At 42.8% G+C, this 72,089-nt stretch overlaps 2 protein-coding genes across 4 annotated transcripts in view; both read right to left on the bottom strand.

Moving 5' to 3' along the window:
* MKI67 (marker of proliferation Ki-67) overlaps positions 1-821 on the bottom strand; it is a 22,921-nt gene extending 22,100 nt beyond the window's left edge. For 2 of the 3 annotated variants that reach the window (XM_035547629.2, XM_035547626.2), the window contains exon 1: positions 735-821. The gene's annotated coding sequence lies outside the window, so the exon portion shown is untranslated. Of the gene's footprint in view, positions 1-441; positions 565-734 lie in introns of those variants that run through there. The other variant, XM_035547627.1, reaches the window with a different exon arrangement.
* A 10,841-nt stretch (positions 822-11,662) lies between these two features.
* On the bottom strand, positions 11,663-48,067 carry PTPRE (protein tyrosine phosphatase receptor type E). Its single transcript, XM_050712019.1, has 19 exons — positions 47,965-48,067; positions 39,558-39,660; positions 39,206-39,279; positions 37,622-37,758; positions 33,187-33,277; positions 32,348-32,424; positions 32,185-32,221; positions 31,606-31,703; positions 29,950-30,069; positions 28,585-28,745; positions 25,957-26,092; positions 25,398-25,547; positions 23,001-23,094; positions 22,087-22,163; positions 20,826-20,960; positions 19,883-20,008; positions 18,305-18,465; positions 13,752-13,887; positions 11,663-11,904 (listed from the first exon to the last, which is right to left on the bottom strand). The coding sequence occupies exons 1-19, from the start codon at positions 48,065-48,067 to the stop codon at positions 11,830-11,832; spliced, it is 2,091 nt and encodes a 696-aa protein (XP_050567976.1). The 3' UTR covers positions 11,663-11,829.
* Positions 48,068-72,089: the final 24,022 nt, after the last annotated feature.

Below are 72,089 nucleotides of genomic sequence, written 5' to 3' on the forward strand. Positions count from 1 at the left end.
AAAAGGATCAGGGTCCCAAGCATTGTGTTAAATCTAAATCTGACCGCACCATAACGTTTCTCGCCCCATGACCCATCAGCGAATAAAGGAGCAAATGGGTAGCGCCTGGAAGGAGCCCTGCAGGAGGGCAGCTGGGGGAGCGCTGGGTGAGACGTCAGGAGAGGTGCCGGGGTACCTGCCAGGCTCACACAGCCACAGACACAACGCGGGCAGCCGGCACGGGGCTTGCACAGCGAGCTGTGCGTGTGACAGCTGAGCCAGCGCTCCTCCGCTGAGCAAAACCTTGTGCGTGCCATGAAGCGGGACCGATCCTCGAAACAGCCTATGCATGGTGCGGTACCAAACGTTATTATTTTGGAAGTAGCTCCTACGAAAACGCTTATGTCTGCGTACAGGATTAAAGCCCAGCATCTCTGCACCGCAAGCAGCGTGCCCACGCACCGTAAGGACAGCACCAAGGAGCGCTTCTGGCTTGCTTTCAGCATTCTTCCCGGCACTCCGCTTCCCCATCGCCAAGCAGTAACCGCGTGCATTTTCAAAGTTTATTTACAACCCAAAACGCGGCTTCGCCACCCGACTCCGAGCCAGCGGCGGTGCTCTAACCGGCCTCACGCCGCTACCCCCGGCGGCACGGCGCTGCTTCCACCGCTGCCGCAGCCCGGTTCCTCTCCGGACAACCCCCTAGGGATGCAGCCGGAAGCCCCCCGTCCCCCCGACTCCCTCCCGGCGCTCACCCGCGGCGCGGTGCCGGCTCCCGCCGGCTCCCTCCTGCTCCCGGTGCCGCTCCCGGTGCCGCTCCCCGCCGGCCCCGCGGCGCCCCCCTCCCGCCCTTCCCGCGCGCGCCAGCACCGCCGCCCGCTCGTATCCCTGCGCCGAGCCGCTGCAGGCACCAGAAGCACCAGAGGCACCGGGCGGTCCCGGCGCTGCCCGGAGCCGCCCCGGCGGGACGCGCCCACGCACACCCAGCCCCTGTCGGGCAGCCCCGAGCCCCCCCCGGCCCTGACCGGCGCCGCTCGGCGGCCGGACTCTTTTAGCCGTAACGGCCGGCGCTGCGGCGGAAGGAGACCAAACGGAGCGCAAGGGCCTTTCGAAAAGGCGCGCGGAGAGCCGCGGTTGGCCCAAGGGGAGCGGCGTGTGGCGCGGGGCAGCCAATGGGGGCTGCGGAGGGCGTTTGATTTCAAATGGCCGCCGCAGGGCTGCCCCTGTCCCGCCCCGCCCCGCCCCGCCCCGCCCTGCCTGCACCGGGCGGGAGGCAGCGAGCGGGCCCCGTCGTCACTGAGGGGCTCCGGGAGCCAGAACCAGCTCGGGAGGCCCAGCTTGGGCAGCTGCTCGCTAAACTAACGCTAAACTAACTCAAACAGCCGTGTCTGGCTTGCGTACCGCTCCTCCCCTAATTCAAACTGTCTTCATCATAAAAACAGGGCGCTTTGAAGGGGTAACAGTAGAGGGAGCACGGAAGGAAGCAGCAATAACAGTGTAAAAATTAAATCAGCATTTTAAGTCTGTTGTCGTCACCTGTCATTACCTTCCGTTATGTACAAAAACTTATTCCCTGACAGGAATTGAGTACTAAGGCCTAAATTTGAGACTGAACTCAAGACAAACCCCATGCTGCTCTGTATGTGAAGACAAAAAAAAAACAACACCTGGTGAGGAGCCAGGATGAGTCCCACCAGAAGGCCTTGCACTGCATAAAAGTAGAAAGCTGATATGAGAGAAAATCGTCATCCCCACATCCAACATCATGGCCATCCCCATCCTTGGCCAACTCTACGTTTGATACCTCTATCATTTGAGCAAACATTAACTTCCAATCAATGAGATAATATGGTATGAAAAATGACAAGAAACGCTGATTTGAAAATAGCCAAGCAGAAGAAGATACCTTTGAGCCCTTTAAATGTAGACTCAAGTCAGAAACATTTTTCGGACAGGAAGGACTCAACCTCAGCCCTTTCTGACATAGAGAAGATATTTTTAAAATACTCTTTAAAATATTTATGCACAGATGAAAATTAGCTACATTAAGACATGTAACTTCCATCAGTATGCTCATTTCTTTCTTCATTTTGAACATTTTTACCAGTGGCCTGGAGTTACAAAGCGCAGGCCCCAGCCACCTCACGTTTCATTCTCCAGTCTCCTCCATGCGGTACATAAAGCCAAGTTTAAAAGCAAGCTACGTATTTGCTCTCTGCTGATTCTCTCTGAGGCCTAAGGGAGTCACAAAAGGTTTGGGACTTCTATAAAAGGGATTGGAGGGTACGGCTGTCTTCCCCTCCATGAAACAGAATAGGAAAGTACTTAAAAATGAGGGAGTAGAGATAGGCCAGGCAGCAGATGGAGATGCAGGTGACCTAACGCTCCTCCTGCTCTTTGGGCATCGGCTAGCCTGGCTGCTCGAAACCTCATTTTCAGGCTGTGGTTTCACAACAATGAAAGCCAAACTGACCTTTACCTACTGCCAGAGTTAAACAAAAGTTGAATATTTAATATAAGCATGAAAGAAGCAAAGTATTCCTATAAGTTCTGAATAATTTGACAAAGAGGGAGAAAAATTTACTCTTACGGATTAAATTTAAAATAAACTTCGGCATTGCTAGTAAGTCAAGGGAAGTGATTGTCCCGCTCTGCTCTGCGCTGGTGCAGCCTCACCTCAAGCACTGTGTGCGCTTCTGGGCACCACAGTGCAGAAGGACATGAAACTGTTGGAGAGTGTCCAGAGAAGGGCTACAAAGACGGTGAAGGGCCTAGAGGGGAAGACGTATGAGGAGCGGCTGAGGTCACTGGGCCTGTTCAGCCTGGAGAAGAGGAGGCTGAGGGGGGACCTCATCACGGCCTACAGCTTCCTCACGAGGGGGAGTGGAGGGGCAGGCGCCAATCTATTCTCCTTAATCACCAGTGACAGGACCCACAGGAATGGTGTCAAGCTGAGGCAGGGGAGGTTCAGGCTGGACATCAGGAAGAGGTTCTTCACTGAGAGGGTGGTCGCCCACTGGAACAGGCTCCCCAGGGACGTAGTCACGGCACTAAGCCTGTCGGAGTTTAAGAAGCATTTGGACTGCGCTCTTAGTCATATGGTCTAAATTTTTGGGTAGACCTGTGTGGAGCCAGGAGTTGGACTCAATGATCCTTGTGGGTCCCTTCCAACTTGGGATATTCTATGATTATGTGTATTATGCAGGGTATTCATTTCTGGTATGTCTCCCACAACTTCCTAGCACCAAACACAAACTGGTAACTTGCACTAAAACCTGGCTGCAGTCTTGTAGGATGACCACAGGATAAACAGGCTAAACGAGCACTGTGGGCTTCAACTTGCACGGTATTTTTGATACTTACCATCATACCAACCACACAGAAGCTAAAACATTGCAGTTACTGGGCTCCTTCAAAAGGCAAACCCTATTTTTTACCATAACTAATTTACAGCAAAGACAGCCTCCTCCCTCAATTCATGCTGTCTACCAACATCATGCTTGTATGGTTCCCCCTCAAGATGGAAAAAAAAATCCAAGGGAAATTAGACAAGTTGAGTGATGCCTGTTTTTTTTTTTTTTTTTAATAATAAATGTGTGTGGGTGGGGTATAGATTCTGGTGACCTTAACTGCAAGTTAACAAAGTTCTACGTGTGTGTGTGTGTGTGTGTGTGTCTGTGTGTGTGTATGAGTGGGTGGGTGGGGTGGGGGGGGAATACAAAGGGAGAAAGGCCTTTTACAAGGTCATCCAGTCTTTTGTGCTTCAGGGGATAAATATCCTAATATTCAGATCTTTCACAAAGCAGAACTCCTTTTGATGTTATTACTTTTATAATAAATTATCTAGTTTGCCTCAAATACTATTTTTATGTGGTATAATGACTTTAGGGGACTTTAGATATGATAAAGTTAGATGTAAGCAACTTAGTAATTTTTTTTTTCTTTTGAATTAAATTACTCTGAAGTCTATTTCATAAGTTTCGGTAGGGGGGTTAATTTAGTTTAACATATTAACACAAATTTATCATCTCACCTTCAGCTTGTCATGATAGCTTTATGCTACTGGATAATCTTGTACCTAGGTGTAAAACATAAAACATTCAAGCAAAATCAGAATTCTAACATGGGGTATCATTGCTAATAAATAGATCTCAAAGTCAGATCCTTTTGGGGGTCTTTACAAGCGCGGTCGTGACTGAAGTTACCAAAACAAAAGGATTATGCTATCAAAACTCTTCAAAAGCCTAATTCATTACAGTGTCCGTTAGCCTGCATTGAATTGAGCCAGACAGCAAAATAGCAATTTTTCCGCTATCACTGTATGGGCATTTTTATGATGACAAGGGCTCTGGTGTTTTTACAGAAAAAAAAAAAAAAAAAAAAAGGTAGTGTTCTGCTATATACCAATAATTGTATATTCTGGTATGATCATACAGTGGTTTATTAGTGCACTTACCACACAGTATCTTATCACAACCTTTGTGATAAACGTCTCTGCAACAGAACAATACCTACAAGAAAACATAAATTATAAAAAAAAAGATTTCGAGAGTGCCTTGCCTCAAATCTGTCTTCAAGAGCAGCAGTGGTCTCTTAAATAATGGATACACAGATATTTGCAACAGTATATCTACAGGAGGGAAAAAATGACATTTACTTCAAATTTTCTGTTAGGGTAATATTTGGCTGTCAACATTTAATTTACTAGGATTACAAGCCACCACATACAAGTTGAAGTAAGACAATTGACTCTCAAAATGTGTTGAAAAGTACTTTTATATAGTAGTTTATATCAGTCCTTGAATGTCCTTGCCAGCTTAGACATTTTTTAACTTAACTTGACCAATCAAAAGGTAATTAGGAAAAAGCTACTTCACAGAGATCCACCAGTCCGGCCCTGTGAGTCTTTTCAGGACTTAGTGATTAGGCTTATCAGTGGAGGACTGTGACCCAATAATACAAAAAGGCCCCTAATCGCTAAAACATACTGGGGCTGAAGGCTGGAGCCAGGAGCACAATGACAAAAAAAAAAAAAAAAAAAAAAAAAAATTAGCATCTTAATTCCTCACATGAAGGTCCTCATACAAGACCATTTGTTCTAGATTCTGAACAGGTGGTCTGGAAACACTGCAATGAATGAAGCTTATTTCTCACAGATTTGTGCTATTGCTGTTAATCGGCTGAAAGTCTAAGAAAGCACAAGTTCCAGTTAAAGCTTTTACTGGATTAGGGCTTTTATGATGTATATAGGTTTTAAGGTGAATAAGGCAATAAACTCAGGCAGCAACTTTAATATTAATGAAAGGCCATCACCACTAATCAGCCCCCAGTTCTAGAAAACTGAATTACCTTTGAATATGCTAGTATTCTCTCAGTGTACATGTAATTTGGCGTGTGTGTCCAGAGTATAGAGTATGGAAATGAACAGAGAAACAAAACAATCATGATAAGCCTCGCTTCTAGAGTTGCCAAAGTTAAAAAAGTTCAGACAGATTTATGCCTGGTAAGCGATGATTAAAACTGCTAACTTCTAACAAAAGTGTTGATGTAGATGTGATCAGTGTAAATTCAGTTGCAGCTGTCATCGTGGATCACTTCTCAATTTGATTTAATTAATGAATTTTTCTTGGGCATTCTGAGGAATATATACTTCAGGCTATTGATGCTGTGTAAAGCAAAGCCCAGTGATTAAGTAAGTTATTTTATGATGAATCTCTGAAAAAGTATCTATTTTGCAATAGGCTTCCTCTCTTAAAATGGTTTATTGCACTGACATTATCACACCTAAGATTTTTGGATGCACGTATTCATACAGAGAACCAAATTTTGACAACTTATTCTCATGTGAGAGGAATCTGCCTAAGTTTATGAACAAATAGAATAGGTTTTCCAAAATGGTTCCTATCAAACACGTCTGCTGTTTGTGTATGACTCAGTGATCTGTACGCTCGTTTATTGAGAACAGGGCAGGACTCCACTGAGCTTAAATGACTTAAAAGCAAAATACGTATCTACTTCATAGGGCCTGGGGCAGTTGTGGTGTTTCCAAGAAGCCAGGAGCAGAGACCACGAGCAGGACAGACACGGCCTACAGCTTGCTCACTGCCCGAAACGAAGGCACGGCCCGCAGCCTGTTCTGCTGGTATCAGATCACTGCCAGCGAGTGCACAAATTGAGCTTCATAATCTGATACCACTGCCAATGTGCTAATTGATTCCTGCTCGAGCTCCTTGAAAGCGGTACAGTTTTGCTCTCCTTGGTGCCCACCCAACTGGCATTCAGTAACAATTTAGATCTGCTGTTCAAGGGTTATAAATGGGTTGAGCGCCGTTCATGAAAACACAGGAACAATGGGAACAGGTGAAGAAAGGATTGTTTGTGCAAAGAACTTCCAGGACAAAGTCTCAACCTGATTAATAATTTGGTAATTCTCACATTGTGAGAAGTAGCGTAGAAAACGTATAAAAATCATTTGAAGAAAGCTCTTATTAAAATATCGAAATTACAAAATAGTCCTAACACATAAAATGAAGAACATTCGCAGTAAAGTCCAATTGCTGGAAAAATTCTCAGAGGCACCGAACAATTTCTGTATGAAGGAAATCTTAGCTTTGACTTGACATTTATGCCCTATACAGAACAAATATGGCTTTGTTCTCGGTTAGTCTATATTGCTTAAATAGCCTATAGAAATAAATGCATTGCGTGAGTAGTTTAAAATGGAAGTTTGTTATTTCTAAAGGCTGGTTTCTATAAACAGAACTATCTCCAGCATCACAAGTTGTAAAATGCAAAATCTCCAGAAACACAAGTTCAAGGACGAAAAAAAAAGTGCAGATTCTCATCTGATGAGTCAAAAAATTAATTGCTGGAGAAATGCAATGACAAAAGTAGGTGTTCCATATAATCTGTATATATAAACCGATTGCAAAAGTTACAGGCTTCATACTTTGTGTAGTTGCATTATTTCTTTTGCTACTAAAATGGGACATAGTAGAGAATAAGAGGGTATCTGTTGTAAGAAAAACATTTCCACTAGTTGGATTGTAATTACACCGTCACCCTGTCACTGAAATCTCTTTTTACTGGATGTTAGAGGCAAATCTGAGCACTTTATTATCAGTACAGTATCTGAACAGCAGTGTGTTAGCAGCTTTAAGGAATGGAGGATCAAGTTATCCCAAGTCCTTTCTGCAATTTTACGTTTGTTAGGAAAGGTGCCTTTTATCGTTGATCTTAAATACAGAAAGAGACCAACAGGAGCACACTACGATGACACAGGAGAAAAGTCATTCTTTGTGTCTCATAGCACGTAACCCCTACTATTCTAGTATGATACTAAGCATATCATACTAGAAATTGTGCAGATAAGTAATAATTTTGATAATAGTTATTTAAAATAAGCAGTAAATAGTCAATAATTACTGATTAATAATTGAGATTCTTTTTTTTTCTGAAAGCAAAGGTATCAGTCTGTTCCCACACAGCTGACTTCCAGTGGCCTTACAGGCTGTGTATCTTGATACATGCTAAAACTATGATCCAATCGCACAAAATATTTTGTCAGTTCATCTGGAATTAAAAAAAAAAAAAAAAAAAAAAAACCTTTGACGTGTAACAAATCATAGAATCACAGAAAATACAGTTACTCCTGTAAGTGTAGTGCTGAAAGCAGCAAGACTACCATGTGCGAATACTAAATGTTGGAGCAGGGCGTTTGACAAACATCAGAAAACAAAGAAAGAGTTCTGTAATAGGTTAGCATACAGTGCACAAGGAGGGCACGCAAACTAAAAGTTCTTCCAAACAAGCACGGAAAAAATAATTGAAAAATAATCTACACTGTCAAAACCCTTACAGAATTGTAAAGGTTGGAAAAGCCCTCCAAGATCACCTGCTCCAACCACCCCCCTACCACCACTATCACTGGACCATGTCCCCAGGCACCACGTCCAACCTCTCCTTGAACACCCCCAGGGACGGTGACGCCACCACCTCCCTGGGCAACCCGTCCCAACGCCTGACTGCTCTTTCTGAGGAGAAATGTCTCCTCGTTTCCAACCTGAACCTCCCCTAGCGCAACCTGAGGCCTTTCCCTCTTGTCCTATCCTACTCTTGATTGATGACAGGCAACAACTGAAAGCTAGGCCACCACATTTATCTTGGTGCGATACCACAGTGTACCACAGCACTCTCAAACCTGAGGTACAGCAGAAGGGAGCGGTGGTGCGTGTGCCATGAGCGAGGCCTCCCCTCACGCCCCTGCCCGGCCAGGAGTTGCGGCCTGGTGCAGGCCCCGTGGTGCCGCCGGCCCCCACTGCTCCCCAACGCCCCCTGGGCAGCACAGCCCTGCTCTGACGGGAAGAATGAACAGAGGGACATGGCTTTGAGCTGTCTGGGAGCTGCACGAGTGTACCGGGGGTTATCCTTGTCAACATACTGCAGGGCCAGGCTTCAAATCATTGAACTGATACTTAAGGGAAGGCTGCACGGGGCCTAGTCATGTCGGAGCTCGGTGCTGCACGGGGCCTAGTCATTTCAGAGCTCTCTATCGATCACCAAGTCTTACTTATTCATACTCCTTGAGAAGACTTGGCCTGCTAATTGCTACCCTGAATTTATCCGCGTTTTATACGCACAATGCTTCAGTTACGACGCAAATCAGCATTACTTCCAAATAACTACAGCTGATAAGCACCGAAGAATTATCTACCTAGGTAATGGCTTTTCAATCCTTCGGAATGGTTAACTTAAATGAGCATGCAGGACGGGAATGAAATTAAAAGATTTAAAGAAAGTAATACGGTTTAAGAATAAAAACAGAGCTTTGTTCTTGCATCAGAATGTATTAGATCTTGCAATTTGCATATACAAATAATTCAGCAACATTCACTGGCATTAAAAACACAGCAAGATCAAATTATAAATGTAATAAAAGAAAATAATAGTAGCTGAAACTGTATAATACATACATATATTATAAAGATTTGACAAATTAAATACAATTTGGTCATACAGAAAAGTTTCAATAACTTTACATTAAAAATGGTACTAGGGAAATGAAAACATTTCAAAATATTGAACACAGGCGGTCAGGCTCATTTTAAAAGTTTAAAAAACTGATACGTAAAAATACCCTAAAAAACACTGGTAATTACAGTATGCATTCTTCATTAAGGCCCAATTCAGCAAAGCACTTAAGGGATTGCTTCAGGAACAAAGAACCTATGGTGCTGTATGTTTTGTGGAGTAAAGATGTCGTAAAGCAAATGCTTAAATGCTTCGGTGAACTGGAACCCATCTTAACACGTGAAAACAGTCAAGTCACATAGTGACCAAAACCACATACCGATCAGAATGTACAACTTTCTAATCAACTATTTGGCATTTTAAAGTAATTTCATGCAATGTAGGAAAATTTTTAAAGAAAAATCAGGTATATCTATGTCAAGATACAGCTCCCCAGTTACGAGGCTGCTGCAATAAGCAGCTTATTCACTAAACACAACTGGAAAGCAAGCTTCTCAGATTATTAAAAGAAAAAAAAAAGGTCATTATGTTTGTGACTTCTGAAATGCGTTACATTTTTTTCTGTTCCCTAATTGATAAAATAGGTAGCAACTAAAATCGGAGTACCCACTTAACATTTGATGTTTCAGCTTAACTCCAGCCTCCTCTTAGCTGCTGCCCATCGGGTCCCCGTAACATCACGCTGCGTTGCCATCCAGCTGAGGAGGTTTGCTTCACGAGGCAACTCTCAGTGTAGGCTTTTATGTGAGACCCCTAGGAGATGGGCTGTCTGATAGACAAATTATTTTTCTATTGTAAAGTAAATGTTTGGAAAGATCCTAGGATCTAATGGGACCATAAAATAAGCTTCTTTGGAAAATGGTGAAAATTTCTTTGCATTCTTTTCTATCATCATTTAACCTCTCTGATTCTGTCTGTGCTGTAAATGATCATACTGAAAACCTCGCTGCATTGGTTTTCATACTGAATTTATTTGATGCCTTTTTTAAATTTGATAGAATTTTAGCATGCAGTAGTAATGTAAACTTTGCGTTCTTTTACTCCTCAACACTTTCTGTGTTTTGAGAGTATCTTCTAATGACAAGTCACAAAGAATGTTTAGTCTTTAAACGAACTTTTTTAAGTGCATAATTTACTGTACAAATAAATACAGAAGTGCATCAATGGGAAGACAAGCAGCAGTAAATGGCAGTGTTCAGAACAGTGTGCTTAGAAATGTCTAAACTGCACCTTTTCCATCCACTATGAAATGAAAAGAGAGGGATGAACGCCTCCCTTGTTCCTTGCGTTGTACGACTGATTCTATTTGTTACCAGATACGAAAAATGGTCATGGGGCAAAATAGTGCAAGAACAGTGACATGATCAGTTTAAGTTGTTTAATTTTAAATAAGGCTTTTATGTTTGCATTGAAAAAACCTAAGCAACTGGACAAGACAGGACTATTGCATATTAGTTAAGGAACTGAAGTACAGACTTTGTGCTCATTAAGTCATATATGTATGCATTTTAAAGAGTGGAAAAGATATACTTTTGAATTATTCAACATTCAGATGCCCTGTGATTTTTTTGGATTTTCTAACCCCCAAGCACATTCTGTTCTGGGCTATAATAAAAGACTTTTAAAATTTATTTCACCAATTATATTATCGGTAGTACTTTCATTAAAAATATATCTATATACACAATCATATAACCCTTTTAGATAAAGGAAGCGTTTCTTTTTTTGATAACATACATGGGAAAGTAAGAACATAAAGGAGCTTTCTGCTACAGTGCTCAACGTTGCTAGTGCTAAAAATTTACTGTATTTTTTTTCAAAATTTTAGCAAATACTATTAATTATTTTGTTGACTGTAATCAAAGAATGAGAGTTTTTCTTCATCAAATCCTCTTTTGCCTTTTCTCAAAAAGGTGAGAAAATATGCACGTGTACATACAGAAGCTTTATATTGATTTTCAACAACGGCTGTAGAGCCTCTTGAAGTAGACAAGTTCAGGAGCTGCAAAATAGACTCTTCTGATATGCAAAATATTCTCAAATAGTGGGAAACTCGCATTACTGTATTTCTAGATTGATTTAAGCTGGTGTAATATTTAGGAAAGAACAAAATAAATGGACTTTTAAAGTTATATTAAATCAAAAATTTAAATCTGTATTTATAATGATTATATCTTATTAAGACTCAAAATAGAACTGCCATCCACTGGGAGGTTCTTAAAAACAGACTTTAAAAGCAATTATATTTTTCAGCTATACTGTACATTATTACACAAAAAGGGCCATATTCTGATACCTCGAAGTCTCTTTGCCCTTCAGTGAGACCATGAAATAAATTAAACGTAAGCATGAGTAGGTTAGCAGTGTGTGTCCCCAGATAAACATCTGTTTTCATTTGCTGTTGACTTCAGTGAAGAAAGGTTTATGGCCAAAACATGTTTAGTTTAAACATATATACCACAGTTCACTTTTTTAGTATGAAATGTAAATCACCTGCGTAAAGTTTCAAGAACTGGGAGACAGCATTATCGATAAATAATTGTAAGTGGGAAAAAAAAAAGAAATAAAACTTCAATAATTAATTTACTGTTATTTAGAATAAAGATTTCTCTAGCATCTTATAGTAATATACTGTATATGAACATTATACTTTGCTTTAGAAGATATTTATATTTCAGAAATAATTTTGTACAGCAAATGCAACTTTTAGAGCAAACACAAAGGCATATTTACAATAAAAGTCAATCAAAATGACATGGAATAAATTAATATAATATACAACTATTTATACAGACAAATTAAAAAATAAGGCAGGAATTTTCATTTGAAATTAGCATAGTCGGAAAATATGTCGATGAAATCTTGTACCACTCTGTAGCAGAATTCATACTGTTCCTGAAAAACAGTAAGAAGGTATCAAAATGTGCTTTGGTCACATCATGTGATTACATTGGAAAAAAATCATTCTTATGCAAACCCTAGTGGTAAACGCAACGTGTTCCAATTTGGAGCACTGAGAGTTCACAGCAGGTACCAGTTCGACCCAATCGCCCATTGACTGAAAGTTTCTGATGGCTGCCCAAAAGTTCTGTGCTCTTGGCTTCAAGTCTGCTCACGCCTCGCTGCTGGCTGGTTCCTGACCCTGTCACCGCGAGGAGCTTTGAAACCAAAGGCAGGTGACCAGAGGACCTCGACATGGTCCTCAGCACGAGCCGAGCCATGGTTTCAACGTGGGTTCTGACCCGTGGCAGTTCTGACTTGAAAGGCTTCGCTCTCATCTCACATGCAACCAACTTCTAATAACAGGCGGATGGTAACACCCTGACCCTCAAAGAGCCACCAACCCGTCAGCAGGGTGTTCTCTTCAAAGCTGCCCGTTCTCCCTTCATGTGCAGAAGGAGCTGAGCATTAGTCTATCCTGGTTCTTTTTTTTCTTGAATAAAAGCAATGGTACCTCTCTTTTGTCAAATACAGGCTGATTCTTGCCTGTCGGTTAAAATGATTTCGTTAAGCTTTCTAGGGGATAGTTCTTCAAATGAACATCAATCCTTAAACCTGTCTCCTCATTTAAATTAAGCTGCTGACTGCACCTGGCTGTTCCCCATCTCACGCTAAAGCAGGTAACTCTTCCTGCACCTTCCCCAGGGAGCCCGGCTGCTTAACTTCAGGCTTTGAGCTCCACAGCTGAAACTATGCGACAATGCAACTTCAGATGTACAGAACTTGCAAAAACCTCTAAGTTCTTTTTTTTTTTTTTTCTGAAGTGGAGTTTCACTTGTAAATGCTGTCTGTGTATACTCATCCACTGGCTACGTTAGCCTGCTGGCTAGTCCTCTGCATCCTAAAGGTGGGGCACAGCCCGAGCTCGTGGGCATGCTGATAGCCTTCGACACGATTTGCTGTATTACCAGATCTCTAACGCCTGATAATGAACGGAATTGGCATCTGAATTCACTCACGCTGGAAAGCAGAGTTTAGCAGAAGCCTTTCCACAGGCTCAGCTGGGAATATCAATTCAATAACAGCAATTACACCCTTAACTGACATTATTAAATCACAGAGCCAGAACCCCAAAAGAAAGATTTCATCCCTGTCTCAGCGTGACCGCAGATAATCCAATTCCACTTCTTCAGCCTCTTTCCCCTATCCATAGTATGGAGAAAACATCTACCTGAGAAAGGAGCTTCGAGAGAACTGTTTCTAAAGAAGTTTCTCATTGCCTAATGGAAGCTGCTATCAAAATACCAAATATCGGCGTTATGTGTTTTCCAAAAACACACCTCCATAAAACTTTTTAACGTTTATTCTGCAAGGGAAAGTGTCAGGACCAAGCTTCACATATTCTTTGTAGCTGACTTTCAACAAGTCAGCATTCCTCCCTTTCAGTGATGAACTGCAAGCCTGTTCAAGTCTAGACACTTTCAGGAAAAGAAAGAAAAACTGATATATATGGCTTAAAAGGCATTTAGTTCATAAGTTTTGTCATCTGTAACTCTCAAAAGATTTTGGTTTATTTAACTGTCACCAGTTCCTAAAAAACCACTGAATGTTTAGCCAAGTTTTCTTTTTAGAAATGCCATAAAAAAGTCTGTAAAAATACAGATTTCTGATAATACCTTGTACATACACAGCCATCATACATAATTTATTTCAACCTGCAAAAAAATCCTTGGTTCTCTTCCCACAAGAATATTTACAAACACACATCCTTTGACAAGGATCCGGGTAGTTAAATATCATACCAGTGTTTGCACCATATGTGGCCTCTGCAGTCTTAAGCTCTTCACAGCTTGAAATACATCGAGGAGCCCTTCAGCCTTCACTCGTTCCAGGATATTGCTGAGTGCTATGAACGTACCTGTTCTGCCAGCACCAGCGCTGCAACAGAAACGCACCTGGTTGGCATACAGCAGGATAAAAACGCTAACAATAATATTGATAGAGAATAGCCAAGCACTAATATCAGCCTATTCTGCCACTACAGCCACGTTAGAAGGGAGCCAGCAGCAATCGAAATTAATCCTGAGGCAGGCAGGAGCTGCTCCAGCCCCGTTGCCGACAGCTTCTGCCCTCAAACGGGAGATCGTGAGCAGCAGCAGCGCGTGGATGCCCTCAGCACAAGCCTGGCACTTGAATTACGAGCCAGCAAAGCTGCTTCTTCACCTATCCATTCGTCTTCGGCAAAGAAAGCTTCCTGTCCCCTCATGCTCTGCTTTCAGGTTTAATCTTCATGTGGCAGAACACAATCTTTAGACTTTGGACGAAACTTGGTTACAACACAGAGAAGCGCTGGGCAATCAAACTCACACGACGGGATTTTTGTTATTGTTATTCCAAAGCAATTTGAGGGAAGGTGTCCTACCCCATTAAAAGATGTTCGCAGCTCTTATGATCCAAGCCATTTCCTTTCAAACAGATATCTTAATATAAGGAGAAACTAAAGGAAGGCTGCATACAAGGCTATACAACATACTAGAAACTGAAAATGGCTGTTCCGCCTCCGACCTATTATAAGCAACCTGACAGAGCCCAAAGTTACTACAGTTCCTTTCGTTTCGGCGTGCTTCCCTCGGTATATTTTGTCCCTTTATCTCTGTCAGATCACAATTCCACGCAAGCAAAATATATTTGAGTAACTGTTATCTGATTTATTATGCCTAATATCAGAGCCAAAAAAAATCTGCTTTCTTGATCGCACAAATCATGGACTATTTGTCACCAAAAAACAGGGGCTGTGCACTGGAAGGCCAGCAGCTTTGATAGGAAATAACTAAAACCAGGATGGAATTGGGGATTTGGCAGTCAGTGGTAAGATGAAGCAGAAGGTTCACTGGATTGCTGAACGAGGATAAGCACAAAATAATTTATTAAATTTAAAATTTTCATGTTTTTTAATCATTTATAGCAGGTGAAGTGTAATCACACATCATTGCTTCTACCTTAATTCCATCAAATGGAAAAAAAATCTGATAAGCATCGTCTTATGAAAAGATTAAGTGCAAATGCATGTATCCTCAGCTGGATACATTAAAAGTCCAACTGGAGGGAAAATGAAGAGGTACAACGTATGAGATGCACTATTCCCTTCAGACAATTACTTTTATCGGATTAAAGAAAAATGCAAAATCTAAGAGGGTTCAGGTTTATTTGTCGTTAGCTAATCTGTAGTAACCTCATGTGCTTTCTAGAGTAACCCATGAGTGATGCACTTTGGAATAGGTCTACATCTACAAAAAGGCGAGGAAATAAAGATATAAAGTAAAGCTGCACACAGACATCATCAAATGCTGCTTATTCACTTATTCACACATTGTTCTCCACTCCATTGCTTGTTCTGCTCGTGCTAGGTGCTCTCTCCTTCTTTCTTCCCAAAACATCTTTTTAATAAATCCTTAAAGCCCATATAAGCTTTTTGGCCTGTTTTGTTTGTTGAGCTGTTTTGGTTCGTTTTTTTCTTTGCTTGTTTTTTTTTGTTTTGTTTTTTGTTTTGTTAATTGGCTGAAAAATTTTGGTATGGAGAACTAAACTGTATTTGAAATGCAGGAGAAACGCATGTGTTGTCTCACAGGAACACGGCACTACTCCTTTCATACTCACTTCCCTCTCTGTACTTCCTTTAACACTTTTTTAAAGGGAAGATAACTTTTCAATTTGACTCTCAGACTTCAATTCTTGAGACAAAGTTCAAAAGCAAAGGATGCTCCAAAAGGCAAAGACCGGCCAAAAGAGTGAAGTAAGGGATCTTTAGGCAGTCTTGCCTGGTTTATTATGGTGTAGAGAGGAGGAGACAGCAAAGAGAGGAAAAGCGCAGGTAGCTATGAGCTAACCAGAAGGCAGCAGGAGACCCTCACGGGAAGGGAAGGGAGTTAGGATTTAGCACAGACCGGCTTTGAATTCTGTTGGCAACTCAGTTAGCAAAGCCCTTCTGAAACTCGTTAGTGCTAGGTCTTTATTCCACGTAAGAATTATCGCTTTTAGCTGCTCCTGAAACCATTCAGAAATAGCTGGAAAAAATGAACAGAGGGTTTCACAAGTTGACGTGAACGCTCTGAAAAATCAGTCTTTTACTTTTACTTATTCATACACTTACATTAATTTATATTTGAAGACGCAGGTATGACTGCACGGAGCAGTTAAAGTGCACTGTACATACAGGCTGTCAAAATAGGGGCAGGACAAAATGTGCGATATTAAAAATCCTAGGATACACCGTGTGGTTGCTTTTATTTTCTTGTTTAATCAGTTTTATAATCATCGCAGTCATTTTTAAAAAAATCTAGGAAAAATTCATGTCAAACGATTAAGCTGATGCTTCAGAGAAGCTGCAGCTCTAAAAACTCAAAAAAGTAGAAGCAATATACCCCTCAGCTAGTTCTTATCTATCTGATTTGTGTATATCAAAGACATCAGTTGTTTTAACCTCTTATTTTATTGGTTAGAACTAGTTGATACTTTACCCACTTCAATTACCATTCAGAATTTTACCTCCCTAGCGTTTATAACGAAGCGGCTGTTAGAATTGGTCAAATTGAAACATCAAACACAAAATATCATCGTCATCACCGAGTTCTGCCCCCATGGGGTGGGGGAACCCACAGTCCCCTAGGGAAAATACATGAAAACAGCAAAGAGAAAACACTTCAGAAGTAAGGAGGAGGAGGAAGTTTTGGCAGTTACTACACATTACTGTACGATCCTATCCCAAAACGCCAACAAATCCAAGAGCTCCCGGGATCATTTTGCTTCAGCAGCTGATGAAAATACTTGTGACACTTCAGATAGCTAAAATACAAACCGTACTTCTCAGTGAGACCCATTAAAACTGAAATCAGAGCAAAATAAAAGTCGGTGCACACCGCAGAGAGCAGCTCTAACACAGCCTTTCCTAATTCTAACTCAATAGCAAGCACATGTGCTCTTCTAGCAAAACGCTTCCAAACGGTCAGTGAGCATACTTCCCTGCGGATAACGCTACAAGACAATCTGAGTGTCACATAAGTCACTGCTGTAATTTCTGCAGCATGAAGAACAACCTGTTGGGTGTTCTCTGCAATGCAGGGAAGCCCCCGAAGCAGCGCCAGCGAGCGGTGTCGGCTGGCGGACAGAGTGCTGGGGAGCACGGCTCCTGCAGAGAGGATCCCTGTCGCGCTACAGGTGCCCAGCATTGCTCAACAGTGGGATCACAGAAAGGGGAAGAAAATATTACAGTTAATAATAATAAATGTTGTTAGATATAAAAATAGCAGGATCTTGACCTCTGTGCATTGCTTGAAGGAGACCACGCTCCAGCAACAGCAGCTGAACTCATACGACATGTTGAAGAAGAGAAGATCTAATGCTCCAGCATCTAACGTGTATTCAGTTACCAATTCGGAGGGCAGTGAGAGACAAAATGTGTCATGGTCGGGCTCCAATCACAGGAGACACTCTACTGCACAAGGTCTCAGACGAACGCAGCAGAGATGAAGCCCCTGCAAAACCCAGTCTGGGTAAGAGCAGCACTGAATCTGCCAGCACCTCTCCCACAGCAAACAGGCCCACGGAGCCCACAGCAGCGAAAAAGTTCACGTCAAAGGGTGACCTCCTGAGGTTAATAACTTCTTATTTAAAAGACAAAACAAACCAGGCACCTCTCTTCTGCTGACTCTGCCCCTGTCAACTGTCAGTTTGACTTCGTATTGACCAGAAAAAAGGAAAAGGCTTTATTCACTTATAAAAAATCAAGTATTTTAAAAGGAGAGTGTTATTTCTGAATTAGGAGGAGGCAGAGTAATAGTTTTACTACTGCTTTTAAAGTCAGCAGATGTAGTACAAAAATGGAAAAGAACAATTTAAAAGACTGATAAAGAGAAAAAAATACTCTAAAAATAGCATTCGAAAACACAGAGGAAAAGTCCAAAAAATACAGCTTATTAAAAGAACTATGGAAAACGAAAAAATGACAGAACACTGGTTTCTCTGTCCTTCCTGCTTTCAGAAACAGAGGTACATTCTGTGTTCAGATTAGATTAAGGATATATTTTGTTCTGCCAATAATTTGGTTACTTTGATCCTGATAGAACATTTGAGCACCGTATTGCTGGGGTGTTTTACAAATCACTACAAAAAAAAAAAAAACCTATTGTTTTACATTTATGTAATCTCAATTTTTACATTTCTCTACCTTTTGCTCATATTTCTTAATTTTTATTTTTTAAAGGATGCAGCCTATTCACTTATAAAGAACTGCTGTAACCACAACCAGTCTGGAGAAAAAGTTAATCAGCTAACTGTGGGAAGGAGAGGGGAGCCTTACCTGCAGTGCACGGTGATCGGGTGATTCCCTGTCTGCTGCTGCTGCTTTTGGACAGCTGCGATCAGGTCAATCATCCCTTTTCCTTCAGCAGGGATTCCAATTTCTGGCCAGCCATGGAAGTGGAACTGCCGAACCAGCCTGCTTTGCTTCTCGTGGTTACCCTACGTGCGTGCAAAAACCAGATTCACCCAGCTGTTAATTCCAGATGGAAACGCACTTCTTACATTCAACAGCTGTAGCATAATTTTTTTCACCATTACAGTAAAGTGGGCTAATTTCAACCTGGTCCATAATACGTTGCTCATGCATACCTGATAGCTCTGTTCCTACATTCCCCATGCACTGTGCTAAAAAAAATCAGCTAATGAAATCCACTCATCTTTGCACAATGTGTTACCTGTTACCTTGAAACTTAAAAATTATTTGTCTTGTCTTTATGCTTGCTGACTAAAAGTTCAAATAGGTATTAATGTCATACTAATTCTGCAAGGCACTCTGAATATTACATCGTTATTTCATAGCTAATTAAACAGGATTGTTAGGAATGGACTTTACCAGTGGTATTAAAATACTGATTTGATAGATAAGGAAGAAAACCAGAAAACAATCAGAGGAAAAAAAAAAGACAGTGCTTTAAAATGTGGGCTTCTTTTAGTGATCTGAATGGCAGTAGGTGAATTATCTGATTGTGTGTTTCTTAGCATGCTCCTAGAAATGGCTTCTGAAGTGAACTAGTTAGCAACTCGTTCCGGCAATGGACATGCAGGTTTGCAGGACTCTCAGGCCCAATACAGAAGGTACTCATATTTCTTAGATGTGCTGCAGCAAACGCTTCTAACAATGCATTAAAAATTGCTGTTTGGAAGTCTCTAAAATTGTGTTACTCTGGTTTTAAATACTTTCCAATATGACATAAGTCAACACAGGGACGAGGACTCTGTTGTGAGCACAGTGTGTACTTGTGCCTTATCCACCGCTCTCCTTCAGAAGGAAATGCAGAGCACTTTAAAGTCCTTTTGCTTTGCATGGGCCAACTATTTAAGTGTATAAATTACACGTAACACAATAGGTAGTTAAATTAATGGTATTCTAAATGGCAAGTAAATTTTTCTTTCAAACACAGCAATGCAAATCAGTTCCTAAAGAAACGATTCAGTGAGTGAAGAGATGCATGCCCAAAAGTTCAAAAAATAGTCATCTGTAGAGCATGCCTGTAGCAGAGCAGCATTAAGGAACAGCTGGTAGGCAGAGAATTTGTATTTGTGCTGTAAAATGCTTCCCAGGAATTTAAAAAACTGAATCAAATTTTCTGTACCAGATATATGGTAAATGGTAGAAAATGCAAGACCAGCAGCAACAGCAAAACATTACCAAAAAAAACCCCACTTTGAACAAGGACGTGTTTTACCGACCAGGATTTTCATGGGGCTTTAAGCAAAATGTTCCCTATAAGTTTACTCTTGACTGCTAAAATGTCTGCAGTTATCTTCAGATAGAAATTCCAGGATTTAAGTTATGTAATTATATTTGTAAATGCCTTCAAATGCAAAAAAAACTTATGCAATTTAAAAAACATACCTGATTATATGTAACTATGAAGTCTCTTACACTTATGGCATCTAAAAGACTGTCATTCTTTATTTCTACATTTATGTCTCCGTGAGTTACTGAGCCCTCTGATGGCCAGTACTGGAAGCATTTTTCCTGCAAAATTGAGAGAGAATTGTAAACATTCCATTATATTACTTTTTTTCCCAGTTATCTGCATTATCATGAATCTCTGATATAAAATGTGACATACAGCATAACATGTTCTAGACAGTTTGCAATGAAAAGGCTAATAACCAACAGCATAGGAATAAAATATTTCTACAACGTAAAACATAAAGATGAAAAGGGCTCAGAAGTCATAGCTGATAAATCCTGCGTTATAAATAAATTAGAAGAAAATTAAGTAACTCCTCCAGGCAATGCAATGTAATGTTGTAAAAAAGCCTCCCAAAAACACCAGAAAACATTTCAGAGCACTAAAACACAAGTTGAACCCGGAGTCTGTAACACTGCAGGGATGCAGGGATACAGGTCTTGTAATTCATGACAGAGGATGCACGAGGAGAGGTTCAGAAGCTTATAGTGGCAAAACGGGGAGGGAATTCTTCAAGAAAACGTTGTCAGCTGTTCTCATATCCCAAACAACTCTTCCTCAGGTGTTCTCACCAGGAATCCCAATAATAGTAGTGCTTTTAATGTGAACTGGGCCCTTTTAAAAAACATAATTTCCAGTAGCTTGGGCATTCTTTCTGACAATTTGAGCAAAACCAGCAAACACTGGCCTACAGCTAACAGTGAAGCAAGAGGTCGTTTCAGAAAAGGCAAAAAGTCTTGTATTGCTAAAATTTGTATAAGGGTTTATACAAATAGTATAAATAGCGTAAGTATTATAAATAGTATATAATAGTGTTTATGTAACACAAAGGCTCATCTTTATTGCACTTTTAAAATGCAGCTGTGCAACGCATACCTGTTCCCTCTCTTGAACTTCTGTGAGCATAACGATGGTGTGGCACTTCCACTCCCACACCATCCGCCAGAAATCCTCCACGGTATGGGGCAGCGGTCCTTGAGTGGCAATGAAGTAATCCTTCTGGCGATAGCCCTGCAGAGAAAGAGATACCTGTGCGTAATGACTCGCGAGGATGAGAGTGACCGAAGCTGGTATTCAGAGAGCGCAGCACCCAGCTTCTCTCCGAGCCTCGCTTCAGCTGGTGTCCCATACGAGACGGTCACCCAGATCCCTTCCATGCTCTGGTGACACAAAGCCCACCCAACTGTCACTCGTTCCCCCAGATTGGAAATGCCAATGTGCAGTCACGAGGTGTAAAAGCTTGCGTTCTCGATACCCTTTTCTTGTACGTGCGTCATGGCGGTAACGCGTAAGTGGCCCCGCTGTCATCAGGGGCTTTACCCTGGTCTTATTTTAAAGATGACAATCGGTTCCTGCAGTTCCCTGTCCAGGTTAGTTCACCTCGTCTCCTTTCAGAAAGGAAGATTCACAATCCTGAGTCGTATTTTATGATTTTTACAGTCACGGCTGAAGGAATGGAGTTCTGCAGTGACAGCTGAAGGTTTCCACAAGGAGATTGTGAACACCTGCAGCCACTGCCCTCACTACAGCATTAACATTATAGTTTTTGAGCTACAGTTTTATTTACATACTGATGTGATCTTCATAGCTGTAGTATCCACGGTCCTCAGTCACTAATAGGGTTTTACTGCTTTAGGATATAATTAATTCTCATATTTAAATAAAAATAAAAGTGGAAGGCGTTGGTCAGGTTCCGTGAGGAAGCCAGGAACAAAGCTGGCAATTATTGCAGGTCTCCCCAGGTAAATCCTGACTCCAAACACTCTGAAAGCCTTTCCCCATGCTAAATATGTACTCCATCCCCACCCCCCCTCTAAGTTAGAAAACCACGTAGTCAGGATACCTGTTAACCTGGATGCAGAGAATAGAACCTGTTTCACTGCCTGGTTTTTTAGGACTTAATACAAACCTTAGTTTATACATCTCACATCAGCAATGTTTAAATTACACAACTATTTAAACTGAAATTGAAAACGCCAGATAAGAAACGTATTTGGAAACTCTTATAAGCCAAACCCAAACAAAAAAGCTACTGTTCTTCATAAGCCAAATTGGCCATGCCTCTTTAAGAAGACTTACAAGCAACAGCAAAATATTTGATTTGTAGTCTAAATATATCAAAAATATTTGTACTTACATCTATGAAGGAAGCATTGATGTAGTCTGTATACTCCTGCCCTCTTTTCATTGACAGAATCACTCTATTAAAATCATCTGGAAAAACAAACAAACACATGTCTATTCTTTCTTTTGTATGTTGACTGCTCCACTCTTACATTTGTGAGAGAACAACAACAAACGTTTTAGCTGGAAGCCAGAAAGAGTGTCTCAAAGATCTTATCCAGGATTTACTGAGCGAGTGGAGGAGAGCACTAGCTTTTCTGTGGTTTATTTTTACATTCACACAGGATATGGCAAGCAAGGTCTGAAACTTATTTTCATGAGCAGACATTAGAGTGCTGCTCCAGACTGGGCAAGGAAACATACAGAAAGTACGCTGGTTTAGTGGGTGAAACTGCTGAATTATTTCATTCAATCCTGAAAAATATCTGCTCATTATATATTTTACATTGATAAAGTTAAAATAAATCAATATATTGTGTGCAGACACTCCATAAGGACACTACACTTTACAGGGACAGGATACTCTGTCTGTATCGTTGCCCAAACATTGAGCAGCCATGTCTGCAAAGAGGACGACAAAACCAAAGGGAAGCTAACTAAACCCTCAGAAATGTGGTCTACCTAAAAATGAAACAAAAACAAAAACTACCACTCTGGACAGTGCAACAGTTTTCAAAGCATTTGAATTTTACAGGTAGTACATAAAAAGTTACAACTTTTCCTTCTTTAAGGCCTATGCAGTAATTATTTGCAGAGTTACAGTTTCCAGGTCTGGGCTTTCCCATCTTCTGGACCCAGCCAACACAGCCATGTTCTGATAGGAGGTGTGCTGGTGTCAACACGCAGGTATAATGTTTACTTACGACAACCTTAGGATAGCCATGTACTTATAGCACTTGTTTCTATAGATAAAGTCGATCATCTTACATGGGATAATCTGGATGACTCTAGCTTTTTTCATATTTGCTGGAAGGTTGCCAGTTCTCATGTTTTCTTTCATTATTCGGACGTTCGTTAATTTCTGTAATAAAACACACAGACGACGATGAGGACTAATTGAAACAGAAGTGGTTCTCTTCTCACCATGTTCCTTATAGCCTGTACCCAGAGGATTCGTTATCAGGTACAGAGCAGTGCTACAGTCAAAGCCAGGCTGACTTTTCAGAAAAGCCACTCTGTTGCCCTGTCTGTACAGTATAATTAAGCGTGACGGTTATATAATTTTTTTCATACTAAAAAATATTTTTGAGAATCTGAACATGTTTCCAAAGCATACCAGTAAAGTTTAAGTGCAATAAAATGACAGCAGGTTTTCATTTATTTTTTTTAATGACACTTTTGGACTATTTGAGCGTGGCTTCCAGAAGCACAGTGTGCCCACGCCCTTTGAAAAGTTTCTTCAATTTGAGATTCAGAAATTGAGTTTCACGAATTTAGCCACTTTTGAAAGCCTGTCTGCATACCTTTTTATCAAATGAATTTCATTTTTGTCTTCCCAGCCTTTAAGCAAGCAGAGAAAGGCTGACGAGCACACCGAACACCATTCCACTCCTGCCCCTCCAGACACTGCCCAGGAGCTTTGCAAGCCCAGCGCTGAAATAGCGGCCGTTTCATTTCCACATTCTTCTCAAGTGCTAAAATACTTCTCTTTCATAAACTTCACTTCCCTTATCATCCAAGCACAAACAGATTTCATATGCATTCATACTCATATCCTTGTTATTCGCAACATAACGATCCTTTTCAGATTACCAAAACTCTGAGACACACCACTGGGCATAACAAGGTTGCATGAATTTAGGGACGGCTGTGCACCACCTACTGTAACCAGGCTCTATATATTTTTGGCTTTTGCTAGCAGAGGGACCAGAGGATAGTGGTATCCTCTGTTATTTATTCAGTACAGGATGACAGCATTCCCAGAAGACAAACATTGCCCTAGCCTCAAAATTTTTTTGTAGTAGAGATTACACATGAGATTGTGCCCACTAACATCAACAGGCTGCTTCTGCTGGGCTGGGACCTGCCCATTAATGACTGTAGTTACACAGCTGCATTTCAGCAGCTATTTAATACAAACTCAGTTTACATTTATTTTAATTTAATTTTCAAGCTGCAAGCAATTTTTCAGGTACTTCTCTGTATTTGCCAGACACTGAGCAGCAGCACATCCTAATGCCAGCAAAAGCTCTAGTACCAGCAGCAAACCAATAAAAAGAAACCCCCGTATCTCAGAAATCACTGTTCAGTTACTCTGTAATGCTGTGCTTAACAGACTTTATGTCAGAGAGTCTGGTAGTGGTTACAACAGAGTTCTGCTCTTCTTCTGTGCAGATTAGTTCAGTGCTTCTAGGCCATCTAAATAAATGCTTTTCAGAATACACAGCCGAACTAAACGTTGCTTTCTGTACTTTGTGCAGCCTTGCTAGCACAGTGGACAGCAAAAAAAAAAAAAAAAAACAAAAAAACAACTTAGGAGTTCTGGAAAAAGTGGAATACTCAATGTGTTCACTTGCTTCCTTCCCTCAAAGAGCGTAAATCTTTTGAATGTTGAACTTGTTGCTGTACTTTTTACTTCATTTTCTTTTCCCACTTCCCAATTTCTGATTAAATTAATCCTCTAAAGGAAAAAGAGAAATTCAGTTAACACTGAATTCATTTGATTAAATGACTGATTCATTTAATGCCTTCGACCCATATATAGAATAAGTCTTTTAGCATAGTAAATGTCACAGAAAAGTTCTATTTCCTCAGCGCAGTTGAAGTCTATTTTAAACAGGGATCAAGAAAGACACTGTCACTGGTTTCTCCAGTCAGGGCTTCTCCACAAAACAAGAATGCCTTATCTCTCCATTTTTTTATATATATTTTTCCCTCCTGGTAGTTGTGGATATTCAGCACAAAACCTGAAAACTCTCCATAATTCACTCTGCTGTCACAGTGGTGACTGAGTTAACGTTTCTGTTGACGTGCCAATTCGGTCAATGTAACCCAGCTCCATTTTCCAGCAGTATCTGATCTGGCATCCAGTACAAGACCGAAAGAATAATTCCATTTTTCTTCTACAAGCAAACCAAATGCATACAGGAAAATATCCATCAAATGATGAAGGTTTGAATGAGCATTTTCCGAACAGGATGTTAAGGCAAGGCCTCCTTCACTGATCCCACAGGATCCATTCCCAATTGATACACTATAAAATGGGTGGTCAAGTCTTGACAGTCCCCTTCTTTCACGGTTGCCCTTCTCCTGCTTCTGAAGTATCTTTTTGTCCTGAGTGTTTCAACATTTGAAAATCTTAGAGCATAGGCCATTCATACTTACTTTAAATTCTTCTTCCAGCCCTATTTTGACAAGGTTTGGCGCTGCACTGTGTGATGTCTGTAGATGTTTTTCTAAGGATGACACATCTAGCTCCGTGTCGCCGTAGAGGTAGTATTCAAGTAAGGCTTGATAAATGAAGGAGTACTGCATCTGGAACAAACAACGGGCATAGAAGCATACTGCGCGGCAAGGAAGCCAAACCACACCACGTCTGGCACTTTCATTCATCTCATTTGGCCTACAACTCATTGACCAACGTATACCTTAGGCTAAAACAGAGTTCCTGTTACATCACTCCTTAAAGTCAGCTCAGTTGTGGAAGGGGAAACCCTGGACATGATACCACAAGATAACGTGCATTAAGATCTCCATGCCAAAGACTGAACATGCCTCTATCTCCTTCCCCAGCATTACCCTTCTTCTGGGCTTTGCTCATGTCCCAGTTACCCAGGTGTGCAACAGAACAGGGAATATCACAGTGGAGATACAGATGCACATTAATCGACTTGAAGAAAACTTGAAACTTGAAAAATTGCAGTTTCAACCGACTACTACTTACGTCAGTCTGAACCATCTGCGGACGCTGGTTACGGATTCTTGAAACAAACTCAAAAACATCAACTTTCTGTTCAGCATGCATCATGTCTATTATGGCATCTATAACGATAAACGTGCCTGTTCGGCCCACACCAGCGCTTAAAAAAGAGGGAAAAAAAATAATTAATTGAACTACAAAGTTTGCAAGAATTGCTACAGCAAGGACAGAGGTAGAACTTGTGCTGTTTCTACTGAAATACTGTGAAATACTGTGAAATACTAAAAAGTTACGTCTTGTAACAGCTTAGAAATGGCAAGATCAAAATTATATTACTCTTAGACCTCTGGAAACAAACAAACAACCCCCCCCCACACACACACACACAAACAAACAAAACCTGTGCTTGACCAGTTAAAATAATTATCTAAAATTAAATTTTAAATATTTTTCTTCGTTTTTCTCTTTTCTGCATGACTGCTGTTACAAGTTCTACACTTCCAAACACAGCTATCCCCAAATATATATATTTTTAAATATCCTTCAACAGCCACGAGAGGGAGCAAGATTACTATAAATTATATCGCTCCCAATTTTCAGCTCTTCCTTTCAGAGGAAAAGGGCATGGCATCCTGTGCTAGGCATTAATAGCTCTCCCTTAACCTCCTGTTAGCTTACTTCATACAGCAACTGCTGTAACGCCCCGAAACACCTTCTGAACCACGACAAACATTTCTCCCCTCATCCCCACGTGCCCAAAAGACGCAGGATTAACTTTCAGCAAGGAAACAGCAGGTTTTAAATCATCCCAAAAGAAAACAATTACCGCATGCGGCCATTCAGCGCAGCCAGGCCTCCCTTCCCTCTCGCTTCCTTTCATTTACGTTTGACCTCTCCCACAGCAGCCGACTCCACCTCGAGCCCTACTTTCTTGACTCACACTTGACGGAGATTTTCCTCCTCCTGATGTGTCCTGGAGGCCACCTCTGGCCGTGATGTGCCCTCAGCTCGCACTGGCCCTCTGCCACCCACCCGCTGGGCTCACACCCCTTGGCCCCTCTCTCATCCCTCGCACGTGGGTGCCCACGTCCCCTCTGCCTGCAGTCAGCTTCCTGCAGACCAGCATCCGATTTAGTATGACAAAAACGTGTTTTGGCAGAAACTGCCAATTCCCCTCCCCTCCCAGTATTTTACCTACTGCTCTTTACTTCCAAATGCCAAATTAGCCTTTTATTACCCTTCAAAAATCTCTGACTGAGCAGTTTTTACTCAGAATGACTGGATGATATTTTTGTAAAAGCTCCCCCCAAAATGCACGGTTACTCACTATCGATGAGTTTCCCTTTCCTTTTCCCAACAATTCAACCGTGTCATATCCTGCCTGTAGCGGAAATTAAGTGTCACCTTCCTCATTCGTTACTTCTAAATCAGGCCAAAGTGCCACACAAGCCCCCGCCTGGCATGTAGTGGAGTTACTGCATGCTGCTGGACCAGTATATTTAAATATAAAATATCTCATTGAAAGTCTGCAGAGATTTATCTTTATTTTGTCTCTACTTTTCTTGATTAAATTAAACACAGAACTTCCTCCTGGTTCAAAATAAAGCTCAAACCCAGTACGAGTCTCCACAGAACATCACAGCTAAAGGCTGAAAAAATATAGTGGGTTTCTCAAAGGAAAAGTTATGTGAGGCCACCAAAGTCTTGTTCCTTCTGAGGCTTTTCTTTAAGACTCTTATGTATGACACATGGGCGAGAAGATAAATTCAAGCATGGCAAGGCCTGCGTGGAAACAAAAAAACAAGAGGCTGGCTGGGCAGGACAACCATGCTCTTCTCAGTGCACAGGGAGTCCTCAAGGACTCTCGGAGTATTTCTAGATGTCCAGCAAAAGTAACAGAAATGAAAGAAATACATGAATCTACAACCATTTCCTTGAAAACAAAACCCAGGAAGACAAAGCTGCTTTTCTTTTCACTCTAACCTCGCTCGATATGATAATTGTTCCTAAAAAGACACTTCTTGCTCACTTGTAACATTACAGTTGCCACAGAGATTGTAATTATTCCTTTAAAAATGATTTTTTGATTGTGGTTTCATTAACATTTAATTTCAAACACCTTAGCACAAACTTTTAACAGCAGCAAGTTCGTGTGTTTGCAACTGAATGAGTGGGATTATGTTCTGCATCGGTATGTAGTACATTTCTTAAATTGCAGCATTTCAATCTCTTAAATGCAAGCCTTTATTTCAAAATTTCTAGGCATTTAATGGACAATTTACATAGCAAACTAATTTTATTGTGGGAAAAGTGGAGGATGAATTCTCAGAGGAGCATTTAGTGGCAAAGGTCACAGATTTGTATTACAAGTCTGTTTTTCTGACAAAGAACATATTTATACCAAAGATCACCCATGGATAAAACAAAACCTTCTGTCTGAGTATTAAAGTGACAGCAAAGACTTATCTTTTGAAACTGTTCTTACCCCTGGCTCTAAAAAGCTTAGCATAGTCTTGACCTTTATATGCATACGTACACATGCATGCACAAAAAACCTCATAGCCTATTAGCAGAAAATAAACATTCCGCCTAAATATTCCATGTGCAACCCCAGGCCAAACTAATGGAACGGTTTGAAGAGTGCAAACCTACCTGCAGTGAACCACTACTGGCCCAGCATGGGCAGGATTCAACGTTTTGACTTTCTTCAGGAATTTCAGCATCCCAATAGGTGTGAAAGGCACTCCGAAATCAGGCCAGCTGGTGAAGTGAAGCTGTGTGACAAGCCTCAGTGCTTTACAACCGTCATGCAGCTGCAGGGAACACACAGACTCTGAGTTTGACATCTCATTTTCCATGCCGAGATTTATAAACAAACTCCCATGATTATGACTTGTATTCCTGCAACACCTGGATCCTGACTCAAGGATTAGACACTTACAGCATATGTACAATATGAACACGGAGTAGAATTAGCAAATATTCCTAAAACGCATGTTTGCAGAGAAAAATGAAATAATCCCAAATTACGATATGTGAAGAATAAGACTCACAATTTATGCAAATAATGGATCAAACCTCAAGCCCTTTTTCTCTTATAAAATCCTCGTGACACTTCTTTTAGCAACTTCACATGAAACTCAGCAAATTCACCCTAAACATTGAAGACCTGCATCACTATGAGGTGCCAAATGCCAACTTTAGCAAACTGCTTTATCATGAAAAGCTGAAAGATGGGGATAAACATTTCACATCAACGCATTAGAGGACAGCTATGAGTATTATCCACTGCTTCATGTAGCCTGTGTTGACTATCAGCACTCTGTATCATACATGAAAAATAAAATGAAAGTAGTTCTATACGGCTGTACACAGCTTATCAGCTCTCACTAGACATACTGCCTGAAATAAATATTATGATTCAATCTGAAGACTTCAATCTGCGTTGGACTGTAATTGCATTACAAACACAACAACCCCTTTGAGGGGTGAGGATCTCTAGAAGCTTGTCCCTGTAAGAGGCAACACACTGTGGATGTGCATGCAGTCATCACCTGTCTCTCTTGTGACCTAAAGCTTTAATTGTGCTGAAGACCAAGGTTACGGCAGAAGCCAAGCTGTAACGCTGTCTGACTTTGGCCAGCCGGTATCCACAGACCGCTCCAAATGCCCACCTATATTCAAATTTACTCATTTATCTATCTATACAATTTGTCCCCAAAAGTTCAACACTCTGCTCCTCTTCTCTTTCCTTGATAATCAAAATGAATGAGTTGCTGTGGCACTTGGCTACAGGCAAGAAGAAACCTGAGCGGAGCCTACTGCAATTCATTAAACGGCCGTGGCCGCGATGCGTGCTGTCACACAGAGCTCACCAGCTGGCCCAGATGCGGCACAGCATCCTTCTTGATTTGCAAATGTTTAACAAATTTTTCAAATTTATTTTATCTTAATTCAACATTGCAACAATTTGCTTTAAAAGTTAAAATGAATGCAGAGAGGAGCATTGTTACTGACCGACTGAACGCAGAACTTGCGAATGGTGTAGTCCACGAGAACGATGCAATCTTCCACCGACACGCGGATGTTCCCGTAAGTCCAGCACCCCTGATCAGGCCAATACTGATAGCATTTCTCCTGTACAAACACACCGTGCGTTTTGTAACACTGAATCTGACTTTACTGCTGGTCACACACAAAACAAGGGAGGTATTTGAAAACTGTGCACAGAAGTACACATTAGAGTATGTGGAGTTAGTCATCTGACAGAAGACAGCTTTAACACTTTGCCAGTGCTATCGATGATTAAATTTATGCAGAGAAGGGTGTGAAAAGCTTTGAAGCTGTTTTTTAAACTATCCAGATCTAAACCACACTGGGAGGGGAGGAGTAGGGGGGGGCTTTCTGATGACAGAGAGAGAACTTTGATGTCTTGACCCTTTATTTTTAAGCTTTGGGTGTAGTCAGTGAGAAATGTGAGGGAGTCCTCATGTAGGAGTCACCAGGAACATTGAGTTTTAACAGTTTAATGATTCTGGCTTCTCAGACTGGAAACAAGCTCTTCTTACAGACTGCTTTGCTGTTTGAGAGCTCGATCAAGCAGTGCTACAATTACAGCAAAATAAAGCAGAAGTACCATAGTGAACAGGCAAAGAAGGAGAGCCTTTCCTCATCACTGCTGTGAGATGAGAGTACCTGAATTATCTTCTCTTTCTTGTTTTAAATAAATAAATAAATAAAACACAAAACCACTCATGAAGGCCAGCGTGCCATTTCCCCCAAGCCAAGCACAGCCCACTGCGCTCCCAAGGCAGGTGCCGCTGTCACCACCACAGCACGGCTGGCAGGAGAGGTCGCCTCTGAGCAGCAGAACAGGCACCAGCAATCTGCTGGTCTATGCCTGCTTTGCCTCCTGGCTTTCACAGCTACCAGGGAAACGAGGTTTGCTTCTGGGGTGCGTGGTTTGGAGGACTTTAGGTATTTATACAACAAGGCTGTAGCACAAACAGCGTAGCAAACTGTCCCCCAGAAGAAAAAAAATGACTACTTAAGCATCTCTTGTCAAAGTCTCTCGTGATGGTGCACTTCCGTAATGTTTTGACTTAGCTTCTAAAATCTGCGAGGCAGGAGAGAAGTTAAATGTTTGAAGCTCGTTGCGTCTCGGTGCTCAGCCAATATGCACGGAAAGTCTCACACAACAGGAGGAGCACCGCGCGCCGGGGGAATGTGGGAACAGGAAGCAGCAGAAAGCTGCTCACAAGAAAGCAGCCTTGTTTTTCAATTGTTGTGTGCATGCCCCAGAAAGGATTTTGAAACATAATACTCAGAATACAAATGAACAGCGTTTTTCTCTTCATTTCTAACCAAAACCACCCACAAGTGCAGTCCTATGCTGACAAAAAACAAAGGCACAAGAATGTGCCTTTGGCTATGGGCTACGCAGGACAAAAACAGCTATCAGAATTTCGTCCTCAAGATCTACTAGCATAAATTTGTACTTTGGGAAATTAAAAGTACGTTTACTAGCAGGCGCTCAGATGAGCTTTTAGCTCCTTTTCGGGGCTGGAAAAGGAAGTGGTCAGATACACGGCTGGCCAGGTGCTGAGCAGCCGCAGCTACTTTTGGATCACAACTTTGGTAGAGACATCCTCTGTCACGCTGAAAGCTCCTTACCTCTTTCCTTTCTTTCAAGTTTGTTAACATGACGATAACTGCAGACTTCTGCTCCCATATCATCCGCCAGAAGTCATTGACCGTTTCTTGCTTGGGTCCTGCACACAGAACACAGCTCTGCTCAGCAGATGTGCCAAAGACCAGCAGCACCACGGGACGCGCCAACGCCCCCTGCGCTGGGTGCCCACCCAGAACTGTTTACTACAAACTACTCATGCTTTGACCCATACTGCTTATTTCTTAAAAATAGTAACAATAATATTTAAAAAAAATAATAAAAGAAAAAAAAATCCTATTTTCTTTTACAGAATTATTTTTCCTCACCCAAACACACAGATGAGAAAAAAGAAGAGAGAAACAAAGTGGAGATGGAAGTGGAGAAAGGCAATGCTCCAAGCTCAGAGCAGTACCTGCAGGTTGAAAGGCTCATGCTCACTTCACTTTCATTTACAGTCTAACCTTTAAAGCTCACCTCACATTTGGCCACCATCTGAACCCGAAAATAACCTTTATAAAACTTCTAAAATTAAATACGTTCAGCCATAAAATGCACATAATAGAGAGATGAGAATGAATTACCTTGTGCTGCTATAAATTTATTCTTTTCTTTATAACCCTATGGAAATAAATATCATAGAGTTAAAAAATGAAATGTCAGCGTGTGCTGGCAGAAAAATGCCTATTTAATATTAACTTACAGTAAAAGTTAGCAGTTTGGCTAGCAGTGGAAAACTGAACTTACATCTATATATGACGCATTAATGTAGTCTGAAGGTGGGACTCCATCTATTTGGGACAAAATCACTCTGGAATGATCATCTGGGAAAAAAAAAAAGAAAAGCATTACAAGCACGTTTGCATTTGAATCAGTCTTCAGTATGTTACTTCCTTACAAATATCGGGACAGGCTTAGCATCAGCTGTCTCCTAAACCGCAGGCTGGACCCCAGGTGGCTCAGAGGTGCTCTGCTCTGTTCCAGCTAAACCCTGTGGACACCACGAGTGGGTTTTGGTGGCCCTCCACCTCCTCCTGCCAGAGCCTGGGAATGGTGACTGTACATGCACGCTGCAAAGCGCAGCACTTTCGTAAGGGTTTGTGGCTGCGAGAGCCAGACCTGGAGGAGGACACCGCTGCCCAAGGCAGCTATGGGGGCCCTGCTGAACTCAGCAGCAGCTGCGGGCTGTCCCCAGCTCTCACTAAGAAACTTCCTCCACAGAAATCTTGCTTTGTCCTCACACTTGAGGGTTACTGGGACTGCATCTCTAGAACAGTGGAAGCCCAAACTTCACTCTATTTTATTTCAACCCTGAAATACCAGTTTGACATATAATCGTTAGGTAGAACACCAACTGTTATAGGTTTTATATCGCAACACCTGATAAGCATTATAAAAAAACGTAAAGTAAGATGATCAACGGCTAGACATGCCACAGCAAAATAAACAGGTTTTACAGAGATATGAAGAACACCTGTGACCAGTGAAATTATGTTACTTGAGTATTTTCAGCAAATGAACACCACCACCATACTCAATGCCAGACAGATAAAGCGTCTGATTTAGAAGAAAAGGTAACGTCTTACATGGAAGGATGTTAGGATATCTGTTTTTCTCCCTGTTTTCTTCCTTATTTGCCATTTCAAATGTCCCCTGCACATATCCAGGTGTTAATGACTGAAAAAAGATACAAAGAGTCAACGTGTTATAAAATAGCTAACTGCTGACTGCACACAGCATAGGAAAAATCTGCATTTCTACATAATGCCTCTCATCCAACAGAACTAAACATATTTTATTTTTTCCAAAAAAATAACTTTCATTACTCTAAAACAGGAAACCATGTCCTGGCAGATTTCACTGCAGAAAACGAGTTCAGCAGTTTTGAAAAATAAGTAATTTTTCCACCAGAAATCACAGTTATTTAGAAGACTGTTAAAATCTGAGCTGCTGCTTTAAGACGCCATCTGCCATCATGATTCATAGCGCCGTGACCCAGCCATGCGGATGCATCGCTCTGTCAAGCTCTGCTCCAATAGCTACTTCTAGCAATAGCAGTTGGTTCAATAACAGGAACAGAGTTTGACAGTTAATAGTTCAGTGCTGAGAACATTAAATATCAACCGTCTTGTCCAGATCTACAGGTGAGGCTCCAACTCTGGCAGAAAGGCAGGAAAAAAATAAATCACAATTCTTTAGTATTGAAGCTCAGTGTAAGAGCGCAAGTAAAAAATTTTGCTTCTAATCAGCAAGATCTAAGGCTGCAGATAAATTTAGTCAGGCTTAAAAAAAAAAAAAGTCTTTCAGAACAATCAAATGAAAAGAAGAAATGAGAAATGGAGAGGAAGATGGTGAAGATAAAAAGAAGGAGGTGCCAGAGGTGGAACTGCTCCATCTCCACAGTCAATGCTGATGGGATACCATCACCAACAGGCCATGGGGGCTTCACTGCAAGCTGGAGAGATGTGGCTGCTACGGAAAAGGCCCATGGAAAAACAAGGAATGCTGCTCATCCAGAGACACGGCATGAGACTCGTGTTCCCTGCACTTTGAGATGCCCCGCTCATGACAAACAGTGTAAAGGAGCATGGAGGTCCATCAGGTTTGTTACGTTTACCTCCTCAAACAATGCTAGTGTATGTTGGATCACAGTGTGGTAAAATCCCAGCAGTTTGGGAGCACAGAACCTCCTTCTCCCACCCCCTTTCTACCTCCCCCACTTCCCCCAAATCTGCTCAGCCTACTCTGAATCACTTAGGGGAAGGGAAAATTGGGAAATTACTGTATTTTAAGAATTGGCTTAAAGCAACTGTCCCTGCTTGTCTGTCATAAAGCACTGTTTGGACTTTTCCCTTAAAACAGAAATCAGTGTTGTCAGGGTTACATAGGATAGAAAGGGGGAGGGAGGAAAGGAGGGAGAACCTCACCGACACAGAAAGAACAGCAACTTGCATTTCTGTTTTTTTTTTTTCTTTATATCACTTAAACTTGTGAATGTAAGAGAAAGGAGAGAGAAGGTTAAAAAAAAAAAAAAGAAAAAAGAACTACCAGTTAGGAAAGAAAGCTACTTCTAGTAAATTGCCTAATTCCTCATTCAATTGAAACCCGTGTTTTTGCTAATTAAAACTAATCAAAATACATTTACAATTTTAAGAAACAGAAATTGAATTTATGTTTTGCACAACAGTAAATAATTAACACTCATTCTGAAGTTAGACAAAAAAATACCCAATGAAACGTCATATTAGTCTTGCATCTTTATGTAAAAAATGCATGAAAAATAATTATCACTCCACAGTAATCTTTCCAGTCCCTGCTCCTCACTTCTGCAAGGCCACAACACCTCTGTGGACATTTCCTAATGTCACAACGCACTGCTTAAGGAGTGCTTTGGACCCCATGCAAGGACACAGCCCATTTCAGTGGGTTTCACAACCCAACCACCTCCAGAGAGGAAGATGAGATTCAACAAAGATGCACTTGGTCATGTCCCCTCCATCCTCCCACGCATCATGAGGAGCTGATGAGTCTTGGTGGCACTGGGTTGTCTGCTCAGTGGGTACTGGGTCACTGCGATCTTATCTGCTCCCACTTCACAGGAACCCTAAAAAGCTCCATGAAGTGATAGAGCGGTATGACCTATCCAAGCATTAGCACGTTTTCTCATTTTTTTTCACTGCATGAACCACAGGGACATCTTAAATCAAAATTAAAACTTCAAAAGCAAATTCTTAGGAAGGTTTTCAGACATTAATCTGAAGATTGAGGCAATGAGACCTAGCCATCACACACTTCAACGAATAGCCAGCACATTTTGCATTATGGATAATAGAGAGAGGTAAAACTTATCTGAGGGACCAAGACAGAAAGGAATATATTTGTTTTGTTTTGTTTGTTTTGTTGTGAAGAAAGAAAACACGCTTCCTAGTGCCCTATGTTTACAAAGGAATCAAATAAAATTAATAAAATGAAGATACCGAGGGTAGGAAACTGCTATTTCAGTGTACAAGTGCAACCTGTGTAATTTACGGTAGTTTAGGCTTTAAGGGTGAAATCAACAGTACTGAAGAACACAATCAGGCCCATAAATCTAACAGAACTGTCCTCAAAAATCCTTTCTATCTGCTGTGCACTGTTTGCCTACCAGTGCTTGCTTTGTTTTACTTTCACTAGAAAAATCCCTCGGGGCCCAACTCCTCTGGGCGGTGCACATGCGCAGCCGCTGCTGGCTCGCAGGAGTGCCAAAACACCAACTTCAGTCCAAATCTGTTTCAAATTCTCAAGGGAGACCATGTATCTGTGTCCCCCGGGATGTTACAGAGGCCCAGCAAGGTAATCCTGTGGCCGGCCTGCTGGGCTGCCATGGCCTGGTACCTGGCGGGAGCTGAATTTGGGCCTCTGAAGGAGGGGCTGGCATGTAGGCCTTGCCATGCTGGCGGGTCGCGATTTCTCAACTGTTTTCCTTCTTGCATCACAACAGCAGACTTCTGTTTATCCGTTTTCCTGTTTTATGCCATAATATTGATCACTGATGCTCAATTTTCACCTTTCCTTCCCCTCTCAGGCTTGAGCAAGCAGCACATATATGTACGCAAGCAGCCACAGGCAATGTAATGGGGGAAAAAAACAGCACAAAACCCATCAAGCAGACGTTATGTACCATCACCCCCAGTCATTTACAAGCCTGCTCTACACGTGCCTGTTCCTTTACAGGTATTGGACCACAGTTTTCAGACTTGGAACTTGTGTGCAGACAGAAGCTCACCCGCTCGCAGCATGATGCAGAAAACGATCCAAGCAGAGCAGGTTTTAAAATAAAAATAGATTGCTTGTTTCACTCCTGACTGTGGAACATATTAATCAGGAGAGTCAAAATTCACAACTGTGCATCTTGACAAATTAGTTTTCACATTCATTTTGTCGAGTTAGATAAATATCTCCACAACGCTGTGTCTCTTGCAAGGCAAAGAAATTATATCTTTTAAATATAACCATCAAACAAATTGCAGATATAAATATGCTACCAATTAAGAAGGTAACATAACAGACTGTCTAATTAATGCATGCATTGGCTTTGACAACTCTGTATTTGACATTTAATCTACTGCTCTGTGCAACTTGCTTCTGCTGCTAAGGGAAGTGAAGAGAAATAATGAAAGTTTTGTAAGGGCCCATGAAATCATAAGCATGCGAGGGCGGGCTGGTAGTGCCATGCTTCCCCATGGACACCGGCTCTGCAGCAGCTCACCACAGGCTCTGGTTAAGACTCATTGTCACAACCACACGCAGCTGAAGTTTGGGTTACCAGCAGAAAACAGAATCTCCTTTCTGGCTAAGGCAACACTTCAAAGAGAAACCCTCACAGCTGAGATACTTCATGGAAATGTATCTGCTAGGGCACCAAGACCTACAAAAAGGGAAGTGATGGGAGAATAACAGAGAGCAAAAGGTCAAATCACCAAAAAAACCCCAAACCTCATTAGGGCAATATTACAGGCCACATTCTCTTCTACCCTACGTACTTCCCATAGAGGTGAGGCACTCACTTGTAAAAATTGCTTCCCCCTATCAGCAAGAAAATCAAAGCTAAAGAGATTCTTATCCCACTTTCCTCTCTACCACAGACCTTCTTTAAATGCTAGTGAGTTTATATATGACAAATTTGGCATCACAGTCTCACACAGCAGTTAACCTTTCAGATTTTGCCACAGGGCAGTGCAACCCGGCGTGCAGAGGGGTAATGCCCAGGACATGAACGCTGAAGCAGAACATCCCCCTCTTCAAATGCCCCAAGCAATGCAATAAAAACAGCATTTTGGCCTCAAAATTGACCCAGACAAAATGAAAAAGTGTTAAAGGAGGACAAACTGTACCAGCACACTCACATAACACGTGCTAAGGTTCTGAGATACCAGCATCACACATACAACATTTTTTAACAAATTGTTAACATTTGCAGACATTTTGATTTGCTCCCTATTTTTCACTATGCAGCTGTTCACCCCAAATCTGATGACTTACATTGAACTCCTCCCGGAACAGTTTCCCTTCATCTGCTGATCGGATCCTTATTTCCTCTTCAAGATTTTCTACTGGAATAGGGAAATACTTCTTTGGGCCTGAAGGAGACCTGCTGAGCAGCATCACCCTTTGCTGTTCTGTCAGTTCAAGGAAAATAAATGTTAAAGCCATGTTCAGAGCACACCAATAAATTAATTCAAATTGCAAATTAATTTGTATGTTGGCGGATGCCAAAACATACCCCTCAAACGAGACTTAAATCAGTCATGAAGCTGCTTTTAAATGAAATAAGAAACCAAAGCCACAGGCCAAGTGACTTCTTCAAGACAAACTCAGCTCAAGTAGAACCACTACTGGTAAAATCAATGGTTTCTGTACTCACACCAGATTACGCTGCGACCAAGTTTTGTTTAGGAAAGAAGAAGGTTCCCCATCCCCTGCTGAGGAACAGACAGCAGCCGAGAGCCACTCTGCAGCACAGCAGGGACCGGAGGGACAATTTTTGGTATTTATCCGCAGGAGATACTACTGGATTACTTCACACATAAGGCGAGGGGCACCTGTAGCCTGGTAGACAAGCATGACTTCCAGCAGCCATGCTTCAAAACTAAACACTCCCAATGAGTGCATGAACCACTGATGGACAGGCACGGAGATACTCCAGAGCAGGTTCAGCTGGGCTTGTGCACAACTGCCGGGACTGAACAGGAAGCACCCGGGGTGTATTTAGAAGCCTGACTTTCTTGACTTTTTCTTCCACATTACTTTAACTAAGTCTGCAGTTCAGATGTAGCATTGTGGATTTGACAGAAAGAACCACCGTAACTGTTCCATTTCATTACATTTTCCTCTTTGTTATGGCCACAAAATTTATAAGCAAGAAACTAATGGCTCCTCCACATGTACTACGTTTGAACTTCCTGAGCCCCACCGAGCCACCAGCCCTGGGGGCTCCCTGATCAAGGAAATAAAAGCAGCACATTCAAAAAAGCCAGGGGAAAATATTTATCAATTCCTGGGAGTACTTTATTTTAGTCCAACTGGCTTACAACACATCCCTATCTCATCCCCTTGCTTGCCTCTGATTATGTGCAGGAACAACTTGCTACTTTCACAAAAAGTTTTTTGTTTTTTTGGTTTTTTACTTTTAAGAAGAAATATTACAATCCTTTCTCCTAATATGATGATCACAGTGCCAGAAACTTGGATCTCAGTCAGCATCCTAATAAAACATTTATAAAGAACCTGAAGAACATTTACAAAGAAGTATTTGCTGCATCACAACATAAAGTGAAAGTTATTTAAAACCAAAAACTGGAAGTTAAGATTGATAGATACAGATGGATATAGATAGATAGATAGATAGATAGACAGACAGACAGAGATAGAGGAATAGATAAATATGGACCTCTTTTGTTGTTTTTGTTTTTACTATTTTCTCTTTATTAATAATCTTAGAATTTACATTATAAAATAAGAGGCAAGCATAATTAACGCTTTAATAATTGAATTCTTGATGAACGACAGAATGTGTGCATGCACACACACAATTCACACAGACAAGGAAAGCAAATCTCTCCTTACCTTGTTCTTCTAAGATCCCATTTGGCATCTTTTTGTCACCGGAGTTCACAACAGCTTTCCGATGTCTTCTGAACCTTAAATATATACGCCACGTTAGTCTGAGAAACTAGGTTTAAAGGTAACATGCATTTTTCCAAATCAGCCTTTACCAACCACGTAAGCCTGGAGAAACTGTTTCTGTTCATCTTCCTGCGAACTGCTACGGTGAGAACCGCTAGCACCACGGCTCCCTGCCCTGTGCTGTGATGGAGGCTCCTGCCGCACCATGCGCACGCACGCTTTCGTTTCCTCATTAGATCATATCAGAACAAGACTGAACTAGTTCTGCACGCAGAGCTCCACACAGACGTACCTGAAAAAATAGCCAGCCAACAGAATGAAGACGATGAACACCAGCAGCAAGATCAGCATGGAAGTTAGCAGGTCCTTGTGTAAATTGTTCTCCTCTGTAGAGTCTGCAAAATGAAAGACAGTGAATGTGAAACGGTACAGACGCAGACTGCCTCATCCAGCACAGGCAGAAACAGCTTGGGATATCAGAAATCGTTGGTTCTATGCAACAATCTGCTTGCACTTACTAAACAGCATCACAAATTTATTTAATATATGCAAAGCTGAAATTAAAAACTTTTTTTACCCCTCAAAGGCATACACGCGCAGAGCACTCACTATCTGTTGCTGAGAGTGTCACGTATATTTTGGGGATGACTGGTTAGCAAAAAATTTACTTGTAATTAAAATAAGTTTAAGTGCTGCAAGGTCCTGAACTACATTTCAAGCCCATTCAACAGGTTTCCTTGCGCAAGTATCCTTGTGCACAGCAACTGCTTTTCAGCCAGCCAGAAATCATCCAGGAGTGCCACCCCTTGCTTAGACTTTATCTACTCCAAAGACATGGCGTCTGTTTAAAACACGTGTAACTTATCCAATGTGACACGCCATGATGTACGCAAATACGGGCAGGGATTTTTATAAACGCTCAGAATAGAGATAAAAACAAATCTATGTTATATCCAGTATGAACTGCAAGTCTCACCCTTCTGTTAACAGTGTTTTTTTTCCAATGTATGTGGCACTTCACATTTTCAATGTTTCAATGTGCTTTCTGTAACCTTTTAATGCTATGGAACAACATATAACACATTAAAATCACAAAAAAAGAGAGCATGTTTTGTTTAAGCAAACAAAACTCTCAGCCTTAGTCTTCAGCAAGCAAAATACAGCCTTGCTGCCTGTTTCTCCTTCTGACCAGGCCCGTAAACCCAAGTTTCAGCATCGGGGTGGGGCAGATGGGGCCGGGAATTATTGCCCAAAGCTCGTGCAGGTGGGCAGAGCTCTCCTCGATCGCAACTGGATGACATCCCTGCGGTAGCAGCCTGTGCTCACGGCATCTGCCAGTATGGGTCTTGGGGCCCCGCTCCTCTGTCCGTACAGCAGCCTTCCTCAGCATTCCTCATGAGCTCTTTTTGTCAACCTTCTTACCATCGTATGCTCTTCCAAAAAGAAGGCAGTTTTGGTTGCTGGTGGTTTTCTTTTTAAATTACATTTACACATCCCTAATGAGTTCCTCACGATTTCTACAGTGGTCTTTGAATGTGGAGAGAGGCAGCAGTAATTCTAACACCTCTTGCATTCACGCTTACCTCAACTCTTTCATTTTACTTGCAGCAAACACTTTTTGAATAGGCCACAAGCCATGACATAAAATATCATTCAATCACAAGATTACAATAACTACCTAAAACTACAAAGTGGTTCTCCTAACAACACCAGCCCCGTACCAAAGAGTATTTTTCCACGTCCTGGGTAATCACCGCTTCAAAACAAATGAGCCTAGTCATATTTAAGTCACGGGTGAGAGAGCAGGAGGCAAGCTTGATTAACACTGTTAAAAAGAAACTCCACAAAGAGGGGAAAAATAAAATTTGGAGAGAAGAAATGCGAGGGTTCACAAGTAGCATATTAGGGCCTGGAATAAAACCTCCTTTACAGGCATATCCATAGGGCAGACAAGGAAAGAAGCTACCTCAGTCAACATAATAGTACAAAGAAAGGCAAGGCAATAAAATACATAAAACTTGACATTTCAGTGGTATATGAAGACAAAAGCGACAGGCATGACAAAATCGTAATCAGAAACCAGCACTTGACAGGCTTTCAGAAAATCACTGTTGTAGGTAGTGTCTGGATGGAATCACATCAGGCAGAAGCAGCCTAACAATTTCTGTGCAGCATTTAGCAATACTGAACTCTCTATAGAAACAATGATCTGGCAAATAAAGAAACAAGAAGTATGTGTTTGCCTTTCACGGTCAAAATGAACCACTTTAGCCCACTTCTGTAGTTTGGAAATTTGAGACTGAATATCTCAGATCCTCCAGGATTTGGGGGTTTTGTTAGTTCTTACAATCGGTTCTGTTTCAAGATGGCTAAGACAAAATGACAAACAGCAAAAAATCTGAGTCACGGGGGAATTAAAATTTCCCTCAGTCCATTACACAACACAAAATCCCCTGTCTCTTCCTTTCCGAAGAGCTGACACATCTCACACCCTATTTTTGAGGGGACTTTGGAAAACTGATTCATGAACAAGGGCCACGAACAGCTTCCAGTGCAACCCTGGAGCAGCGCAGCCTCCTGCCACGTTTCTTTCAGGACAGGGCAGCCCTGCAACGACTGGTGCAATTCTCTGCAACGAGATCTTTCCTCTCCCCCTACAAGGAGATGAGGTCAAAATCCATGAATGGCTCTTTCTTCCTCATTTGTGGGCACATCTATTTCTGAAGCCTTGCAGTGGCACATCAGTGGCCTCACCTCTGCAGAGCCTGCATGTAAGGCATCGCACGTTTTTAAACAGTTGCATTTATTACCTGTATTTTCTTCTGTGTCTGCACTGGTGATTTCATAAACACAACCCAAAAATTGCAATAGAAAGCTGTGACGGGGCTTAGGCCACTGTAGATTTACAGATGGAAAGACCTTTGGCCAATATAACTCTCTATATATGTTAAAATCTGGGAGATTTTAATGGGAGACTGAAACGGAGACTTGAAATATTTCTTTAATCACTGCTGCTTCCAAAGTTGACAACTGAGACATGAGTAAGTACATGCAGAAAAGGCAGATGTCTTCTAAAGCATCTTCTGTACCACAGCCATGCTGGGGAAAATTTCCTGCTGCTCCAACACAAAGAGAGCGGTGGCCCAGAACCACATGGTTTTCTGTTTGCAGCTACATGAAAACAATTGTCTAGGGGGTACATTTCAGAACTACAATGAAATAGGGACTTTCAACTTGGCAAAGGATGAGGATTGTCACCAGAAGGATGGTGACAACCCCTCGTGCTTCCCCTGCCACCCACCGAGTCTGACTCACGGGTTCTTCCCTGCTTTATTCCCTGCACTGCTGTCCCAGATGTCTGTAAGGCTTTTTCTGGAAATGCATCACTATTTCCTTCAGGGTTAGGATGTTCCTAGTTTCAGTGTGCTAGCATTAAAAACAAAAGCAACCACAACAAAAAAGGGAACTAACGGCAGTATCTACACAACAGCGCGTGTCCTGCTGTCCTCCTTCCATGCTCCCTCCACAGCTTTGCTCCTCTTCATCCCTGAATCATTTCCTTTACGTGTAGGACTGGGATGGTACAATGGCCCATTAATGCAAGTGACAGCAACGCCGGTATGTAGGCAGCACTCCCGTCAGGCTGAGGCTGGATGGAGGAGTTCTTTGCCACATCTCTGCTGAAGATTTAAGCTCAGCTTGCATCAGATTTTGCACCCAGCTTGCCTGGTGGCCATGCAAGACCTCAGGCCATAATTTTAGGGGAGATGTCAGACCAAATGATCTACCATTACGTTACTCCTTCACTTACACCACTAAACCTGTGTACGTTTCAAAGAGCAATCAACATCTTCATTGTTTATTGTAGCCTTTCAATGCTCCTCACAAGCCCCAAAGGGCAGATAACTCTCCAAACTCACCAAGAGTAACTGCAGGGAGCAGCCAAGCTTCCCAAAGCGTGCAGCCCTGGCACAGAAACCCTTTCACACTACTGCAGGTACCGGGGATGCTACTTGCATTGCAGATGCACGTGTGGCATAGGCAGTCCTCGTCCTGTCATTTGGTCTGCGGTGAAGACACACCTGAGAGACATACTTTGCGCAGGCCTGAGCACTTTTCATGGACATGGGCAGTTCTGAAACCTCAGGACTGTGCAAGTAGCAGAATATTTAAATATTTTTTTGCTGCTGTAAAAACTTTTTCAAGCCCTTAACTTCGGTTTCCCCTCAGCAGGTTTAACAGTGATTGATTTACCATAATCAAGCCTCTTGCACATTACCGTGTGCTTTACTCTGACAAACCTTAAAGCTAACTCACTGCATGGAGAGCTCACCTCCTTCCTCAGTTTCCCCAGAGCTGTGCTGCCTCCTGCAGGCTCGGCTGAACTCGTGCTGTGAGGCAGCGCAGGACAAGTGCCCCATGCAGCGGGGATGCCTCAAGTCCAGCCTGAGCCCCCTCAAGCTACTTTTGGATGAGAAAACCCCATAGCAATGAGTAGATACGCTCCACAGTGGCTGCTTGCAGAGAGGAAGCAGACAGACAGCCAATAACCAGGAGCTGGCTTTGATAGGCATAAAAAGCATACCCAGAGTAAAAAACCAATCCTGAAGAAAGGCTAAAGGAAACAGAAAGGTGGGGGAAACAAACCAGCATCCAAAGCTTGCTTCTCTCCTCATGTTCTTCAGCAGCAAATGAAATAATCATGCTGGCGTTTGCTATCCTGAAGACCAATTTTGGACAGCTGGACTGAGCCCAGCAACCTGCCACCATCAGCCACAGCCAGGTATTTATGAAGTTCTGCTTTTCAAACAAATTACTGGAATTGCGCTTCAAAGGAAAAAGTATCTACCAGCAAAGCAGCCCTTTGGCTTTCAAATATTAAGTAAATTGGACCAGCCTTTTTTTTTTTTTTTTCTTTACAAGGAAAAGCACCACTCCAGCATCTAGCGTGAAGGTCAACACCTCTGGGTTCAGTTCTGGCAATCCCACAGTAAGACTTCATTCTTTCTATACATTTCCTCCATTATTTTCAATACAAGAGAGACCGAGACACACTGCAAATTCTGAGACCAACAAAGGGCTATCAAGATAATCAAGAGACTTGAGCACCACCCCTATGAGGATAGGCTGAGAGAACTGTGACTGTTCAGCCTGGAGAATAGAAAGAGTAGAGTAGAGTAGAGTAGACCAGACCAGACCTGTTCAATTGGAAGGGACCTAAAAAGTTTGAGTCCAACTGCCTGAGCACTTCAGAGCTAACCAAGAGTTAAAGCATGTTATTGAGGGCATTATCCAAATGCCTCTTGACCACCGACAGGCATGGGGCATCAACCACCTCTTTAGGAAGCTCGTTCCAGTGTTTGATCAACCTCACTGTGAAAAATGTCTTCCTAATGTCCGGTCTGACCCTCCCCTCGTGCAGCTTTGTGCCATTCCTGTGCATCCTGTCACTGCTTACCAGGGAACAGAGGCCGGCACTTCCCTCTCCACTTTGCCGGGAGCTGCAGAGAGCAATGAGGCTGCCTCGTGGCCTCCTTTCCTCCAGGCAAGCCAACCCAAGTGTCCTCAGCCTCTCCCCACAGGACATGCCTTCCAGCCCTCTTACCAGCTCCGCCAGCTCCGCTGCCCTCCTCTGGACACTTTTCAAGGACCTTTTCATATTGTAGAGTCCAGAGCTGTATACAATATTAATTATGAGGCCACACCTATGCCAAATAGCGGTGAAAATCACTACTTTTGACTGGCCGGTTATGCTGTATTTAAGGAGGTTTGGGGGATCCCATCCATGTCTATAAACACCTGGTGCTAAGAGGACGGACCCAGGCTCCTTTCAGCGGCACCCAGGGCCAGGCCCAGAGGCCTCGGGCCCAAGCTGGAGCCCCGGGGGCTGCCCCTGGCCCCCAGCAGCACGTCTGTGCTGGGTGGGTGCCGCAGCCCTGGCACAGGCTGCCCAGAGAGGGGCTGGGGGCTCCTCCTGGAGAGCTTCAAACCCACCGGGACCTGGGGCTGGGCACCCTGCTCGGGTGTTCCCACTCATCCGATAAATTCATTGTCTCTGCATCTTAATACATTGGTAGCGGAAAGAAAGTGTAAAGAGGGGCATGAAAACTATGAAACATTAATGCAGCAAACACTGCTGAAGTCCTTTCCAAACATTTAAATTTAAGAGTTTTACTACTGCAGCTCCCAGACTGCTTTCACATTTAAATGACATAACTAGTGTAAAACAAAACAAAACAAAACAAACAAAAAACAAGAAGAAGTAAAAGAATCCTGACTATGCTTAACACCGGATAACTAATTAATATTTAAGCAACCAGGAAATATTTGAATTCAATGGACCAGCATCATCTCTAAACAATTTGTTACATGTATTTGATAGCATAAGGTTTTATCTACTTGAAATGTACGTGTAAAATCCAAATAAACAAATTTAGGCAAATCCAAATAAACAAATACTGTTTTATATTTAATGCAGTTGAATACTAAGTAAATGGCGGTGCAGTAAAACCCAGAATATTCTGATTATATTAAACGGAAATTTCATGGTAGCGATTTCACGGTACTTCTGTAGGAAGCAAAATGGCAGTAGTGCTGAAAAATCAAGCAATACTCAAAACCATCCTATCTTTTTGGATCATTCATCAAATCTGCATGCAAAATGACAACTCTTCTCAGTTATTTCCATACTCTTTTAAATAGAGTTTTCTTGATACTTTAATCGGAAATCTTTTTTTTTTTTTAATTAAAAAATATTTTATTAGCTCTGTAGCCATTAAAAGTATTAGATAATCCTATTATCTTGGAACTCTCTATACAGCAATCTGTTTTCAGTATGCATGTTTTGTTTATCAGAAAGAACTCTTCTTCGCTTCTCACAGCAAAGTAACGAAGGCTTTGATACTTCTAAAAAAAGAGTTTAGTTGTACTAATAATTTCTAACTCGTCTCACTGAAATTAAGATTTAATTAAAATATGGAAAATAAGATTACTATTACCCACATTATTGTACTCATATTCAACACAATTTTGAATTAAGTTGTGAAGGTGAACAGCATGTATGGGGAAAGTACTTATTTCATTTTTTCTTTTAAATATTTTTATTAAAATGTTCTAGGAATTGATAAAGCTAACAAGTTACTTCCCGATTCCCATATTCTTACATATTTAGACAAATATTAATAACTTGTTCTTCTAAAGCTCCAGGTGCTATACAAGAGGCAGGGCAAGACATCTGCTAGAGAGTATTTCAACAGAGCTGTTTATTAGCATTTTGTACATACCTTCGTTTTTATTTATATTAACAATTTACTCAATTTGAAAGACCTAAGCAAAACAAGGGAAAGCAGCACACTGCCAGACCTCTGCTGCCCTGAAGTCTTACATCTTGCTGAACACAAATGCCTAAGACCTGAGTTGCTACAAATACAGACCAAAACGATGAACGTGGGATCCAAAACCCGCTGGTGCCGCGTGAGTTTTTTGACAGCCTGAAGAAACAGCTCTGAAGTGCGAACAAAATTTATTTCCAGTGTTGCTCGACTGAATGTCAGGTGGCATTAACACCACAACAACCAACCAACCAAAGCCAGCCCTGCTACTGACTCTGTCCCTTACAGCTGGATGAGAAAAGGCCGTGCTTCCGCGGCTCAGGAGCTCAGTCCCCACGCAGACCCGCCAGACCGCGGGCACTGCCATCAGCCACGCTCAGCAGTTGACTCTTGCTTGGCTTTCCATCCATAGGGGTGTGAAGTTCACAGGCAGATTAAAAACAAAAAGAAAACAGCAAAAACACACCCTTCTATAAAGACTGGATGACAACAACAGCGACCTGAAAAGTTACTGAGATTTTAGCACAGTGTTTATATGGAACACAGTCAGTTTTGTTTTCCTTCAGCCAAGGCCACATAGAAGCTATTCATTCTGAAATCCATCTCTGAGGTGAGCACAGCGCCGTGCACGGCCACTGCCTAAACAGATGAATAAGCGCTGTCAAACTGCCAACACCCAGCACCATCTGAACAGGCACGTGAAGACACCTGCCTAGGTTTATGAAGGATAAGGACAACGTGCAGCTCAGATTTGCCATCCAGTCATAGAACATAATAGCAGAATCAATGGTTTTAAACGAAATAAATAAATAAATAAATAAATAAAATAAATAAAATAGACTTGAACTAGCCCCTCTACAGGACTGTGCTGTGTTAGGCCAGTTACAGGAGGTCTTGAAGCAAGAGGAAGAAATGTCAAAGAAAGAAGGAAATGAGGAGAAATAGGAGATGCTGTGGCGGACCAGAGAGTAGAAGATTGCTCTCTGGTCTTCAAAAAAAAAATGTTCTATTTTTCACCTGACCTCACCTTATGCAGGATACCTGCACTATTATCCACCTCCAGCTCTGCCTTAGATAGCTCACATCACTGAAAAGACGATATAAATATTGTAGTTCCTCCTGCTGCTCTCTCTGTTGTTGAAGCAACTATGCCTCTATTTCAAAATATCAGTGTGTACGTTGTATATTTCCCACACACAGGAAAGAGAAAGTAAAGTTACAACACCAGTAAGAGAGAGGTCAAACACAGATGTCATCAGGCAAGATTAGAACATGATGGAAAAATATTCAGGATGTCACCGCAGGGACCTCACCTGAAGTCCTTTTCCCTCCCTATTCCCACCCCTGCCAATTAAATGATGGCCTTACTTGTCGTTGTGGTGGGTTTGGGTAATTCAGTTCCATTTGGTGGTAAAGCCTGCACGAACAGAAAGCTAACACAGAGTAGCAGGAATGAACAGGGATGTTCCATCCTGGATCTGAAAGACAAGAAAAGCGTAAGATAAATTTTTTGGTCAAATTACTATTACCTTTTTCCGCTCTTCAGAACAAAATTAAAGAAAAAGCAATGCTTGCTTTACACAAGGGAAGTTTTAAAACTTGTTTTATACCCTCCCATTGCCTTATCACTTAACTGTCTTTTTTGATGCAAAGGGGAAGGAAATGCAACTTGTCTGCATTAAGAATTCATTACAAATGTTTTAAGTGCAAGAACAGGAAGACAGCATTCAGCCATCATTCAAAGACAATTACAGAAATCGGGCCAGAAAAGCTGTTCTGTGTCAGCAGCACACGGCAGCTGAGGACATGGAGGCAAGGAATCTGGAAATCATTTCCAAAATACAGAAGTACCAGTAACTGGCATCGTGCGAGTAAACACAGAGCAGAAATTGGGCACGTAGGTTTGGTGGATCCTGTCCTCACTGCAGGTATCACACCTTCTGGGGCTCTGAGCTACCTTTCGCTGTTTTCTTACGCTGCCTTCACCTTCCATACACACGCACACAGAGCACCACGATGTATTCTTTTGGAGAACACGTGCCATTAACTATCAAGCTATAAAACATGGCATCAGAGCCTTCCAAATACAGAAAAATTTGTATTTTGTGAGACCAGAAAATAATTTCCAATGTAGAAAACCTTAGAATAAAGGTGTGATGAAAACGGGCTGCTGCTCTGGGGACTGCAGAGAAATTCAGGAGCTTGCTGCAGGAGCAGGGCGAGTCAGTACCTGTAGGCAGACAACCTGCTCCAGAAGCACTCCAGTCCCTCAAAACTGAGGCACATTTTTATAACGGAAAAAAAATGAATCTTGTTACTAATTTGCTGAACAGTTATCTAGTCCCTAATAGTCAGGTGAATTACAACAGGCTGCCACCCCAGGCAGCAGGCAGTCTTGTTTGATTTCCAAGTGTCATCTTTGGCAAAAATGCTGCACCCAGGCACTGTGGGCACGCTCTGGATTTCACAAGTGGCAGAACGCGGCCAGATGGTGGGTCTGCGTCCACGGCTAAAATTGTAACAACAGCACTACGGCACGACAAAGCTCCCCGATGTTATCAGTATAAATATTTAATAGCACAATTTACACAGGACATTATATAGTACTGCTTAACAACAGGCCAAAAAACCCACCCCAAACCAAACAAAAAACAACAAACACAAAACCCACAGGAGCGCCAGTAGTCATTAGAATAACCATGATGAAAAACCTCCCTTAACAGCAACTTTCATCCCCCCCTCTTGCCCATTCACCATGCTCATGCCTGTTACCCAAACCTCAGTCCCAGTCTCTTCACTGCGCATAGGGCTACATTCAAATTCAACTAACATCTCGTATTATTATAAACAAGAAAGGTAAAAATAAGAAGAATTAAAACAACAACAGAACAGTGAGACTTGAAACTTGTTGATCTCGTGCTCAGAAGGAGATTGCCCCAGCAGGGCAGAGCCCCTGCTCCCAGCCCACCAGCAGCTCTGGGATGCCCACAGGTGCCTCAAGGAAGGACGCAAAGTCGATTTTGCATAATCTGATATTAAAGCTTATTTATTTATTTATTTATTTTTTCAAGGCTCCGTAAGATGCCGAGTAGCCCTCCTGCCCACTGAAATCACAAGGTAAATTGCCAAGGTAGCTCCTTCCAGAAGAGACTGCCTGTGCCTCTGTACATTGCCCCTAAATCTAAATACGTGACATTTCAAACTCTTACAAGCGGTGTGAAAACACAGAAGTTAGAAAACGTAGCATGAAAATAAAAAGACAAAATGTATATTTTTAGCAAAAAGACAACACACACAAAGCATTCTTACATGGGACCACACACTCAATAGAATTTCTTTATTCTTGCTTCCATTCTTACACTTTGGAAGCTTAATGGATCTAGCTGATTTTTTTTCTTTAAAAGAATGAACAAAGAAAGAATAATTAAAAGCATTATTAGCATCAAACCTTATTTTCCTAAATTCCATCAAACCTTATTTTCTTAATTTCCCCTTTTCAGTCCAGCTTCCTACTTGACAGGTTTACTCTATCCGTTCCCTCTACTACAGTTTATAATGTAAGCAGACTAGACATCTTACACTACCAGGCTCAGCAAACAGCCAGGTTCATCCTGAACTGGCCATTCATGGGATTAGGTAACTAATTATGCACAACAGCTAACTGCAAACTGCTTCAGCGGGACTGCTGCACCAGACCTGGTCTGCCAGCTCCAACCCAGCCGAGCCGAGGGATCCATCCTCCTGCTCTGAAACTCCCCAGGTGTGAGGCGCCGCCTCAGCCAGGTCTAACTGGATGAAATCAGAGCCACTGAGAGCTTTTTATGGCAGTCACCATAGTGACCATACTGCTATTGACTACGTGAAGTTTTATACTAGGCTACTGGGAGTGAGCTAAACAAATGTATTTTTTTCTGTCTTCTCTATCCATTGTAAGAGTTGAGTAAGAAGTTAATATTTAGACATCGGAGGGTGAACAGGCTGTATCTACAGATGTGAGACAATCACCTGCCCTAAAAGCCTGGAAGTCACCAGGAATTGTTCAGTTCAGCAGAATGAATACCCCCAGTGGAAGTCAGCGTAATTTTGGAAGCAAGCCATGTCCAAAAGGCTGAAAAGTGTAAGGAGCAAAGCGCCTCACAAACTTGCTGCTGTGAGGGTTTTGCAGACAGACATACTGCGCCAGGCATCTCGTATCTGTTCTCTTGAATGTGATAAAGCGTAGCTTGATTACACATTCGATGCCCCCAAATTTATCAGAAACAAATGCAACTACATGGTTTATGCACATTCTGGGATCTCATTTTTGTCTGAAGCCGTGATTAAGTGCTTCGTATTCTTGCTTGCTAAAGGATGGATGAAAAATTATAGCAAATTTTGGGGGCAGATGCAAGAGACTGAGCTCAGTACGATCTAGTTCTGCAAAGCACTGAGTACTTGTCTTCAGACAGGGGTGCATAGGGAGTAAGCAAGTTGCATAAAATACATTAATATACTGTAAATTTTACCACGTATGTATATTTATCTGCTTCATATGCTGAAAGGCATGCAATTACTACAGGACCTCAGCTACAGAATTTTCTGAAACCAAAAAACCCCAACCCCTGTAGATAGAGCAATGCTTTCCTTTCTCCAGGAGGTGCAGTGCCACGATAGTCTGATAAAAAAATAAATAAAAAATAGAACAACTCATCTCCAGAAAGAGCAGGCAGGCAGAAAGGCACCGCTGAACAGGAAAGGACAACCGTGTACACTAGAGAAGCCTCTTGCTGATAAAATCAGAAAGGAAGAAAGCGAGGTGTGAGGTGCACACTGTTGTTATTACACAGCTTTCACAGGGCTCAAGGCCACCTTCCTTCTGCAAGACCACTGCTGCCTGCCTGCAAAAAGCCACAGCAGCTGCTTTGGGAACTGCATGAGCACGTCGTGCATTTTTGCCTGCTCATATCCCACGACATCCAGTCCCTATTTCATGGATATTTGTGGGTGACTAGCTGAGGCACTTCAGCTTTAACTCCCCAGAATCCCATTTTTTGTAGTACAGGTTATTAGCTATTCCTGATTAACTAAAGCCCTAAGATGTTGAAACCTGTTAGAGACTGCTGCTACAATCACAGTTTTAAAAGTCTGCATTGTTATAGAAAAATGCTTCCAGGTCCGGCAGAGAACCTGAAAGCATGACCAAAAAAAGTCACTGTGAAACTGCATAGCGAGCTCAAATCCTGCCCAGGAGGCCCAGCACTTACCATCCAAATGCAATCCTGGCGTAGAAATCCCAGGAAGATGCAAAGCCCCTGCCCAGCATTTGTCATTGCCACTGGTCCTTGGGTGGCCCAGTGGATGCCACATGGCACAGTGGATGGCTCAGCCCCCGAAAGTGAGAAAACCGCACTGTTGTCGGGGATTACTGCACTAGGACACATTTAATTTCTGTCTTGGTCACACAAGTGAATCCTCCTCAGACCTGACAGTTTAAGAATAAAACCTGGGCTTTAAGAAATTATGATAATAAAATCTGCGTCTTGCTGCGTGGTACTGCTACACCCATGCGATCCCCTTCAAGGAACCTGATGCATGAGCTGCTTCACAGCAGTTTCAATGGACACCCGTTCCCTGCATCTTCCTTGGGGTGCGCCCACAGAGACCTGGTGCCCACCAGGGAACCCCCTGCACGCCCAGCAGCTCGTGTTCGTGGTTGGGCTGACCACAGCTCCTTCCTCTCTCACGGAGCCTGCTGTTATCCCCACCAGGTGTCCCACAACACACCACTCCAGGAGGACATAGCCCCCCAGCTGGGACAGTGCCTGGTTACAATTTCACTTCAGTGCATATTGCCAGACTTCGCTTTTGGTTAGGCCTTTCTTGCGCCATTTTGTCATAAGGTGGGTAAGAAAGCATGACTACTAGAGCACTACAAAGAAAACTACTCATTTGATCGTGGTTTTCCAAAATGACTTTGAAAAGAAGTGCACCTGTCCAGCAGGGATGCCTGTTTATGAAACTCTGGGAATCCTGCTTGAGAAATTAGTGCAGAATAAATGAAGCACTTGCTTAATGTCAGGGTATTGTGAGTACAGAATACAGAACTTACTTCATAACCCATAACTAAGGATTTAATAATACCAAAAATAGAGTTCCAAATGAATACATGGAAATAGGAAGGTGGGAAGCCCTAAATGAAAATTTCAAGAAGTTTGATAAAAGCTGAATGTTTTGATCTGCTTTAAAAATTATGAACTTTAGAAAAAATAAATACCTTAGAGGTTTTTTTTTGTTTTTTTTTTTTTGTTTTTGTTTTTTTTTTTTTAATTCCTGTAATTCAGTATTGCTCAGAGAATTAAGATATCCTAAAATCCAGAGGAAAAGGAAAGAACTTGTGATAGTTTTTGTCTGCATTTGAGCTAAAGGTTAGCTCAAAACTGAAAGGCATGTTTGACTTCCAACAACTGATCAAGCTGCCCTCCTGCAGTGTGCACTGGGAAAAAAGAAAAAAGATAAATGCCTTTAGATATATGAAAATATAAATATATACATATATACACCTATACACTATCTATCTATCATACACACAAAGGTCCTCATCTGGGCAATGCGGCGGTATGGATGAGCCTGGCAAACTGTGTGAGCTGATGGAGCAGAGTCCTATCTCCCTCTGTAATGACACCTGGAAGCCAAAAACACAATGAAAGACGGCAGTAAGAAACTAAAATTAGTATCCTGAGCAATCCAGAATGACTTGAATTTGTCTTTCCAACCTCCGCTCTTTGTGACTGAGTTCATTTTTCAAGGTGCCAGACGAGCCGATGAGCGATTTCCACATCGCGCGCAGTGGAGTGCCTTCGTGCATGTGCATCCCCTGCAGCTCAGCCAGCAGCAACAAGAAACTCTGCCAGGGATCACTCTACGAAGGAGATATTCCTAAAAAATCAGCTGCACAGCCTGCTGCACAGCCATTTCTTAGAAGTGAGTTATAAAAACACTGCGATACCACCAGAAAAACCTATTCATTTTCAAATGGGACTGCCTACAGCACACTCGCTGCCATTTTTTTTGGACGTATAAATACACGTTTTGCTACTGGCCTCTTCAGGAATAGCAAAAGAATGTAAGGGATAAATACTTAACATTTAAAATCTTATATAATAGAACTGCTCACAAAATTGTATCTGACAATAATAATTCCTGATGTGCATAGACCACGTGCAATAAAGGGCTTTTAAAAGAGATGGAAATAATCAGATTAAAGACTACAAATTAGAATAACCATTTACACATAAGAGATTGAGTGAAGCAAAGTACCATTTAACCGAATAAAATGAATTTTCATTTAGAATAATGAAGCTTGATAGACTGTCTTACTCACTTAGTCACTTCGTCCCTAATTCACACAGACAAACTATTACATTTGTTTTCACTTTCAGACAAGGGAAGGTCAGCATATGTAGCACAGAGTTTCTGCCTGGCAAAAATTCACAGCAGACAGCTGAGAAATGTGAATTTCTGCTCTGCCAAAGGCTAGTTTGGTAGGTAATCACACACACTATCTGTAGGCACACACATTCATGGACTATACACATCTTAACAAGAATTCATAGAGAAAACATGTTATCTGTTCCAAAAAGTTATGTTTAAAGATAAACATCTTATTACAGACCAAAATCTTTTTTTTTTTAATTTAATTTTTTATTTATTTTTTTAATTCCACTGACCATATTTAGCTGGTCCTACCTATCTTTCTCAACATCACGAGCATGTCTCCAACCCTACCATGGCTAACAGTAGTTCAAATCCATTTCAATTAGTAATGCTGAGCTCTCCAGTGAATATAAATCACCGGTTGTCACTAGCAGATTAAGCACTGCATTAGCAGGTCTGCTCCGCAAAGGATTAAATGACAGTGTTTGCAGTGGGGTTGACATGCCACCATTAAAAAGTGACACTTGCCGCATTAAAAATGGTGAGAAATTTTTCAATCAGACTTTACAAACACGTCAAGGAACACGAGGCAGTTGTATGGAGTATTACAGTTTTTTTTTCCTTTATTTTTATTTTTATTTTATTTTCTTGACTTTTTGGCACTGCTACTTACCGGGATTAGAATCAAAGCAATTATGGAGATGTGCCATAAATCATAGCAAAAACATAATTGCTTTAGAAGTGTTTCAAACCAGGAACATATTGAACTTTGGCTGTAGCCTTAATTTTTGGAAAACTCTCCACATTCAGGTAATGTATGCCTTATCTGAAGGGACGCTTCTTTTTCATGCTGTGCTGAGTGGCTCTCAATGAAGCAATAAAAAGGCTGTGAAGGCTTTAGGGATACCATATTTAAAATTACACAGGTGAGACTTAGAACTGTCAGTTTCCACATCACAGAAATCCCAAATTAGGAAAACAGTACACAAGATCAAGCCGACAATAACAGTGAAGGAAGGACAACTTCAGAGAAATTAAAATTGTTTTCAAATTCAAAGCTATGCTTCCGTGTCGAAGTAAACAAAGCTTAGGACAATTACTGCATTTTCTTCCTCACAGAGGTACATTTATTTGCAAACACTTTAAAGAACTCTGCTTTTGCAGTTGTCTGATCAGCTCTTTCAGTAACTCTCAGCAGGTGCTTTTCTGAAGCGGAGATGCTCAATCTCCATCAGCTAGCACTGCGTTGAGATTGGGCTAAGGTAAGCAGGTCCACACTTAATGAAGTATAATTAACCAGGATGAAGTCAGCAAGCAAATTATAGTTAATAAAATAGTTTGCCATATGATCACAGAATGATTTAGGTTGGAAGAGATCTCCAAGATCACCTAGTCCAATGACTAACAGAAATATTTGTAGATGCAACGCTTTTTCTTTTAGCTGTGATGAGTATTATTAAGCATGTCTTTCTCTCAAATCTGGACTGCTATAACCAGGAGCTATAGAACCACAAAATATCCAGGGTTGGAAGGGACCCACAAGGATCATTGAGCCCAACCCCTGGCTCCACAAAGGACTACCTAAAAATTACACCGTATGTCTATTGTTCCAAGTGCAATGCGCAAGGACACCATCTCAAAACTTTCATACCTTGTATACAGAAAACTGTTTAAATACTCCTGAAAACTTCAAATAAAATTCCTGGAGTTCCTTCCATAGTAAAAAATAAAATAAAATAAAAAAAAAATCACACCTATGTTAACTAAAAATCCCCAAAAGAAAAAAAATCCCCAAAAGAAAAAGATTCACACCCATTAACACCCACAAACTGAGGTTTTAATCACAAAGGAATAAGTTAAAATAACTCAAATCTGAGGCTAAGTGTAACGCCCCATGGTTTCAATGTCATTAATGAAATGAATCATTTTTTATATAGGTGCTTGCACAACTGCAAGATTCTAAACATAACCATGATAGCTGTAAAAGAACTGAATAACACAGCTGAGTGAGAAGGGCCCTCTTTTGGCAGATCACCTCAGCCAGACCTACACCACTCGTGACGTCTGCCTGAAGCATGCTTGTGAACCTCCAGCAATGCTCTTCAGCACCCCTCAGCAATGTGTCCCAGTCCTCCACTTGTCTGGGTTTTCTTGTTTTGCTTTCTGGATGCTCCCCCCATCCTGTGTGGAGCCATCCCATCACTCCCACTTGAGCTTCCTATGCTTGCAGATGCCCAGGTCCCTTTGATCATCTCTTTAGTAACCTAATTAACAACAATTCCTTCAGCCTCTTTGAACCAGTCACTTCTAAATCCCGGTGATTCTCGTCGCTCTGACCTCTCCCAGCCCAGATCATTCCCCAGGTGCTTGCAGGGCACTGGGGAGGCCTCACCAGTCCAAATCCTAAGGGCTCGATCCGTTCACGGCCTCAGAGGTTGGTGCACTGCACGCACCGCGGCATGGGACGGATCGGCCAGGGCCCTCCAAGGTTCTGCTGCGGAGGCACAGCACTTCCCCAGCTCGTGCTGTGCCGCTCGTTGCTCCTGCTTCAGACTTCTGCACCTGCTCTGCATCTGCATGCTGTACTCTCCACAATGGTTCCCTAATTACTCAAGGCTGCTTTGAATGCCGTTAATATAACACTTCCCATGCAAGCCAAGCCGTTAACAGACACAATACATAACACCACACAGGGGACTGTGAAGGCCACACACCTGCACTCCTCAGGGCAGGGTTTTTCCAATTAATCGCTGCTCTGAAGGCCTGGGTTTCATCGCATCCATCTTTGCCCGACTTGCTTCTCAGACAGCATCCTCTGAGATGGGGTCAGAACCTCATGGCAGCATCTCTGGCTGCTCCACACGGGGCATGTCGCATCGCCACAGGAACACGCCTGATACAACAGGGCATGCCACGTCATCTCTTACGCATCTTTCCAACTGCTTCCAGGGGACCACTGATATTTAATTGTTTTGGTGTTTGTCCTGGAAATGAAAGTAAGCTGACCGGCCTGTGAAACCTCCAGCTCCCCCTCACCTCCTTCCCAAAGTGGGCCCATATGAAGTCCTCTGCCAGTCTGAGCAGTGCCTGCTGGCCCCCACAGCTCCCAGACACAGCCCCTGTGAGGCTGCTTGGTCTGGGTTGGAGACACGGAGCCCCTCAGAACACCGTTTGTTCTGGCCCCGCCACAGGCCGCACGAGCGGCCGCACTATGGCACTGGTGCTGGGTGGCCTGAGTGGCCTGGGCCCCGCTCGTCCCCAGGCAAGGCAGGAGCCTGACGAGCAGCGCTGAGCATCCCTGCCCGGGGAGATGCTCTTGCAGACCTTCTTTCACCTATCTATTCACATGTCGAACCCCCAAAGGACCGCTTCGTTCAGCGACACCTAAAGCAAATCGATCCCAGTCATCTCATTAGGGTACGGCTGGTAAAGGAGGGGAACAAATTCAACTCTGCAAAAACAGAAGTCCTGTCAGAAAGCAAAAACTTTACAAGAAGTTGGTTCTTCTCTTTTCAGTCACAGGGACAGGTGCTCTTCCTCCCAGCTTAGCTGGAATTCACAGTCCTTCCCTCTAACAGCAAGCACAGTTCAGCGGAGAGATGCTCATTACAGGGGTAATCTGGACCCCAAACACCAGATCTGAGCCAACCCAAGTGTCCACCACGCTACAGCTTCAGCCAGCAGGGAGGAGGCAGAGACTGAACCCACAACACCAGACCCTCGATGCCATCACCATGTCCACCTGCCCCTCATCCAGCCGCTGGCCGGTGCCTCCGCACGCAGCCTCGAGCCCGCTCCCGGGAGAAGCACAAAGGCTGCCGGAGACATATTTTCTGAGCTAAGAGAGCTGGATGGCTGTGGTATTTACATCTGCAGTGCTCCTGCAGGCTTGCCAGGTAATTCTGTATGGTGAAACTCCATGATATCCCATTTTTTTCAGAAAGAACAAACTATTTCCAGCTTTTTGCAGTTTTCTTGCTTCTACCTGTTGAACTGATTCCCTTGTTTCCTGACCACTTTCACCATTTCCTTTTGGTGACATGCCTGGTTGTGGTAGTGGTTTCTGCAGTGCAGGTCTGTGTACCTGACAAATAAAATCTACACTGAGCTAATCATAGAAAAATGCCTCATGGAGAGCAAGTGCTGCTTCTGCTGGGGGCAGAATTTAGGAAACAGTTAACAGAGCACCTCGCATCGCGTTATCAACATCCTGAGCCGGCCCCACAATTGTATACACAGAAAAGCTTATGACCACTGCAGAGCCAGGCCTCCCTTTTCCCCCAGTCCCTTGCGTGAGAGAGCATTATATCAGCATTTTGGTGAACATTTGAATAACCTCAGCTTTTGGAGCACACAAAGAGGAGCAAACCTACTCAAAGGGTGCAGGAGGAAAGGCCTCAGCTTATTTTTAGCAGAGGAGGTTTATAAATTGCAGAGTTATTACTTTCAACCTCAGCTCACCCCATTGATCCCTTTGCTACCAGGAACCACTAGAAATTCTTCATCAGAGGCCAAATCCTACGAGACTAGTTCAAGTTTTGTGACAGATGCTCAGCACAGAAGAAATTATCTCCAGATAACGAGTTATAACGTGAAAAGCCTGGGTAAAGCTGTGGCGAGGAGCAGCTATAACCCATGTCAATAGCACAGGCTGCAGTGGCACGGGAAGCCCACACTCCCCACTGCCACTGAAGCAAAAGGCAGAAATAACACGGCTCCTGCTGCTCTGGCACTGCACAGCACATGGCCCACCTCACAAGGCACAAAACCTGTGTTTTTTGGTCACCAGTGCCACGGGCACACAGCCTCAGCCCAGCTGCGGACCCCCAGGTGATGCTCACAGCAGAGCTGGTGTTACGGGCTGGCCCCCACCCCAGGGCAGGATCGAGCCATGAAATTCTGAGTTGAAATGAAAGCACAAGTAGTTATTATGGTGAAAAAGGAAGGAAAAACATTGAATTATTTTATAAGCAGATGTCTACCATTAGGTCTACGCCACAGCCATTTTACAGCCCTATTTCATATCCAAACGTGTCTCCTGCTGCATAAATATTCATTATCTGTCCTTCTTGGTCTAATTTTAGTTAAATAAAGATCTCTGCAGCAAGGCTGTGTTTTGAATTATTTACTATTTCACCTATGAGCTCACCAAAGGAGTAAGTTCAAGAAGACAGAAACATGGAGAAGGAATAGAGCTTTATCCAGCAGGCGCTTTCCAGGGCACCAAGCAAATAATTAATGTTGGCCAACAAAGAACTTGCAGGGCTTCTGTATAAAATCTTATAGGAACTAACACCGAAGGACAAACATCTTGATTCATTTTAAAGTCTCATTAATATCTTCAATAATACTAAACAATTGCTGCCCACACCCTACATTCATTACACTTTACTGAACACACACGCAGAACCTTGGCAAGGAGCACAACAATTTGCATTTACGTTTTTGCAAGTTCCAGTATCACTTTTTTTTTCCCCCAATAGGCTTGTACAGGAGATTGAAGTAACAAATTAGGGTCACCTTTCCCCGTGCGTTGTCAGCAAATCAATTTGCGACGCCTTTCAGACAGAGTTCATCCATAAATTAAGCAGTCTGCAATTGATTCACAGAAGAAACCCTAGAGCAGCAGAGTGAAACACCAATAAAATTTTACAATTAACTTGAGAAGTTGCCTTTTGTTCCATCCCAGTGGTCCTTTTATTTTTCAGATGCAGAAAACATATCATCATACAGATGCTCCCTTGTAATAGATCTATATGAATATTTAAAATCGGTTCTTGAGAACTAAAGCTAATTACATACGATGGAAAATATATACAGGAGAATTATATGCCATACAATGGCCAGATTAAATGCTTGTGTTTCAGTGGCAAAGTATTTCATTTGGGAGGGAAGGAGGGGAGGAAGGGAAAAACAAAAGCACAATGTATGGGCTGTCTGCGTATTCAGACAAACCAGCAAAGGAGAACATGACGTCTGGATATTTGAGAGCTCACTCATAGCACATCAAGAAGATGTTACACAAAAAGTTAGGTAGCAGCTTTGTGGCTTACATATGCCAGCACAAATCACACTGCTAACTGCTCGGGTTAAAACGAGCCTCCCAGGCTCTGACAACTTTCTTTGCATGCAGAAACCTTTCTATAACCGTATTCAACCCTGTTCTGAAGTCCCATTAAAATGTGATAACTCTACAACCTGGCGAATGCAGACCTGGAAATGCAGGAAGGATGCAGCCACCCCAGCACCCAGTCTGGCAACCCAGTAACTGGGAACGCCCCATCCGCGCACCCAGCCAGCTGGATACACCGCTTCACCCCGAGCTGCTCGTACCCAAACACTGGCAGCAGCATGAGCCAGAACCTTCCCAAAGACATGGGAGAAGCAAGAACAATGGTTTTGGGGGGATTAAAGCTGCAGCAACAGGAGTTCCTGCGACCCAGCCTGGCACAACACAGCCAGGGACCTCACTCGCAGGACTCAACCCGGCAGCTGCCCACAGCTGCTTGTGGAGCCTGTGCCCCAGCACAAAATCATTCCCGCTGACCAGCAACACTCTCTGGCAAACAAAATGTGTAAGAGACCATTACAAAACCAAGGAAGCGGGCCAAGCCAGATGTTGAACTCATGCCCCGGATAAATCCTTGTGCCACCTGCTCTGAGATGGCTCCGTACGGCGAGGCGGCGCTCTGCGAAACACGCCGACGTTCACTCGGGGTAACAGCTGCTTGTGCACGTAGGGGCTGGCTGCGCATGCACCAAAACCTGCTCCTCCTGTATTTATTGCAGAGACACAGCTGCAGCGGGGCAGACGGCAGCTCCAGGGTCCTGCAGCTCCTCGGCACCGAAAGCCACAGCGATAGCCGGGCCCGCTACTGCACATGTACTGCGGGAGCTGGTGGCAGAGGGCCGTATTTCTGTTCTCCTGCAACAGTCACTAAGTTAGCAGATAAATTTAGCTACATAAAGTAAATATATGACAAAAAGCAGCAGCTTTAATTCAAAATCAGGCTTTAGGACATGAAACGCATCTGATTTTCTCATGCATTATTAAGTGCTATGCCTACCAATAGGCCATTTCTCTCTCAAAAAAACGATCATTACCAATGCAAATATCTAGGGATGCTGAAGTTCTTTACAGGCTGGAGTCTCCAAAAAATAAACAGAAAGTTCTTTATGGCCTAGAGTCTCAAAAAATAAACAGAAGCCATGCATTTACTATTAAGATTAAGCTAGAAAGCCTCTGAGCTATTGGGAATGTAAAACCCAGGCCAGCAGCCTGTGCTGCACCCCAGGATGCAGGCATGTATTTCAGGGCAGATTAGGCTTTCTTGGGCAGGAAGGGGCAGGGAGGAGATTTCCCTTTGCTCAAGTTTGAAAAAAAAAAAAAAAAAGAAAAGAAAAAGCATTAGTATCGTAAAAGAGGAACAAGAAATAAAATGTTAACCCTGAGAGGAAAAGCGCTGATGCAGGCTGGAAAAGCCACCAGGCCAAGTGACAAGTGACAGCAGCGTGCAGCCCGGTGACACTGGTGCTGTGCAGCCGCTTCCCATCACAAACACCGACGCCGGGCTGCGAGGGCGATCTGCCACTGAAACAGGCTCCGTGGGAATGCAGCAAACTTTCCAGCACTTCAGCTCCTGTCGGTACCAGACTGCTGAAATGTGCATAAACAAGATATAAGGAAGCAGCACGGCCTGAGGTGCAGCAATGACCACGGCAGACAGACAGACAGACAGACGTGCTGTGTCAGCACACAGACCCCAGCCGGGCTCAGCGCCTGCAAACACGTCCTGCACCGGCCACCTCACCAAGCCCCACGGGCACCCGGTTACTAGAGCTCACGGCTGGCTTCTCGGGATCACAGCCATGAATAGCATCAGACAAAAAACGGCCTTTAAACTTTTATTTCCTTTAAACTTGCTTTTTACAGGAAAGAAAAAAGCAAACCCATTAAGACAACAACAAGAAAACAAAACATATTCCAGCAAAGTGCTTCAAAATCTCTGCACATAGTCTGCAGCTGTTTATATTAACATGAATCACTGCACTCAAAATTCTGCTTTTTTTTTTTTTAATGTCCTATTATATCTTTTAAGCTTCTATCAATCACTTCAAAGAAAAGAACCATAAGCAAAACAAACAAAAACCCAACACCTGATCTCTGCAGAAGCAGTAGTTGGGGAGCAGTCAGGGCGCTGCCGATAACCCCCCAGCAAACAGCTGAGCTAGGGCAGAGCTGCAAAGCTTCACCTCTCACATGTGGCACTGCAGAGACACGCCACAGCACTGCAAATAATCAAGGACATCTCCCAGTTTGTGCAGGTGACTCAGAACCGGTAGTCTTGCACATTGGCAGCAAGCTTCCTAAATGAAAATCTATTTATTTTTTCTTTTTGAATTGATGTCAGTATAAGGAGGAATGAGTACCTGAGGCAAAGAACACTTCTGTTTCTGGGGCTGACCCCGGATTACAGCTCGACATGTCTATAAAAGTCACTGGGACAGGACAGCCGACCCCCAGCCGTACATATTACGAGGCTCCCCATGAAGGTCCCCCTGAGCAGCAGCCGGCAGGGCGGCGTTGTGCGACCCGTCGGAGGCAGTGTTGTAACCCCGCTCCTCCCGCACAGCACTCGGCACACGCACAGCGTGCTGCTTTCCCTCTCTCCGTGCCCGAGACGAGAAACGTGCAGTGGGGCCAAGAAATAGATACCTGGGAGAAGGTGAAGATTTGGGGCCTAGAAACCTACTGCACTGATTAGGCACTCTTCAGCATAAACTGCACAATATATACAGTAAGCTTTAGAAAAAATCTTTACATTAGGCTTAGAAAAAAGGAAAAATCTTTACAAAGTTAAAGGCATTATTCGAAGGACCACTGTGTGCATAGTTAAGCTCAATTTTTAAGCTGCAAATTAGCATACACTTTGAAATGATGCTAGGTATTCCATGGCAAATGAAGACCATTTCAGATAAAGGTGGTTCTGAAATCAGAGACACGGAGACTTGAGGTAGAACCCACCAAGGAAGACAACGATCTCTGGTGGTTACGCTGACAACAGGCACCGAGCTGCCTGAACCGCCAGCAGCTGCACTGCCAGAGGTGTCCTTCGCACGTGCCTTCCGCACCTCCCCTTCATCGTCCTTGTCTCAGCTTTACAGCCCTACAAATGGATGGATTCACGGCAGTTCCTGGAGGCGATGACACTCGTACTGTAAAGCCAGGCTCTTGGCATGCTGTAAAAGACTAATGGGCACTTCAAATTGGGGCTGGAAGCGGTAACTTTCCTCCACGATTACCATTATGGTGAACTGGGGGATCTCTGGGGTGGGCACAAACAGCACAGCCAGCTCTTAGGCCACCCCAGCCTGCTCACCTTCCCAGTTAATGCCTGTTCCCATGAGAAATCAGACAGAGCACAGCTTGAAGATGCTCCGACCAAATGGTAAGAACTTACGTGTGGGACAAACCAACCCAACCCAACCCAACCCAACCCAAGCCAGTTCACCCTCTCCCTCTTTATTGGTATTTGGGCAACACTTTGGACTGTATACATACCTAATCTACATAGAAATACAGTAAGAATAGTAAAACTTCCAATATATAAGGAGGAATGCAAAACAGTCTGAGGAACAGGTTAAAAGGTTTAGAAGGTTAGAAGGTTTAGAAAGGTTAGAAGGTTTAATATACAAAGAAATCCCTGCTGGAACTGTGCCCCCTGCTCCCCACTGCGTTACCTGCTTGGGATCGGGAGCCCTTGGCCTCCATGCGCCCGTGCTGCCGCCCGGCTCCTCTTCCTCTCCCTCACCCACTTACCCAACCGCATGTAAGTTGCACTCTCTGTATCTCCAGCCTGATGAAGCAACACTCTTCTGATAAACACTCCTTACAGTTTCACGTATTTTCGCTACTCCAGTGAAGGAAGTACCTCAAAACAGAAGTGAAGGTTGCTGAACTGTTTTTGGTCTCGTTTGCTGCTGACCACACTGCTCCTTCGGCCAACCAGCAGATGTTACGATACTGTTCAGAAGCTGCTAACACACTGCAAGGTTGCCTTTTTTCTTTAAGGAAAACCCACAACACTTTCTACTTGCTGTTGGTACGGAGAGAAGGACAGGCACCCAGGGTTCGTATGGCTCCCAGGAGCTGCCGGCGCAACATCTCCTTGAGCTGTCTGACAGCAGCACACTGACCCAAACCCCTCAACTTCCACATACAGAATCCTGATGAGGAAGCTGCTTTTTCACATCTGCTCTGGACAGAGGTAAAGCAGTCCTGTCCAAAGACTAGGCTGGTGGAAAAAGTGAATTTATCTTCAGAACAAACACTGTGAGGTTATTCTACTTGTTGCCACTAAAGGAAACACAACATCAGAACAGTGAAATGTTATCCAAAACCACATTTTACACTGAGTCCTTAGGCATATTTGAGGTGCTATCAAAATGATAAATACTGACCCAAACCTGTTTTCCTAGGGAATCAGAAAACCTGCTACAGACCGTTCCTTTTGTGCAAGCTAGCAAGACCTATATGCCCAACAAACATAAGCTTACAGCACTTTAACCAACTTAAAAAACATATTTTTAGGTTGGCTAGGAATGATGGGCTACCCCCGATGCTGCAAGTCCATGCGTAACAATGTCCTGCCCATCAGTAGCACACAGACAACCAGTATCTCACGTAAGAAAACTGGATACTTTAAACTTTGTTAAGTCAAAAAATTACTTACATTCTCATTTGTGTATTAAAATACACTGACAAATGCAAAAATAAGTCCATTTCTCTTTTGTAATAAATCTGCCTGCAAAGCTCCTCATTTCAGGCAGAAAGCTTAAGACTGCAGCCTTTAGGCATCAAGAGCCCCACAGATAATTCTCTCAACTTTTTCTGTCTAATGTCAGCTGGATCTAATTTTTTCTTCTGAATGAAAACGTAAATTTCATTACCGGAACATTATTAAACTTTTCATTTCTTAACCTCTTCTGAACATCGATAATTCACTCCCAAAACAGGGACAATTTCCATCTGGGCTTACGCTTGCCTGATGAACTTGCAAGAAGAAGAGCTCCCTGCAGCCAGCTGCTGGCAGCCTGAGGCACGGGGTGAGCACGAACACTCGGTTTCCCTGAGAAGCGCTGGGTGCTGCCAGTCCCTGGCGGCAGCCCGCACCTCTCCAGCTTCCCATGACAGCAGGTCCTTGCTCAGCCCCCTCTGCCCTCGCAGACACCATGCGCAGAGCACCACGATGCCATGAGCAGCCCAGCAGGCTGACACTCACCTTTTGCTCTTGCCAAGCCAGATGGACACTCATCCTCACGGCATGGCTTCTGGTTAGCCCCTGCGTGCAGCAAACGACACGTGCTGGTGGGTCGTCACCGGACCCAAAGCACTTATCAGCTCCCTGTACATCACCAACTTTTTCTACCTGAAAACGCAGCAGCAGCATCTGAGCATCCCACGTACCAATTACAGCAGCCTTAGCCTCTTAACTGCAAGAATTAAGACTTAAGTAAGACTTAAGTTAATTACTGATTACTAGTCAGTAATTAACCAGGAACGAAGCTGAGCAGTAAAACACAAGCTATGTATTGTGCTATATAGGCTATACAGGGTTGTGACTCCTGGTACCTGTGAGCAGCTCTCAGTGCCTGCACTAGTGTACAACCTCAAGGTCGTGATTTATTATGCAAGTCAAGAAAGCTTGCCTTAAATAAGGGCTCTTGACTGCATTGTTTTTCCTTTTTCTCCTTTAGGTGACATGACAAAAGGTATGTCCCCAAATATACATCTCTTCTCCATTACCTGCAGAATGGCAGGATGCCTTGCGACAACGTTTCTGCATTGGCCAGTCCTCTGCTCCTTTCTACTCAGCTCAGTCTTAAAGGAAAAAAAAAAAAAGTTATCCTGTTTCTATGATATCTCAGCTTCTTCCTTGGTGTCTGAAAAACTCTTCACAGGCAGTACAATTTGCTGAAATTATTATTTCACAAAGTGTTCATGTACACATGTATTTTATGCTCAGCATCGTGCAGCCCTGTGCTGTACAACAAAGGGTTCTCCACGCTCAGGGAAGGAGCCGCCAGGTGAGCTCGAGAAGCTGGGTAGGGCTGAGAGCGCACACGTACTTGCAAGTCTGCCAGTTCGTTTCCTCATGCTGGAAGCCTGGCACCCCTCAATGCATTCATTTAACGCTCTTTAAACCTCGACTCTATCATCCATCCTTAAAAGAAGGAGATAAAACACCCGGGAGCCTTTTCCTGCTTTCCCAGGACACTTGGGGCTGGTGGGCCGGGGACACCTTGGCTGGAGTCACCCAGGAACAAGTTCCACAGCCGACACGGCAATTCTTCGTACTGCAGCTTTGCAGAAGGAGCGAGGCATTTGCAGACACACCGATCGCTCTCTTCTGCCTCCTTTCCAGGCCCCGCTACCCCTTGGTTGCCGCGACTTCCCCAAAGCACTGCAGAGAAAAACCGCGAGGCAGCGGCTGGAGAGGCCGGCAGGGAACAGCAGGTTATGGAGCCTGGCAGGCAGCACCCCACGGGTTAAACTGGAGGAAAACCAAACCACGTTATCCCCACAGCTCCAAACCAAAGTGCTGAGCTGCGGGTGCTTCTCCCGAGAGCACATACCTTTCTGAGCACGTACGTTTTTTAGGGAGTTTAAAGAAGTTCAGGAGGTGGGACTGCTTTTGTACAGCCCAGCGCACTGTTACGTGCTTGCAGTATTGCTCTGCAGTGCAAAGATAACAGTCCGGGCAAAATACATATTTTTTTCCAGATAAGACAGAGTATGAGCGAAACTCAGCCCATTTCCCTTATGTCCCCTCCCAGAATCTCTCAGGTATTTGCTCTGCGATGTGTGCCAGGACGTACATCTGCAGCCTCCTTAGCGGGCTAGGGATGCGACTTACAAACGTGAGAACACTGCAAAAAAACTCACTGTTCACAGCATAAAAAAATCATTGATAGCACCTCAGCAGGAGCAAAAAAAATAGCAATATGCATCTCTACCTAGTGCCTTGGAGCCTTAAAGACATTTGAACTGTTACAGCCAGAAAACGTTCTCTGAAATATCCACTGAAAAAAAGTAGTGAAAATCAGGTGTGATATTCAGTCTTACACAGTGCACTTTCAATTTATTCTACACCTCATTGCTACTACCCACATACTAATATACTAACGTTCAAGATGATAAATTGCAGGAAAATTAAGGACTGTAAAGAATGTGCAGTAAACAATAATGGAAGAACAGCTCGTGCAATATTTATTGGGTCCTGTAACGTTTAAAATCTCCAAACCCTTACTGATTCTGACCAAGATTAAGATGGCTTTTATTTAAAAACCTCCCTGTAATGCAGTAAGTTCTCAGATAAACATGTATTTAGGTCAGTGGCTTCCCCGCCCTCTCCAAAAAGTGTTCCACTTACCCAAAATACGGGAATCTCTCTCCGGTAGAGCTGCTGCGTCTTTTGAGAGGATGTATAATTAGATCCGGCACCCAAGGACATATCACTTATTTTGTTCTAATGGCTCCTCTACGTTTTTGTATCAGGATTTTTCTCTCTTCGGTGCCACGTAAGAGCAGCCTTCGAAACAGAAATAGGTTTTCTGGTCAACTGTGGTATTTATTATGAACTATTAATACTGCAACTTCTGCAGCAAGATCCTCTCTGAAAACCTTATGGAAGAATAACCAAGGTTATTCACTGGTGCTTAAAACATTTTTGTGCCACAAATTTTGTTTGTGAAACTCATTAAGTGCCAGAGACTTCACGGCTGTGCACGGACCATGTTACACTGCTTTGACAAAAGCAGACTCTCTCCTCTTAAATGTGCAGGATAACTGCAGAGCCTTTACAAGACTTCAGCTGTCTGAGTACTCAGAAGAAGAGTGTACTTCATCTATTTTAGACCTTCTTCCAAAAATGCTGATTTCTGTTTTGTCTAACTTTTTACTACTTAATGCTTCTTGTTGCAACTTCAGCCCGCTATATTATGCATCCACAAAGGACAAAATTGGGCCAGAAGATGCAAATTGTCTGAAAAGAATAAATCGATCAATGAAAAAGAGCAAAACTAAGCACGGACAGCTTAGCCATCCTGTAGCACCCTATGGGAACTGCAACATTGACGTTTGTCTGTGTGTGACTGCAATCCTGCAGCACTACTGGGCCACTCAATCCCAGACATTCAAGCAAAAATAAGAACAAAATGAGTTGGCCTGGGGGGCTTATGCAGTTCTCCCCGCGCAACATCTGTTCCCTCTCTCCTCCCCACAGCTTCTGCTTCCAGCCCTGACGCAGACGCAGGGCACTGCATACATCCGTTCTGCTCGCAGGTTTTAAATAAAGCTGGAGATCCCAACTTGATTTGTTCAAAACGAGCACGATGCTCATTTCCATACGCACATGGCCAAGTTTTAAGCATCAGCCATTTGTGCAACCGCTGCTGTTTTAAGAAGCTGGGCTTAAAATGCGAGCCCACAACACAGGGCTAAAGCCAAGTAGGCATGATGCCAGCCAACCGAAGGGCAACCTCCCAAAGGCGGGCACAAAAGCAGACGTGAGCAGCCAGTGGCATTCCCCCAGCCTGTACCGGCGCACAGGGCTGCTCTGCGGGGCAGGACCTGGCACTTCTCCTTGCTGAGCCCCATGTCCACCTGGAGGGCAGCACAGCCACCACGTCCCCCAGCCGCTCTTCCCGTGCCACCTGCAAGCCGGCCTCGGTGACGGCCAGCTGTCAAGGGGACGAAGATGCTGGAAGCACCCCCGAGGGACCTGCTGGGGCCCATCACCCAGCCGGACATCACGCCGTAGAGCGAGCCTGCTTTGCCCCACTCATGCCCCCCTTGGAGCCTCCCCAGCTTGGCCAGGTTTTGGGCCACCTCGCTGCCCCTGAATGCAGCCCGCACCTCTTCTAGGCTCTCACACCCTCACTTAGGCATTTTAGTAGTGCAGGAGAGCAGCATAAGTATAGAACCGTATGCATGGCCTCCAAATTAGTTTCATCGCTGCCTACGCACTCAGCAGTCACATTCACCGCTTCAGAAACACGAACACGAGAGTGAGCTTTTCTTGCCCCAAACAAGAGCAGAGAATTATAAATTAAATATCACCACTATATTTAGAAAATAAGCTCTCTTTCCACTGCAGTTATAATTATGGAAGTGTCATAACAACTTCAGCTTCCCGGGATAAATAAGTATTATCTGCAGCAAAAACATTTAAACACGGCACGTCCTCACCTATATTAACGGCTGCGTCAAAAAGGTGTAGGTCAAAAAAAAAAAACCTTCCCATGAGAATCTGGTGTAAGCAAGCATGCAGTGCCACTCACAGCTCTCGTCCCCTAACTCCCCACCTTCTCCTCTTCCCAGCCCCAGAGAATCCAGAGATCTGGGGTGGACACTGAATGTTTGCGGTATGAAAAGTCAAGGCAAGTTTTGTCCGTCAGAGATGAGCAGAGGATGCCGGATGGCCTTTGATCTGAGAGGTTTACACTCAACCTTTTATTTTTCCTTCCTGGATATTTACATCCTGCTGGCTCAGAAAACCGAGCAGCAAGATGCGCACGGCGACCTCCTGAAGGGCAGCTCAGATCCTTCTCCTGGACGAGCACCTGTGCTGCATTTTTTCCTTAATCCTAAATCCAGGGAGAATCTTCTACAACGATAAATCTTCCATTTAGCTCTCTCGGCATCTCAGCTTTGCTAAACCACGATTCCATGCAAAATTTATCGCTTCAGTATTTCTAAGATATTGACCGAAAAAGAAAGGATTAGTATTCCAAATACACAGACAAAATTAATCCCAAAGAAATTAAACAGAATCTGAAATGTGACAGCTGCAAAATGTAGAGCATCGATGATCTGAATCACAATCTGCCTTACTTGAACTTCGCTCCGACCACTGAGCAAGCAGAGTGTTTGTGTGTCATTTCTAAAATGCATACCTGGATCTCACAGCACAGATTTAGGGCTCGGTTCTTCACCGAAATGAAAACTACTTGGAAAACAAGACGTGTTTATACGTAAATAACCGTCAAAGAGGCAGGGGCAGTCATTTCTAAGATTTTCAGGATTTTTACTTGTCTTTTTATACTCTTGTAATCTTTCATTCCTTTTAATCAACATGAAATACATTGTTTATCTGAAAGTAAGCACATTTTTGTTTGGCCGTAAGAGGCATCGCACACCCTTGGAAAGCGACGCACCAACACAAGCGGGGGAACCCCTTTTCGACGAGGACAAAACCTTCGATCCAGGCTCTGCATCCCCTGACAGGGCAGGAGGACATGTGGCTGCCTGCCGGGAGCCCTCTGGTGAGATTATCTTAACTGTGACCACGTTTAAATTACTTAGGTATTATTCTGACTGCGAATAACTTGATAAACGTCAGCTGCAGAGATTTGTTATTTAATTTATCTGCTGGAATGCACCGAGACATACCCAAAGTAGGCATTGCCTCTACGCAACAGGTACCTTGACTTAAAGGAAAGACTACATTGCGTGGTGAAAGGCAGGCTAATACACTGCACGCTCATGACAATGGACGTTGTAAGCCTGTAATACTTTCCTGATCCATTCTTGTTAACCAAAGGATTACAATGCATTCACATCGCTGAGTTTTCCCAGCCACTTAAGCTAGTACAGCCAATACATATTTATTGAATTTCTTCAAGCAAACCCAGCAAAGCCCTTCAAATTTAAACCCAAAGCATTAAAATCAGCTTTAAGTTTTCTTCGGGGCTGTTTTAGATGCATATTTTATATAGGCTCATTGGTAACATGGTAATCTAGAATAATTATGAGGGCTTAATGGCAAATTCACAGAGCGTTCTCAGAAATGTCCAAAAAGATCTGAAAATGTTCCATTTTGATGTTAACTTGGGAACTGTTCTTTGAAAAAAATACAGCTTCAAACAGGCGAGTGAAGTCTAACACCTACCTCTAACGTACTTGTAAGGTGTCCTTGGAGCTTCAGTGTTCAAATACAGCACAAGCGAAGATTACAGCAGTAATTAAGGCACTTTCTTTTAGAACTGGTGCCAGAGATTCTTCTCTATCCCTCAACAACAAGGAGCCACAATGGACTGCAAAAGGCAACACTGGCTAGGGCTCGCTGTACAGGCTTTTGACAGAAAAGCAAAGCTTTTTATTTGCTTACGTATTATTTGCGGAACACCCAAGGCAGGATCTCTGCAGCTGCACGACATCCACAAACTAAGGATCATTTAGTCAAATCACAGTTTATTAAACCTGAGAGCTTCTGATTCTCTAATTTCAGGTATTTATTGTCACTACGTGTTTTAAGCAAGTGTTTACTTTGCAATTCAGGCAACTTAATCCTAGCTTTAATATCTCATTGGAGACAAGAATATTCAAAATAATAGGTCTGAATGATCCAAATGATGTACAGACCATACTCGTCCTATCCGTATGTTCAGAAAGGACATCCCACTTTCTCAGGAAGGAAATGGCATATGGAGCTAATCTATTCAACTGTCAGCTTTTTTCCACGTATAAACAAACAGAGGAAAGCCATCGCAGTCTTCAAATGTTAATAACGGGAGGAAGGGGGTAGAGGTCAGCTCTGTATTGCAAACTTCAAGTTCCACCGTAGGAAAAACCGATGTAATGGACCGAAATATATTTCCCCAAAATAACTTAATTATAAAACTGCAGTTACAAAAAACAAACAAACAAACCAACCAACAAAAAACAACCAATCAACCAAAAAACCCTTAATGCGTTTTTTCCAAGTAAAGCTTGTTCATTTCCTTCTTGAATTCCTAGTTAACCTCGGGAACTGGTTTTACACGCTACGTAGAAGTAGTACTTCCCAGGTTATGTAGAAGGCTAAAAATATTTCAGCAAGTTCCGTCCAATTCTAAAGTTTCTATGAGAAAAGTAGTTTTCCCATAGATAAAATCACAGCATACAAACCTACAGTTTGAAAACAGTTCATATTCACTTCCAAATACCTTAAGAGTGAGTCATCTCTTTGGTTACTCACTCACTTTTGGTTAAGTTTGGCATTGGAATGGGCTGCCCAGGGAAGTGGTTGAGTCACCAT

This window comes from Cygnus atratus, chromosome 7 (genome assembly GCF_013377495.2).
Source record: "Cygnus atratus isolate AKBS03 ecotype Queensland, Australia chromosome 7, CAtr_DNAZoo_HiC_assembly, whole genome shotgun sequence".
In the NCBI taxonomy this organism is placed as follows: Eukaryota; Metazoa; Chordata; class Aves; order Anseriformes; family Anatidae; genus Cygnus; species Cygnus atratus.

Coding starts and splice junctions, on each gene's coding strand:
- PTPRE (XM_050712019.1), bottom strand. CDS start 48,067: ATGGAACATCCCTGTTCATTCCTGCTACTCTGTGTTAGCTTTCTGTTC. Junction 30,070..31,605: donor ACTTGAAAGAAAGGAAAGAG/GTAAGGAGCTTT, acceptor GTGTTTGTACAG/GAGAAATGCTATCAGTATTG. Junction 20,009..20,825: donor AAGTTCAAGAGAGGGAACAG/GTATGCGTTGCA, acceptor TCAATTTTGCAG/GAAAAATGCTTCCAGTACTG.